Below are 72,089 nucleotides of genomic sequence, written 5' to 3'. Positions count from 1 at the left end.
CACGCGTAAAATTTGGTTATTAATAGCAACTTCCTTCACGTGTGGCAGTTAATCCCAGTAAAACTTTTAAAATATGTCTGACATGTATTGAGCACTTAATAGATTGTAGCTACTAATACAATTTGGTGAAAAATGCAGATCTAGTCTAAAACAAGACTCAACATCAAAGTGTGAGCTCCTTGGGGACAAGGAGTTTATCTAATCTATAGCTACAGCTTCAGTGACACCTAGAACAGTGCTTTCCCAAATGGAGGCAATCACTAATTATTGATGGAATGATGTTCTCTTTGGTCTGGTTCCCTTTCATGATAAGTACTGCTCCACTGTGCATTTGTAAATACTTGTACTCTGAGAGAATAGTAGAATTTAATTCAAGATATTTGCTAATTCATCAGAATATGTTTCAGCTCATCATTTTATTTTTATTGATTAAAATATTTATTTCAGATTCCAAAATATATTTTAAAAATACCTAATCCTACCTGTGAAAGAAGAGTGATTTCCCAGTGAGAACATGGGTGTAAAGAACCTGAAGACTTGTAATGTCATTGTCATATAGGGACCAAATCCCTATGGTTTAATTATTTCTAGCAGAAAGACTATGAACAACCACTCTCTTTTTATTCTATTGAAAATTCTAAACTCATTGAGAACATGATTTTTGCCCACTCCCCGGTATCATCAGGGAATCAAATCTCTGAAGAATGATGCAGCAATGGGATTCATTATTTATTTCAATTTACGCCTGAATGTCTTAACATTTTTTGACTTGGGGGAATCATTAAGCTCTCATGTTTACAACATATAAGATAGAATAATGCATGGTATAGGGAGTAAGTTTTGGAGTCCAGAGGACTATTGGAAGATAAATAAACTTTTGTTGAATTTGGAGTAGTTATTTACAGATTCCGAGTCTCGTGCTTTATTTTTCAATAAATATTTTCAATTCCTATTTTTCAGTAGGAATAATAATACATAACTACAGGAATATTGTACATATGTGGATAACATGGATGTGCTAATGATTCTTCCTTGGTCACCCTACCCCAGCCAGACCTATTGTCTTTTTTCTCTACCTTGCTCTGTCCACCTGGAGTTTTAACCCTATGGGTCACATCAATAGAGCTCCTTTGGTGTATAGTTTTCAGCTGAGTTTGACCAATGGGCGGAACCACCAGGACGTCACGAGTCAGAGGAAAAGAACAAAGTAGCTCAGTTTCCTTCTCCTTCTCTCTCATCTTCACAATGAAGGTGCTCGAGTGGCTGCCACCTTCCAGGGAGAACTCCTGCAGAGGTGTGTGTTGGGTGGCCAGGGACTTTCTTCCTGGTTCTAACTCTCATTGGGCTCTGGCGACATATGCCACTGCCCAGCCATTTCAGGACCAGGGGTGGAAATTGCTTTCTGCAATTAGCCTCCAGGTGCTTCAACTGCGTTTACTGATTTCTTTAACTTCGCTTGTATTCTCTGTCATTTCATCAAATTCTCTTCAGTTAAACTGTTTGCATAGAATTTTGTTTTATTCCAAGTTCCTGACTCAGGCCAGAGCAGCACATAGTAGTTTTTAAATAAATGTTGCAGTGGAAGTAATAGCTATAATCATAATTATTGTAATAATGATTATTTATTTTGATAAAATTTTGGGATATTTCTGGGTTCACCATTGTTGGAGCTTAAAGGGACTATTGAATCATCTGGATCCTGAATCAACTGAGGACGACACACAGGAGTCAGATATTTAAATTCCTAGCATTATCAAAGGTAAACTTGGATTTGAAAATCTGGCTTAGACATACTTTTCTGTTTCTTTCCTCTGAACTGAAGTCACCTACACAAGCAGAGCAGTGGGAAAACTTTTGTTCCCTCTTTCCCTTTCCAGAGCCATGACCAGTCAGCGTGTCTGATTGACACCTGTGTCTCAATCCCATAAAGAAGAAGCAGATGCTTTGTATTGAAAAACCAGGCAGCTGCAATGATCCTTTTCATAATCTCACCAATCTCCATTCACCCTACTGAGGTAGATAAGTGGGGAGCGTAGCGAGAAGAATGCAAAGTTTCCTCTAAGACCTTCCCCTCCAAGGTCATTTAGAAGCCTCCACCTCCATCCTTTGTATCACATTTGGTGCCCTCTTTTATCTGCTTATGCATTCCAGAAATCCCTGAGTCTTCCTAGATTTCCTGCTCTCATTCCCACTCCCTCCCATAGACTATCTCATCTCCATGACTTTTTAAATAACTCAAGTCAAATTTTCCCACATGAAGAAGGAGGAGGAGAAGGAGAAAGGAATTACAACAATAGAGAGGAACTTGAGAAAAGCTTGCAATGATGCTTTGCAAGTATTGATAGGGGCTGGCCCGGTGGCGTAGTGGTTAAGTTTCCGTGCTCTGCTTCGCTGGCCTTGAGTTTGCAGGTTTGGATCCTGGGCGCAGACGGGTGCATTGCTCATCAAGCCATGCTGTGGCGGCATCCCATGTAAAGTAGAGGGAGATGGGCATGGATGTTAGGCCAGGACCAATTTTCCTCAGCAAAAAGAGGAGGATTGTAGCCCAGGGACAATCTTCCTCACACACACACACACAAACACACACAAAAGTATTGATAGGTCATTTTTCTTAAAATCTTACAAAATTTTATTGATTACTTTCTTTAATAAACATTTCAACTTTGGGGAAATGCTATAAATGGGAAGTGCATGATGTGAGGAAAAAATTCATAGGCTCTTACCACTTTTTGTCTGCTCTATCACTATCACCCTGGTACCAGACGCAATCTTTTTTGCCTGGAAAATATGAAACTGTAATAGCTTTTAGTGGCCACCCCTGTCTTCTCCATAAGAAATCTATATATTCATACATTTTCACAACTATCTGAAACATGGCTACCCATAAATATAATTACTCGCTAAACATCTTAATGAACCCATATGGTTTGGCGTGTTTTCAGAGCCAGCCTAGAAATATCTAAGAGAATAATATTTGATTTGAAACCTCTGTCTGTGTCCTTGAAAAAAATTTTTAATGTCTCCAAGCTAGAGGATTTTTATCAGTAAGAAATAAATTATAATATCTCTATCACCAGGATATAATGAGTTACATAAACTTTGTTTTTCCTTGGTAGTGAATACAGATATGCATTTAAAATGCTTAGCACGGTGGTGGCTGGTATCTAGTAAATGCTCAAGAAGTGATAGCAGTTATACTAAGAGAGTTGCAAATGTGTTCGCTCTACAAGCAGTTGATGTGAAGAACATGTGGCAATGCGGCTTTTTACATTCTCTGTAAGTGCTCTGCTCTTCCACAGGAGCCCCATCCCGCTGAGCAGAGATGCGGTGAAACAAGATTTCAAAGAATGTTTTCTACAGTGAATCCTCCATAAAAACAACTAATTCTATTCGTCCAATCTGAATTTAGGAAAATCCAGAAATAATTTCAGCTACTAAAGGCATGTATACAGAGTTTATAATGTTGAAGTTGATTATAAAAATATTTGCAGGGTCATCAACAATGGACCGATTATCATAGATTTGTTGAGCAAATTCAAATTTTTATAATGAACATAATGTATCACTTTAGGTGAGAAAACACAATTTTTAATGTATTTCTTCTAACCAACATACTCAACGAAGGATTTGACTGTAGCATGACTTTAGGACTAAGTGTTATGAAATATGAGATAAATTATCATAGTAGAACATTCACCCATCTCAATTAACCAACTAGGCAGAAAGACATTTTTTCAGAATGAAAAATAAAGAGTGCATATAAGTTTGTTTTATTTTTTTTTTAACTAGCAAGATTTTTGCCCCTCTGACAAATGCTTTTATTTATTCTTTGCATGTTCATGGCAACTGGTAATAAATATTGTGCTTGTTTCTCTTTTGTCTTTTCAGAAAAAAAGTAATGACGAAATATCTTTAATTAGCATATTGCCTGGGTCCTTATGTCAAGATATAATTACATATCACACGGATTTGTGATGTGTGGCTTTCTTTTAAAGAGTGGCTTTGGACTTAGGACAGCCAATAATTTAAATAACTCTCTTGATTGATCTTTCTCTTTAGGCGAACGCCCAGTCCTTCACGTTGTAATCCTTTTTCTCCTTTTATAACTTAATGAGGCCTCCCATCACTGGGGAAGGGGGGCTTTGATCTGCATGCATAATCTTTGTGCTTCTCTCTGATCTGCATGGTGGTGTTTGCGCTGCTGTCGCCACCATGACAAGTGAAGCTTGGGGTCATTACTTGCTCTTGGCTGGACACAGCCTGCTCATCTTCCCTGCTGACCCAGCTGCACTTTGGTGCTTGTGGGAACTACAGACCCCCTGATGTCTGCCCCTCACATTCACTCACAATTGGCCTGGGAAGTCTGCTGTGCAGTACTCAGCTTCACTGGTGCAACATGTCCCAGTCATCAAATTTTAGCTATTTTCATAATTCCACGTTAGGGATATGCTGGAAATTTGGAAATTTGGGTATGATCCATGCCCCAAGGACACTAAAGAAACTGTGGGGGTATTAACTCAAGTCCAAGTGGGAATGCTTAAGTAAGATGAACTTTATTAAATGCTTAAATGCTTACGTTTACTTTACTGTGGCTACCCAACAAATTGATTCAGAGCTAAAGCCTACAGCAAGGAGATTGGAGCAACTTATCTCAGACAGATCTCCTAAGGCCTTAAATTTTCTTTTACTTTTTTCTAGCTACTCACTAGTAGGCCAAAAGTTGAGGCTTTGGGCTCTTTACTCTCTCTCTCTGTCATAATCTACATTTTTTTTGTGTGTCACACATTAATGGTGGATGGAGTTCAGAAGAGGAAGATTGGCTTAATCATAAGAAAGGTATAACAGTACTATATGATCTTTGTGGTTATTTATAATAATAGTGTTACTATGAACCTGGCCCAAAAGTACTAGGATTTTACTCTGATTTCAAATACTAATGTAGATAAGACACAAAGAGAAAATATTAAGGTAGATAATGTACATCAAGAACCATAAACTAAACATAGCTTTGTATAAGCTGTCCATGCTAATAAATCTATTTAAAATAATTTCATTTAAACTAACATTTCAATTAGATATGAGAGTCTAAAAACTGATTCCCTGCAACTTGGAATTTAATTCATGAGAAGTGATCTTAGATTACTAGTGAAAATGAGATAAATTACTGTTTACATGAAAGACCGCTAATTCACAACCCTCTGCCTAGCATCACTGTTTAGTTATTCATTCAATAACATTGAATTCTTTATTCACTAAATATTAACTGGGCATCCAAAATTTTATACCGATGTCTACAGGGGGTATCAAATGAAATGACACTTATTCTGCCCTAAGAGCACTTACCATCCTGTAAAAGAAATAGATTTATAAAAGGAGTCGAGTACCACAAGACAGGCAAAGAAAACCCCCACGGGCATTCAGAAGAGGGAAAGACTATTCCAGCTGAGGATATGATGAGCAGAGTCATGGCAAAGATCTTTTCACTATAAAGAATGGAATACTTTATATCTGCCCTAGACTTGATGATCCCTATATCAAAACCAGTACTATGTGTCTTTGTATTTACCAAGAGACACTGTGTGCATCTAATGATTCACCCATAAATTAGGATTCCATCCATTAAGATGTGACTATTTGCAATGATGTCCCAAAGGTGACTTCTTGATGAATGCTTCAGGGATGAGTCTCACAAAGTTAGCCATTCAGCTATAAATCCTTCTTCTTTGGGGAACTTTGAGGAGGCTAAGAAATCACTATCCCTCCACAGGTAAGTCTGATAGTTCTGAAAGTCAATAATTCTAAGAAATATTGTTTGATTTCTTATTATTTCCTCTTTTGAACAAAAAAATGGAATAAGTAGTGACCCTAAGAACTGCCACATTAAGACAAAATCATAGGCAGACAGATTGCAGACTCTTTCTGGCAAAGATAGCAGGTGACTTGTGATATATTAGGAGGTCAGGCAGGCCTTGCGCCACAGCATCCCTGGCCTTAGTTACAGATCCATTTCACAATACAGCAAAGATTTAGAGTAGGCTTCCACGGTGAGCTTTAGCCAATTGTTGGAATTCAGAAAGTCCATACATCATACTTCCCTTTTTACTTGTATTTCTCCTCCAATTCTAGAGCCTTAGAGATTGGCACAAGAAAATATACTCCCACTCCATATGCTTTTAATAATTTCCCACACTTATTATTAAAAGTTTAAAGAGATTTTGCTAAATGAGTGTAAGGTTAAGGTGAAAAGAAAAAAAAAAGTAAATGTGAATACTTTTCCTTCTTCAACCGAAGGGCTTCTCTTAGGTTTTTCTAGTTCACTTTTGTGCTGAAATGTGATGGCGTTGCTATATCCAGGATGACCAAAACAAGTTTACGATGCTTAGTTCAAAGGGAATACAGTTTTCTCTAATATGTTTGTGTCTTTTCCCAACATTTTTATGGATTTTATTGACCTTTCAACTTAACCATCCCATTTGGCCTAAGTTCTCAGGAAAGATTGCATAGGGCTTAAAGATTTTTAGGTTTCTTTCCCCTGCATTGAAGATAGATCTTTAGTTCTTTCCTACAGTAAGCATAATTGTAGCTCTTTTCAATAATTCTGTTATTTGACTTATACATTTAATGAACACCTTCTTTTGGAATATCCTTATTCCTTTCATTTTCTCACTCACTTTCCACTTGGAATGAGAGAGAAGCACTGAATGAAGAAGGTATCTTAACAATTTGGAAGGTATCCATCTAGTGGAAGTCCATGGCATTGTGGGCTATGCTATGTGAGATGGGACTGAAACATTCTCAGACACCATTCAACACAAATGATCTGCACCAGTGTTTTTAAAACTCTGAATATTTTAGTGAGAACGATGAGACACAAGTTGTTCTCCACTCCCTCACTTCAGCTTATAACTTGAAATATAACTATACTAAATCTACTTTCACAACTGGTGTTTCTCCATATGAATCCCAGAAATTAAACCCTGGACTATGTGTAATAAATAATAGAATGACATGATCCTTAATGAGAAAGTTTACTTCCTTTTCCTTCCATTTCTTGAGTGCAAGAAGACTTTGAGATAAGATCATGGAGATTCTCAGAAAGATTCTCTCTTTTCAAGCTTCCTAAAACAACAGAGTACTATAAGAGCTAAAGTTAGGGGCTAGGGTATTTCCTTCTTCAAACTAATGGAGAAAAATTTTGTGTACATTAATGACGGGAAGTTCTATACTGAAGGGTACTTTGTCGCAATACCTCAGAATCTACCGTAAGGGGAAGGTGTAAATGATCAGAGGGTAAAACCATGTGATAATAACTCTTTCCTTTGGTTTAAACACGTTGTTCCAATGATCTCATTCGGTGCTTCATCCTGGCTGTGCATTAAAATGATGTAGAAAGCTTGTTAAAATGTACCAACGTGTGTGCCCCACCTGGGACCCCAATGTCAGTGTTTTTAAAACTCCCACACCTGAACTTAATGTGAAGCCAGAGTTGAAAACCACGAATCTAAGTGTTAGATTTGTGAATGTGTGATTTAATAAAGCAACACAGTTATTTTTGAAAGGTGTGAACTTTCTATGTCCTCCTGGCCTTGCAAAATTTGCTGTAGTAATTAAAGTTAACTCATTTTTTTCAGTCTCCAGTAAATTTCCACCTGTTTCCAACAGTCTAACCTGCAAGTTATAAATGTCAGTTATCAAGGTTTTGGTCAGGCACCATTTTCACTAGCTTGTGTTATTAAATGAACCCCCAACGGTGCTCCCTCTTGTACATTGTTTACATGGCAGCTGGAGTGTCTTGTGCTAACTCAATCTCCACTAGTAACATTAGGGAGGTAAGAAATCTACATACCATGAAAAATCGACTGATGTGAGTTGGCAAATCTACCTCATTGATTTATTTATTCAACTAATGGATACTGCGTGTGGCCTGTGATTCAGGCACCTGCCCAAGTTCCAAAGGTCTGGGGATATGGCACAAATAAATTTCCTGCTCTCATGTGTATAAATTCTGATGGAGGCAACAGACAAAAAATATGAAAATATAAATTATTTGTGTAAATAATAATTTTAGAATTGATAAATGATACGAGAAAAACAGATCATGGTGCATGATTCACAAGCTATTTGGAATGAAGCTAACTTAGACAAATGGCTGGGCAATGCATTTCAGAGGAGGTGTCATTAGAAGAGAGATCTAAATGAAGTAATGAAATGAGTCACTCAAAGGTCTGAGGGAAGAACATTCTAAGCAGAGGGAACAGTATGTGCAAAGGCCCTCAGGTGGGAATGTGCTCAGCATGTTCAAGAAACAGTTATAAGGTTAACGTGGCAGGAGAAGAAGGACTGAAGAGAAAGTGGTCAAAGAGTTTGGAGAGGTAGATGGGACGGAATCACCAAGTCCTTTAGGCTCTGCCATGTTTCTTAGAAAGTTTAGATTTCGGCCCAAGTGTGATGGAAAATCTTGGACCATTTCACCAAGTCAGTAACACGATGTCATTTATGTTTATAAAGACCACTGGCTTGCATTGGGAGATAGAGGATTTCACGTGTGGAAGAAGGAAGATCACTGTAGTATCTTTGGCAAGAGACAATTTTGTCTTAGATCCGACTGGTAGCAGAGGAAATGCTGACAAGCTCTTTTAAGATGCAACGTGCAATATTTTGAAGGTGGAGAAAACAAGACCTCCTGGTAGTTTAGATTAAGGATGTGAAGTCAAAGGTATGAGATAAATTGAAATAGTAATATTAAACATGTATGAGATATAAAATAAATTGGGACACTGTACAATAAAAAGAGATTACCAAGAGGAAAGGGCATATTAAGTGAAGAAACAATCCAGATACCGGGTGTTGATTTAGAACAAAGGAGACGGTTCGGACAGAACTCCAAGGGACCAGGAGAGGTTCACTGCTGTCAGAAAGTAAGAAATGAGGTAGAAACTGAACCTGAATAAACACACAGTAGGCTCTCAAGAATTATATGCTGCTCCAATTACAGAAGGTTTGCCTCTGCTGACAGTGATGGAACCAGTCTACAGAGAGTCATCCATTCTCCCTATTCCCCGATCAACAGTTTATGCCGTGATGCACTGCATGGCAGCCGTGTTTGAGGATCAGGGGTTCTGACTGCATAGCCTATTTAGGGAGACCAGTGAGCTGAGACAGATTCTGTGTGTGCTAGCCAAGTTAAGGGGGGGGTGGGTTGCAAAGCAGCCAGCAAAGCATGGTGCGTGAATCGCAGACCATGTTTCCCGCTACAATGTCCACTTGCATCAGCACCACCAGCCGCCTGAAGGCATCTCTTGACAGTCTTCCATCTCTGAGGGAAATAGTAACCTATTTAAACCTCTCTTTTCAAAACCAGTATGTTTTAGGGTACATTTATTTTGTCTATTCTTGGATTGCATGCAATTTATTTCTCTCTTTATACCTGAACAATTATCTTGTTTTATTAGAGAATATGAAGATAGAAAAAGTTCCCCAATGCAATGGCACTGAGGCAACTGACTTCATTCTTCTGGGACTGACCAGCCGACGAGAGGTGCAGCCCATCCTTTTTGTGGTGTTTCTCCTGATTTATCTCGTCACCGTGACAGGGAACTTTGGATTGATTTTATTAATCAGAATTACTCCCGGGCTGCAAACCCCCATGTACTTTTTCCTCACCCATTTAGCATGAGTGGATACTTTTTATTCCACTAATGTCTCTCCTCAGATGCTTGCTCATTTCCTGAGAAGAAAACTATTTCCTACGTGGGGTGTCTGATCCAATGTTTTGTTTTTGTGACTCTGCTCCTTACTGAATATTACATGCTTGGTGCCATGGCCTATGACAGGTACATGGCGATCTGCGGTCCCCTGTATTACAGCAGCAGAAGGTCCAGGCCACTTTGCATCTGCCTGGTCACTTTCCCCTCCCTCTGGGGTTCTATGGTGGGCACAATGCCGGTGATATTGACCTCTCGCTTGTCCTTGTGTGGACCCAACACTATCCACCATTTCTACTGTGCTGACCCTTCCCTCTTAATGTTGACATGTTCTGACACTTACATAAAGCAAACGTCCCTATTTGTGTCTGCAGGGATTAACCTCACAGGTTCCCTACTCATCATCGTCGTCTCTTATGTTTTCATTTTCATCACCATTATGAGGATCCGTTCCAGTGAAGGGCAGCGCAAAGCCTTCTCCACCTGTGGCTCCCACCTGACGGCTGTCACTATGTTCTATGGGTCCCTATTCTACATGTATCTGAGACCAGCAAATCAGCAGTCTGTTGAACAAGGGAAAATTGTGGCCATGCTTTGCGTTTTTGTGAGTCCCATGCTGAATCCATTTATCTACACCCTGAGGAACAAGGATGTGAAACAGGCTTTGAGAAGAGTGTTTATGAGAAACCTTGGTATAATGGAGAAAAGTTCCATTTTGACACTCTCCCAATGAATACTAAAAAAAGAATCTCAAAAACAATCAAAAAGTATCCCTTGTTGGTTGTGCCTGAATGCAATTCTCTGGAATAAGAATGATGTTCTTTATGTACGCATAGCTTGGCATCAATTGAGAGTCTAATGGAAAAAATGAATGGAAAATAAATTGGAAATGATGATTGATAGGAAACACAAGAGTGGAAGTCAGTTGTTTGTAATAATGCAGGGTCATGTTTTCAGTCTCATTCAAGAACTCATTTCCACTTGGTTATTTAGCAGATAAATTCTTCCTTTCACTTCCTAGGTCATCAGTATTGAGCATCCCTGAGCCATCTTGTCAGCAAAGAAAGTGCTTTACAATATATTTCCTCGATATGAAAATGACTTACTTTTGTACAATATATTACATAGTTTCCTTTAATGAAAGCTGATTATCTTCTCAAAAAATCTCATCTCTCTAATTTTGGATGTTTGGTCTCAATACATTTTTGGCATATTTTTATGTCTACTTCTCTTGAATATAAAAACATGTGTTTAATTTTTTCAACAAAGAACCTGATATTTTACATTTTAATAACCCAAGGATTTGTTTCATTAGTTTCCTTTAATCGAAACAGATACCTTTATTAATGGGAGATAACCATTCCTGATTTAGAATTTTCATGTCTTACATAAGAGGTTTATATCATTTTGTCCCTACAATATTAACAATTATTTTTTCTATAATATTATACATTACCTTTCATTTTGTGTCTACTCACAAACTATTTTAAAATAACCACTATTCTACTATGAATGAATTTGTTTTCAGTGTTTTACAACTAAATAGTAGGATAAGCATATTCTAGATTGTTTGATACTCTTTGAAACTGGTCTTTATTTAAGAGCATGATATAACAACATTGATGTGAAACATTTTAGTACATCACTACCTTAATATTTAGGAGAGTTTTTATTTTTCCCTCTTTAGGAAAATCTTTATGCATATAAGCCATTACTTCTGATCAGTTATTGTATTAAGATAGATTTCCAGAGATTTGTTCTTACTTATTTTTATATTTCTTTATTTTTGCGTGTAGCAATGTGTGAAATCACCGCCAGCAAAAGAGTACCCTAGTTTCCCTATATCCTCAAAGGCATTGGAAGCGTTCAATTGATTGTGTGTATGTGTGAATATAGTAGATGTAAATTCAGTACAGAAAACATTTATGCAGCAGATATAATTTATTAGAACTTAACATTAATTTATTTTACTTTTTCTCAATTTCATAGTATGCTAGCTACTATGATGGTAATGTTTACGTTTGAGAAGAAAAAGAAAAAAGCTTTTATTTGAAGGAACTTTCTTTTGAGATGGAAACTTCCTGAGTAAAGGAATAATTAGGTTTCCAGATTTAAAAGCAGTAGATAGAGATATTCACCTACACCATGCCTCATTCCTAACAAACAATTAAGTACAGCTTTGTTTACCATTGAAGATCTCAACCTATTCAGAAGCACAATAATTTTCGGGAGAAAAATAATAGAAGTTGTAATTAGAAGAAAACTGGATGATCATCCTATTCAATACTGTTATAGAACAGATTTTTTTGTGTGTGGGGAAGATCAACCCTGAGCTAACATCTGTTGCCAATCCTCCTCTTTTTGCTGAGGAAGATTGGCCCTGGGCTAACATCCGTGCCCATCTTCCTCTACTTTAATTGGACGCTGCCACAGCATGGCTTGACAAGCAGTGTGTCGGTGGGCACCTGGGATCCGAGCCTGCCAACACCGCGCCACCAAAGCCGAGTGCGCGCACTTAACCTCTTACACAACCAGGCCGGCCCCTAGAACAGGTTTTGAATCCCTACTTTTTCCTACTTTCATATTCCAATTCTAACATTAATAAATAAAGATCTTTTAATTTTATATCCTGGGATCTGGATGATATTGGAAATATGCACTTTGTTGTTTGTTTCTTGATTATAAAAGCAATAATTGTTTGTCATGGGGAATTGGTACACAGATATAAAGTTTCACTTTTCCTTAATCCTACTATTTTACAAAGTTAGCATAGTGTATATATCGTTGTACCGTTTCTTTTTCATAAAAAGGAGTATAAAATAATTTGCCTGTGTCTTAACTGAGAACTTCTTCATTTTAATGTGTGTATAACATTCTAATGCAAAAATTTGTCACGCAATAGTCATACTCTCCTTAGAGTCACAACCAACACACCCTTCCAGGGGTTCTAGTTATTTACAGCCATCATACTGCCTATACTTAACCGGTTATTAAATGCAGGAGTCCTCACTTTGCATAGTGCTATGGAAACTGAGTTCCATGAAAGCAAAGACACATTTCCAGTCTGTAGATGGTCCAATTTACCAGCACCACGCAAAATGAGGGCTGCTTGTGTTAATATATCACTTGTTTCCCTTTCCTCAATTATAAAAAAAATCTTAGGAAAATCTCCCATGTTTCTTATTATACCTTCACCACATTTTTAAAATTGGAATGCCTGAGTAAAACTATACAAACACTTTTGACTCTTAAAAACAAGGTGAGATGAATTTCCAGAGAAACTGTATAATTTTATTTTTCTAACATCAATGTATAAAAGTGCAGTTTTTTGAAATCTCTTAAATGTAGATACTAGACAGAATAATATTTCAATTCATATTTTTGATTACTAACAATTTATTCATTAATTTTAGCATTTTTGTATTTTTATTAATTTTCAGTTCATAGCCTTTGAAATGCATTTATATGTTGGTGTTCAATGCTTCAAATGATTTCTATAAACTTACTGTATCTTAGTATTATTATCACTTTATCTTATGTGTGACAAAATCTTTGTCAAATTGTTAGAGCTGCTTATTTTAAATTATTTTATGGTCAAAATGAAGTAACTTTTCTATTGGGAATTTCTCAGTCTGCTATTAAGCTCAGAGACATTTTCTTCTGATTATTGAAATGTTTAATATTTATTTGAATTTTGATCAAATCGTGTTTGAGGATTGTTTTCAGTGATTGAATGACTCACAGTTGAGGAGTTATGTGTGGACATGACAGTTCTTTTGGGGGATAATTGTTGGCAAAAAGCAAATCCAGATACAGATAAGATTCTCTATTTAGATATCTTTGTGGAAACTGTATTGCATCATGGACACTGGGATGGTGCAAAAATAAATGTATGTGTACAACTGTTAATAAATAAATAGCATTAATGTGCCAAAGTTGTATGCTTTTCTCCTCATTTATAGGCCACCATCACCTCTCCACCTTTCTAGTAAAAATACTTAACTCACCTGTAACCTTTCAGCCCTAAGCAGTCCTCTCTGTGGCCTCCGTGCCGTACATCTCCCCATCGGATCTGGGGACCAAGCTATAACAATACAATTAATACTAAAATATTTTTCCACATTTTTCACATAATTTACTATGGGTGTGTGTTGTATGTGTCGCCACATATGATACTGTATATGTGTGCTTATTCTTCTAAATTGAACTATTGTATGCATAATTTCTGGGTTAAAAATATCAGGTAGCTAAAAGCATCTGATTTTCATTCTCCTAATGTAAATTTGAAAAGCAAAAATAACAAAGATGGAATTTCTCTACTAGAAATTGAAACATTTAGGGGGCCTGCCCGGTGGCATAACTTCGTCGGCCTGGAGATTGTAGGTTCTGATCCCGGGCACGCACCGACGCACCGCTTGTCAAGCCATGCTGTGGTGGCGTCCCATATAAAGTAGAGGAAGATGGGCATGGATGTTAGCCCAGGGTCAATCTTCCTCGGCAAAAATGAGGAGGATTGGCATCAGATGTTAGCTCAGGGCTGATCTTCCTCATACACAAAAAATGAAATTGAAACATTTTAAATCTACATTAATTATAAGAATTTGGTTTAAAATATGTATATAGATTGGTCAAAGAAAAAATAGAAATGGATTCATTCAGTATACAATGAAGATAACGTCACAAATTAATGAAAAGTAAAGCGTTGCTTAATATATAGAAGGAAATGGGTTAAAATGTGAGAGAAAAAGTTATATACAATAGTACAACATACAACAGAATTGTATCTAGAATAACTCAAGGTATTCCTATAATATATAGCCACAAAAAATCAGTAACATAATATAGATACTTGCTTATTTAATTTTAGGACGGAGAAAATCCACAAAGCAAAACAAAAAGAGACAAAAATTTTCCCAATAAAAATGTAAATATTCTTCATGTGAAGAATATTGGAAACAACATGAACTGTAATCATCAAGCTGATGTATATATTTCATTTGTTAAACATATGTTTCAATTCTTTTTCTGTTCAAATTAAAGTAGAAACCTTGCTTAAGAATTTCAGTTGAGACAATAAAGAAGCAAATTATCTTAAATAATATTTCTTAATATTAATATAAGTACAGTGAAATGGTTACTTTCAAACATTATTAATCATACATGTAAATGGTTGATGCTTTCTGGAGAAAAATTACCCATAGAAAAATTTAACAAGGGCTTTAAAAGTGTTCAAAGCATTTAAGTCAGCAATTCCACATTTAGAAATCTATCCTAGAGAAATAACAAGAGGGATATGGAAGTAGATATATGAGTCAATCATAATAACGATAGGATATATCAACATGATGGAATAATTGTTTGCAAGATAAAGTGGAAAAAAATTAACCAAATGCAGAGAACAACTCTCTTTTAATAGGGGATTGCAAGTAAATTTTACTTTCATTCCAAAATTGAAACTAAATTTTATTGCAAAATTTAAAAATCTTTTAGTATTTTTCAATTTGCTTCTCTACAACTATGTATTATTTTTGTAATTAACTTCAAGTATGATTTAATTTTGTGTATTATACCACATTGAAAATAATGTTCACTAGAAATATTTAGTCTATATGAAAATACAAACATTATACTCTCAAGTGAAAATCAATGTTAAACCTTGCATATGGCAAATGATTCCAATTTCGTTTTAGGAATTATAAGAATATATGCACACACCAATTTATTAAGAAAAATATAAGAAAATTCAAACAGAAGTTGTCCATTGGTTTAGGACACATCACTGACAAATGTTACTTCCTCACCACTGTCTGTATTTTCAGTTATTTATAGTGAACATGTTTGATAGAATCAGCCTTATGTCAATCAACTGAGACTTAAGAATAGAGCTCAGTTTTCTAAAACTGCATGTCATCTGAGTGATTTTCTGGAAAATTATTTGAACACAGAGTAAATATAGCAGTTGATTTCATGTGAACATTTAGTATCACGGTCTAAGTTAAAATCAAGGCACACAATATTAGAATACCAGACATTTAAGACAATTTAAAAAAATTTTAATATACGTCTCAATATGCAGCCATCTAGTTGAATAATAGTGCATAGATTAATGAGGATGATTTATGTATCTCTTTATATAACCTTCTTTACTGAAGATTTTCTCAATAGAAATTTTGAGAACTACTGGAACAGACTTATCTAGAGAATAATGTCACAGACAGTTTTATGAACCAAAGTAAGAATCGAGTGTTCTCCTCCAAAAAGATATGTAAACACCTACTTATCTATATACTGTTTCAGGGCCCTCTCAGGTTGCAGAAGCCACTTCATAGACTGTATTAACTCTTAATAAATTAGACCTAACTCAGTGCTACTACATAAAAAGTATATCTAGAATGCTTTATACTATACTGTGCTTGAATTCAATCCATATTCCTGGAAACTCACAAACAGGTGTTGACAGTTTATTTTCAAAACTGAGAATCATAACCAGTATTTATAAATAGACAAAAAGTTTTTAGGATGTGTATGATTCGGGTTGTGGGAGAATTTACAAAATGTTTTAACCTATGTGTGATCTATGTATTTAAAATTTCCCTGAGGTGATTCCAGTAATTAGTCAGGCACCAGAGACATTGTTCTACACCACACTTGAAGAAGAAATAATTTCATAAGTAAAAAAAAGTGCAAAACTAATCCCCCTGCTTTGAACGTCTCTATGGCTCTGTAGACCACATAACTCAGAGAAGATGGATTTCCAGTGTTTCCATCAGAGTGAGTTAATTACAAGAGTTATCCCCAAGTAAATAAAGGTATTAAAGTATTATATGGAATTATTGGATACTGCCCATTTTATTTTTAGAGGTTCTCTGCTAAAGAAAATATTGTTTAATTTCAATATTACAGTTTTTATTAAAACAAGTTGTCTTGAAAGTATTAATTTTGTGGAGAATTTAGCTAATGTCATTGACAGTTCGTGAAGATAAACAAATCATGACTATAGAATAGTAGGTTTGTTCTTTGAAGGGAGTCACCATGTCATCACAGACACTTAGTAATGACAAATGAACACATGCTTAAACTGCAATTTTATGAAAGAGATTTCCCTTAATCATTTGCTGCATGGCATGGATCACATCCTTGTTCCTTAGACTGTAGATCAATGGGTTCAGCATTGGGCTCAAAAAAGTATAGAAGACTGCAATTATTTTGGACTCCTCTACAGATGTCTCAGATGGGGGCCTTAAGTACATGCAGCAGAGGGTTCCATAAAATATGGTGACTGTTGTAAGGTGGGAAGCACAGGTAGAAAAGGCTGTGTGCCTGCCTTTAGCAGAACGGATCCTCCAGACAGCTGTAATAATGAAAAGGTAGGACAGGAGAACGATGAAGAGGGAGCTTGAGAGAGTAAAACCAGCGACTACAAACATTGCCGTCTTCTTGACATAGGTGTCAGAGCAGGCCAACATTAAAAGAGGAGGGTCAGCATGGTAGAAATGATGGATTTCAAGGGAGCCACAGAAGGGCAAGTGAAAAGTCAGCAGTGTCTGAGAGAGTCCACTGAGGAAGCCAAAAGTATAAGGGACCATGACTAGAGAGATACAAATGTTCCTGGACATTCTGGTGCTGTAATGTAAAGGGCTGCGAATGGCAACATAGCGATCCACTGCCATGGAAGCAAGGATATATAACTCAGTGATCACCAGCGCAATGAAGAGAAGACACTGCATGAAGCATCCAGCATAGGAGATGGTCTTCTGGTCTGAGAGGAAATTATGCAGCATATTTGGAGTAATGTTGGAGGAATAACAAATCTACTAAGGAGAGGTGGCTAAGGAAGAAATATATGGGCGTTTGGAGGTGGGAATTGGTCTTGATCAGCAGGATCATGCACAGATTCCCTGCCAGTGTGATTAGGTAGATCACCAGAAACACCCCAAACAGGATCTTTTCCAGCACTGGATCCTCTGTGAGTCCCAAGAGAATGAATTCCGTCACTAGAGTGTGGTTTTGAGAAGACATTTTCTTAGCCCTTGAAAACTGACAGTGACAAAGAAAGTGAGGAATTCATTCTGATCCAGATTCTGCTTTTATTATTTTATTCCATCCATTTTATCGCTTACTTATTGATCTATTCATCTATGAGGAAATTACTCTTCTCTTTTCAACACACACATCAAGATTTCTATGTAAATATTTTCACACTCTATCTCTGTTATCTCTCTCTCTATATATATATATACACATCTCAAACACGCAAACACATTCACTCTCTCTCTCATGTATATATAATGTATTTACATATAATTGTATTTTATATTAATTAATAGATAATATGTTATAATATTACATATTATATATACATATGTATACATTTATAACTGTCTTCTTGGGGAACTTCATATTTGATATTTTTTCCAAATGTTTTGGGAAAAAAAGCCAAAAAAATGAAAATTAGACAGGAAAAGCAGCACATCATCAACATCATTCAAATGGACAAAGGAAGTTGGATTTCTAGGGTCCCTTGCGCTGTGATGTCCTATTGTTTCAGATATAAAATAGAAGATAAATGTTCAGCACAGCATTTTCTCTTGAAACTTATAGTCTGACTTAATTTCTTAAAGAGGACACTGAATTTAGTGAAATTTAACTCTTGATATATGGCTCAGAAGGTACAGAATGAAGACTTGTTCTCTCTGCTTTATAAATTTACCCACTCATTTATTCACGTACACTGCAAAATTTGATATTTTTCTGTTCTAGGATCTGTAGTTGCAGCAGTGAACAAATTCCCCGTCCTCATGGAGCACATGTTGTAGGAGGAGGAACAGATATTAAACACATGATAAAACGTATAACATCATGTCAGTTAGAAGCAAGTATTATGAAGAAAATGACGGCAGGATGCTTTAGATGCAATTTTTTCCACATTTAGAGGATACTAATCTCCACACAAAACAACAAAACATATTTTTGCAAACAAATGTAGAAAATAACCTACCTGTAAAAGCTGATTTACCATATTTTGTAAAAGCACAGTAGGAAGATTTATAATGTATTTGCTAAGTATATTCCATAGAGTATTTTTTAAATAAATTTTAAAAACCAATTAAAATACTCTTTGTTCGTCAAGGGCATAACCTTAATTTAATGCTTTGGGAACTAGATTCTCCTTTGAGGCCAATAACCCTACCTAACTCTGGTAGACACTGCTTGGTACTGTGTGTGAGATCTTCAGCACACGTAAAGAATTTAACCGTCACTTTTAATACTATGGAAGGAGGAAAATACATGCAGATAAGTTTTGCAATTTTAATATAGTAAAGAACAGGGAATCCCAATCAGAAAGCTTAAATTTTTCTCTATAAACACTGAAATGAGGTTATCTAATGATAGTGAGGAGTAGGAAGGTACAGCAGGTGAGAGATTTGAGGAGCAGAAAGACGAGGAAAGCCACAGACTAGGAAAAATATTCACTTTCAGTTATTCTGACAAGGATTTGTATTCAGAATACATGAAGATTTTCCACAATAAACTGCTCAAGTTATAACCATCCTAACCAAAAAACAAAAAAGTCTATGAGGTCAACAGAGAGTTCATAAAAGAAAGTTTGCGAATAGCCAATAACCACGTGAAAAGAATGTCAGCAACCATAACTGTCAAGAAAATGCAAATCCTAACTACAACTGGATACCACTTCACAGTCACATCAATGGCAAGAATTAAAAAGATTAGCAAGAAAAAGATAGACAATGACAATGTGAAGTAATTGTAAATTTCATAATATGTCACTTGATGGCGTATAAAATAATTTAATGACTTTGGAAAACTGGTTGTTCCTTATAAAATGTCTCGTAAAGTTAAGTGCCATATAAAACTATAGCCCAGTAAGCGTTATGTATTTATACAAGAGAAAAGAAGACGTATACCCACAAAGAAACTCAGATATATGTTGACAAATGCATAGATTAAACAAATTGTGATATACCCATATAATGGAATACCACTCAGCAAAAAATGAACAAACTACTAATACAAGTTAAATGAATCTCAAAAGCATTGCATATATATAGAGAGAGTAACTTCCTGAAGGGCAGAGTGATGACCTCCCAAAACCTGTTTCTCTAAAACAGCAATGAGAACACTGGCAAAAGTTGTCAAAATCAACTCTTGAGAACTCTGGATATTTACCAAAGGCTTGCAACAGTTCTAGGAAAATTAATCCATTTATTCAAGTAAACATGTCACAATGTTGCTAAAAAGAGTGAGCTTTGTGTCTTTTTTTGTGTGTGTGTGAGGAGATCAGCCCTGTGCTAACATCTGCCAATCCTCCTGTTTTTTTTTGCTGAGGAAGACTGGCCCTGGGCTAACATCCATGCCCATCTTCCTCCACTTTATATGGGATGCCACCACAGCATAGTTTGCCAAGTGGTGCATCGCTGCGCTTCTGGATCCGAACTGGCGAACCCCTGGCTGCTGCAGCGGAGCACGCGCACTTAACCGCTTGTGCCACCGGGCCGGCCCCTGTGTCCTTTTTACATTTCCTATCCCCACCCCTCTCCCTACCTGCACAGCAGCCTTGACAACTTGAATTATGATTTCATGGCTGAGCACATTTGTCAAATTGCACTAAAATTATTATATTTTATTGTAAGTAAATTTACCTGCATAAATTTGATTTAAAGGTAAGTTTCGCTTTCCTCACAGTCAACCAGATCAAATTATTCACTGGATTATTAATACTGAGGTACGAATAAAAACGACAACAGAGGCACAACATTATCAGGGCTCTTCCCATACTTAAATTAAAACAGGACAAGAGCTAACCATTGAAGCTTAATTTGTCAAACCCTTTCTTCACCTGGAAAATTTTTCACTATTACATCAAGGATGGAATCCAGAAAGAAATCTGTTTATCTCTTATCTCTTCTCTTCTCTTTGTTTCTGGTATCAAGGAAGCTGGGATAAAAAAAAATAAGAAAATGAATGAGAGGGCCAGCCCCGTGGCTTAGCGGTTAAGTGCGCACACTCCACTGCTGGCGGCCCGGGTTCTGATCCCGGGCGTGCATAGACGCACCGCTTCTCCGGCCATGCTGAGGCCGCGTCCCACATACAGCAACTAGAAGTATGTGCAGCTATGACACACAACTATCTACTGGGGCTTTGGGGGGAAAAGAATAAATAAATATAATTATAAAAAGAAAATGAATGAGAGAAGCAGCAGAAGAAGGAGAATTAGTTGGATGAAGAGTTTTAAGTAGTAATAGGAGTGGTCAATGAAATATGTAAAAGCTTTCTCAAGTCTTCACGAGTCTGTTCCTTGCTGAGTATTACATGCTCAGTGGCTTGGCCTATGACAGGGACATGGCAATCTGCAATCCCCTGCATTGCAACAGCAGAATGTCAAGGCCACGTTGCATCTACCTGCTCACTTTCCCCTCCCTCTGGGGTTCCATGGTGGGCACAATGCAGGTAATATTGACCTCTCACTTGTCCTTTTGTGGATCTAATACCAACAATCATTTCTACTGTGCTGGCCCACCCCTCTTAATGTTGACATGTTCTGACACTTACATAAAGCAACCTGCCCTGTTTGTGTCCACAAAGATTCAACTCACAGTGTCCCCACTCATCATCCTCAACTGCTACATTTTCACTTTCATCACAGTTATGAAGACATATTCCAGTGAAGGGCAGCACAAAGACTTCTCCACCTGCAGCTCCCCTGACAGCTGTCATTGTGTTTTATGGTGGCATGTGCATGAGACCAGCAAATGAACAGACTGTTGAACAAGTGAAAAATTGTGGGCGTGTTTGTATTTTTGTGGGTTCCATCCTGAATCCATTTATCTACAGCCTGAGGAACAAGGATGTGGAACAGGCTTTGAGAACAGTGTTTATGAGAAACATTAGTACAATGGAGAAAAGTTCTATTTTGATAGTCTCCCCATGATAAAATAATGAGTCTCAAAAACAATAAAAAAGATATTCCTTGTTGGTGGTACCTGAATGCAATTCTCTTGGATAACAAAATATTTTTTATATATGCATAGTTTGGGATCAAATGAAAGTCTAATGGAAACAGTGATTGGAAAAGTAGTTTGGAAATGATGATTGATAAGAAACACAAAAGCAGAAGTCAGCTGTTTATAATAATACAGAGTCATATTTTTAGTCTCCCTCAAGAACTCATTTCCACTTGATTACTTAGCAGATAAGTTCTTCATTTCACTTCCTAGGGAATCAATATTGAACACCACTGAGCTACTCTTACCAACAAGGGAAGTGCTTTATGATATTTTTCTTGAATATGAAAATGATTTACTTTCATATATTACATAGTTTCCTTTAATGAAAGCTGATTATCTTCTCAAAGAAACTCAGATCTCTAATTACAATGATTTTTCTCGCCGCACTTTGGTATATATTTGAGTCTACTTCTCTTGAATATAAAACCATATGTGTTTTATTTTTTCAAGAAAGAACTTAATGTTTTACATATTTTAATTCCTCTATGATTTGTTTCATTAGTTTCCTCAATCAAAACAGAATCCTTTCTCAATAAAGAATACTCACCTCTGATTTAGTATATTCTTCTCTTACAGAAGTTTTATATAATTTTCTCTACTACATAACTAACAGCTATTGTTATATAATTTTACATATTACCTTTTGGTTCCTGTCTACCCATAAATAATTTTACATAATAGTTCCTCAAGTCTGCATGAATTTGGTTGTAGTATTTTAAAACTAAATAGTATTGCAAGAATATTCCGAATTGGTTGATGCTCTTTGAATTTGGCTTCTTTTTAATTATATAATATAACCGTGTTAATATGACATATTTAGTATGCCACATTCTTTTAATAATCAGGATGTTTTTATTTTTTTCCTTCTTTAGGAAGGAAGAAAAAGACAAATACTGTATGATCTCCCCTTTACATGGAATATAAAAAAACTGAACTCGTTGAACCAGAGACTAGAATGGTGGTTGGCAGGGGTGGGGAAAGTGGGGAGATGTCAGTCAAAGGGTACAAACTTCCAGTTATAAGATGAATAACTTCTGGGGATCTAATGTACAGCATGGTGACTATAGTTAAAAATACTGTTTTTTTGTACTAGCAAGTGCTAAGAGAATGGATCTGAAATGATTTGGCCACCTCTAAGACAACAACAAAAAATTGTAATCATGTGAGATGATAGAGCGCTAACTAACCTTATTGTCATAATCATTTCACAATATATAGTTTTATGAAATCATCATGTTGTCCAACTTAAGCCTACACAATTTTATATGTCAATTATATCTCAACAAACCAGGAAAAAAAATAGTCAATAAAATTTCAAGATTAAAATCATAAGGCTGTGTTCTCTGACAACAAACTAAGTTACAAATATGTAACAATGATATATCATTTAAAAGTCCAAATATAAGGTAATTAAGCACTCTCTTCTAAATAATCCATAAGTTAAAAAGTCACAGGGAATATTAAAAAGTATTGAAAACTGAACGATACAAAATACCAAATTTAGTGGGTTTCAGCTTAAGCAGTGTTTTGGTGAAATATGAGAAAAGAAGCAAGACTCAATCAATAATCCAAACTTTTATTTAAAAAAATGAGAAGATAAAAGATAATCCCAAGTAAATTCTCAATTTTTCAAAGCAGAGAGCATTCATTCTTTGCCTAGACTTGAGTTTGTGGACCAAGGCTTACAAGTCACAGGGAAGAAGCAGGCCCCAACAGCTCAGAGGCCACAAACTAGATCCACAAACTCAAGTCTAGGAAAAGAAAGATCACTCTATTCGTCTCTCTTCGCATTCCCAAAGGGGCCATTACACAAGCACGTTCACGAGAAACAGGAAACTACTATTGCGACCCACAGGCTCTGGCTTCACTTAGTACGTCAAAGAGGTATGCAGAAGGGTGTTTCTTAAAGACTCCTAGCCCCAAAAGACAGATGGTAATAAGAATGGAATAAATTCAAGGAACTGAGCTGAGAGAATGTTTGTCCTGTTTACCATTGTAAACAAGAGTACACCAGCATTTCAGGGAGTATTAACGAGGACTTTTCACTTAGAGCAGTTCTCCTCAAAATTTAAAGTGTTTACAGATCACCCAGGATTTTGTTAAAACAGAGATCTGTGTATGGTAGACCTGAGGCACAGAATGCAATGCTACGTTTCTAACAACTTCCAAGGTTAACACTTTCGCTCCTGGTCCATGGACCACACATTGAGGAATAAGGGCCTAGACTAATAAGTGCAGCTCATTTCTTCCCAGACATGAGCTTTTTAGCTGAGACACTTGTGTCATATCCAGAAAGAACACCAACACTCGTCATGAAAATGCAGAGACATTTGAGCCAAATATTTACAGTTATGGTTTATTGGAAATTGGAGGCATTGCCATCCTAGTGGCCATATGTCATCTGAGCACATTCTTCAAGGCCAGCTTTACATCTTTTTCTGCAGACTGTAGGTGAATGGATTAGGCACTGGGCTTAGAAAAGTATAGAAGACAGCTATTATTTTTGATTCTTCGATAGTCTTATCTGTTGGTGGTCTTACATACATGCAGAAGAGAGTTCCATAAGATAGAGTAACAGCCATCACTTGGGAACAACAGGTGGAGAATGCCTTGTGCCTTCCCTCTGCTGATTTGATCCGGAGAATGGCAGCAATAATGAAGGCATAGGACACCAGGATGATGGTGAGAGAGTTGGAGAGGTTGAAGCCAGCTGGTATGAGCATGGCTGATCTTTGACATAAGTATCAGAGCAAGAAAGCTTCACGAGTGGCGAATCTGCACAGCAGATGTGGTTGATGACACTAGATCTACAGAAGGTCAAGTGGAAGGTCAGGATGGCCTGGAATAGCCCATCTGAGAAGCCACAGACGTAAGGAAATGTGGCTAAGCAGATGGAGACACGCCTGGACATTTTCGCACCGTAGCGCAGAGGGTTGCATATGGCCAAGTAGCGGTCATAGGCCATTGCTGCCAGCATGTGAATCTCAGTCAGGAGAAGTGCAATGAATATGTCACACTGTGTAAAGCATCCAGCGAAGGTGACGCTCTTCTTTTCTGGTAAGAAATTAGTCAACATCTGCGGGGTTGCGTTCGAGGTCTAGCACAAATCTACAAAGGCTAAACTAGTGAGGAAGAAGTCCATGGGCACGTGAAGGCGAGAGTCGAGGCTGATTAACACCATCATGCCCAGGTTTCCTATGAGGGTGACAAAGTCCACAACCAGAAACAGCACAAAGAGGAGAGGCTGGAGTTCGGGGCGATCTGTGAGCCCCAGGAGAATGAATTCTGTTATTGCACTCTCATTTGTGATGGACATTTTCTGAGAGTCTGTGCCTGCATTGGAAACAAATGAAAAGAAAGCAGCATGAAGGTACAAATCACATTACCGACGACTGAAACAACTTTTCTCTAAACCTTCGTATGTCATTAAATGAATACTATCATAACCCAACTTTGTACTTCTACTAAGCCGTGATTTCAGTTGCCACTGTAAGTATTCTATTTCTATCTGTATACCTACAGTTATACCTATAGGAATACCTGTAGATAACTATACTTATACCTTTTCCTATTTCCATATACAACCGTGGTACGTATTCCCTATATCCCTGCACTATTTTTTGCCTCTCGAACTCTACACATCCTATAAAACCTAGTTCAAAGCCCAGTCCTTTGTGAAGCATGCCTCACTCCACTCACATCGTGCGTGAGCTGGAATTAATCCCTTTAGGTTTTCTGCTTCCAGCGCACTCTATATACTGCTAATTTGTTCACTGGGACATTACATCATCATAGTGAATCTACTTTCTACTCATATTTTAGTTCTTCAGGGTGAGGGACAAAGTCCAGTTCATTATTGTACTGTGACTTCTCAGCATATGTTTACACACTGATTTTACAAAGAAAAGGAAAAAACAGTGTAAGCATGAAAAATGAATTACTTGCAATGTTTTACTCGTGTCTGTGTCTCCATGGAGCTTTTCATGATGTAATATGCTTAGGAGAATTAGTACTTTTGAACTTTAGTGTACAAAGCAGTTGCTTTGGAAGCTTGTTATTCAATAAAAGTCGCAGAACATTCATTTCATAAAGTCTTATGTGGGATACTGGGATCATCATATGCAACAATTATCCAGAAAATTCTGATGCAGATGTTCCCAGAATCACACTTTAAAAAAGCACTGTCACAGTGGTCCCATAAACATATGCCAAATGATTGAACAAATAATCATCAAATCAAATCAAATCTTACTTAGCATTTTGAGGACCATCTACAGCAATGATGTAATGTATTGATAAAGAAAAGGAGTAAGTTTTCATAGTTCGTATTTAAGTTATGAATCACAGCTTGTGTCTATTAGAGGTATTCCAAACCCTATGGCTTTTTATCTCCTTCATGTCACAACTAGAGCTGAATCCCCTCTTCCTTTCTCTTGAGATGCTTTTATTTTTTGCCCTTTCTCTCATACTTTGTTTCTTTTGAAACTCCTCCCAATTCTTGTTTCTTTTCAATAATGAGTCACTACAACTTACTATAGTATTAGTTTTAGAAAGATAGTGACAAATTCTTTTTTGTGTGTGTGAGGAAGATCAGCCCTGAGCTAACATCTATGACAATCCTCCTCTTTTTGCTGAGGAAGACTGGCCCTGGGCTAACATCCATGCCCATCTTCCTCTACTTTATATGGGACGCCGCCCCAGCATGGCCTGACAAGCGGTGCATCAGTGCATCATTGTGCGCCCGGGATCTGAACACGGGCCGCCAGCGGCGGAGTGTGCTCACTTAACCGCTACGCCACAAGGCCAGCTCGATAGTGACAAATTCTTTTGATACCTATATCTCCGTTACCGAGAATTGTAAATACTTAATAAACAATTGTTGAATACACTAATAATTGTTATAGATGAAATATAATGACCCTTAACCATGAGTTACCACTTTTCCCCATTTGTAAGTGGGATTAACAGTATCGGTTCTGTCACCCTCTCAAGTCATGGTGGACATCAAGCTAGATATTCATAAACAAGTATTTATTGATGCTCAACTTATCATGTGATTAGGCACTGCAGATGCAGAAATGAACAAAACCTTCAAACCCCCTGCCCTTCTGGCATTCACATTCTAGTTGACAGAGATAGACAGTATTGTGAGTAAGTAAACGGTGTTTCAAATGGCACTGTTATAGAAAAAAATAAAGAAAATGGGGTTTAGAGGAAAGGGTGTTCAAATTTTAAATAGTAACACCAACAAAGAACTCATGAAAAGTGACTTTTTTAGAAACAAACTGAAGGAGGAAGAGAACAAGCAATAAGGCTGTTGTAAGAAGGATGTTCTAAGGATAAAGATCAGATGCAAAGACACCGTATGCAATCTTTCTGTGAAACTGCTAGTGATGTGTGTGTACAGAGTTCATGCAGAAAATCCAGCTGAGATGTTCCCTAAAATGCAAATGTTTCACTTCATTGCAAGTCTGGTTCATCTCTACCTCAGACTTTCCTTCCAAGAATGTCAATGGCCTTCCCTGGAGAAGAGGAGTCAGGGGTTAGTTGCAGTCCTTTCAAGAAATGTCTAGAAGGAAACACTCTGTAACCAGAATATTTATTTGTATGACAGCAGTGAGGTGACTTAGGAGATGTCTTCATGTTCTTCTACACCCAGAAAACCTCAGAGAGAGAACAAGTGGTGGTTACCAGAACAGAGAAAAATGGAAGGAAAAAGAACAGAATTTGGCAATTTCAGATGTATAAAGACACAGCAGGAAATTGGACTTGAGGGTTTCACTTGCAGAAGGACTCATTTGTTGCATGTCACTAATGACGGCCTGCGGGATCTGAAATAGTCTTGACTCACAAGCTCAGTGACCTGTGTGAGATCCAGAAATATCCAGATGAATAGAACGGAGCTACTGATAAGTGAAGAGGCAAAAATGACTGAATATTGTGTGTTTACAGAGAAGGAAGATCACAGCCAATCTGACTGCCTGAGTCAGGCCAGAGCAAAAGATGAACATCTTCTGAACAAGGCGCTTGTGGGTTTACTGGTTCACAACCAGGCAGAGCCTCTACCTGATGGAGAAAGAACCCAGAGGAGTAGCTCAAGGATAGTAGAAAGCTACAAACTGTGAAACCTGCAACTAGGACTAGCTACATAATATACACTGTCCAGGAGAAAATAAAATGTAAGGGATCCTTGTTCAAAAAATATTAAGAATTTCAAGACTGTGACAGCAGAGTATTAAACCAAACTTGAGGGACTTCTGAAAACACGGTCCTGTCAATGGCATAAGTTGCATGTCCATGAAGCCAGCCTTTCCTGGAACACATGGGCTATCAGAGCTGACAGTGGGGATGTGGAAGGACAAGGAGAGCATCCTCACCCCTGCTAAAATAACGACTAGAAGAAGGAGAAGAAGGAAGAGGAGGGGGAGCATGACGTGGGTGGAGGGGAAGAAGAAGAAGGACAAAGAGGATGAGGAGGAGGAGGAGAAGAAGAGGAAGGGGGGGGAGAAAGCAGAAAAGGACGAGGAAGAAGGAGAAGAGAAAGAAGCTCCTAAGCAAGGATTTAGCCCTGGAGAGATCCTCTAGATGGTCACCCAGCTCAGTAGGATAGCTTTTTCTGTTGGTCATTCAATTACAGGTGAATGAGAAAAGACTTTGTTTAAGAAAAAAAAGCAAGTAGAGCTATGGAAAAACTTTTAGCCACAACTCATTATAAGAATTGTCCTTAATTTTTTTTTTTTTTACATGGATCTCTTGAAAAATCTAATGAAACTGTGGATCCTCAACTAAGATAAAGCACACACTCAAAATTTTACCCCTCCCTCCAAAGATATAAGGGTCTCATAGATCACCTGGCTCTAACTATAGGAACTCCTGTTTTGGGGTGAGCGCCATCCTGTGCCTGAAAATGTCCTTACGTTCGTGTGTGGTGAGCAGAATGTTTTCCTTCTTCAGTTCTTTTGAACCAGTGACAGGTCTACAAAATATTGTCCAGGAAGATCAACTGAAATTTCAATAAACCTGTTGCCAGGAAAGTTAGTTGAGGTTCAAACTCTGCTACTGAAAACAGAAGGGATTGCCTCAAAGCATTTTGAGGAAACAGGGTACACCAATGTTGAAACTGTCCTAGAGTTTTGTGGAAAATATGGTTTGTCCATTTATGCACGTAAAGGTGGAGATAAGGAATATGTTTGAAATGAACACTAGAAACATAATAACCAGTCACTTTTTAAGAAACAACCTTCCAGGTGACTTAAAATCTTGGTAAATAGAACTGCTTCATTTACTGGAAATGGGGAGATGCAGGAAAAAAAAATACCAAAGGAGATTTTCATGTTGTCCTCGGGGACGTAAAGAGCTCTATGCCACTGCGAACTACAGATAAAGAAAAGCTGACTACTCTACTCTGTTTTCAGAATGACTTTCTGTTTGTAGTAAGGAAAGTAAATGGGCTACCTCCATCTCCTTCTCCTTGATCCCTCCTCCTGCTCCCTGCAATGGTAACTTAGAAATGTTCCACCAGATAATTAAGGAGAAGAAAGGCTTGAGATTCAAGTTGTAAGGCGCTTAGAGGCAAGTAGTCAGAAAATAATATCAATTCATGAGAGCATCTACAAGGAAAGAAAGTGTCCACAAATACAGTTCCAGAGTGAGAGGTGAGCCTAAAGGCCACCAGAATGTCTGGTGTGAACTGGACGTTTGCAGCTGAAGTAGATCAGCCCTCGTTACAGGCGTACACTGATGCCTGACTCATCAGCAGGACGGTCCTCATGATGAGACGCACATGAGGGGAGCACTGTGCTGCTCACTGAGCTTTCTCTCTGTGTTTAGAGAACTCCATCATTCCATCATGTAAACAAAGGATGTGGGTAGGTCTGGAACTATATCCAGCTCTGTCACCACCTTGCTCTCTGAGTGAAATTGGGTAACATTTAGCTCAGTTGCAACTTTTTCAAAATAAATAAATCAAATTAGATGATGCGGGGCCTGCCCTAACATAGTGAATATCAAGGAGGCAAGTTATTTAACCTGTCCCGCACGGGGGTGACGGCCTGGCCCAGCAGGAGCCTCTTGGTGTGGATCGGGGCCTCGCTGTGCGCCTTCCAGTCCTGCTGGGTCCTGCGGGAGGAGTACGAGGAGCAGGGCCCCCACATTGTGTACTGAAAGTGCTACTGACGCGGGGCAGGGGTGGGGAGTGTTGTGGGCAGTAAAGCTTCCGCTACCCAGCGGGCTCTGTCCTCCCCTCCCTCAGGGCCCAGCCTCGTCCACTCCTGGACCCACCCAGACTCGCCTTGCTCTGACCACACACCCACCCCACCAAGATCTGCCTCCAAAGACATCCTTGGTTCTGCCCTGTCCTAACTCACCTCCCATGGTCCATCCCGGAGAGACCCCAGTTCTGATTCCCTAAACCCACCTCCCCTAGGATCAAGCCCCAAAACACCACCATGTCCTCTGTCAAACCCGTCTCCATGATCTGTGTCCCCCAGGGCACTTTCAGGTTGGGGCCCCACCCAAGCCCACCCCCAAGACATCCCCAGATTCTAACCCCTAATCTCCCCTCCATCACCTATTTCTTTTGATATATAGTGCCCCAAGATTCCTCTGGGCTCTAAGCTCCCCAATTCACCCCCTTGCCATGTCCATCAAGGATCCTCAACCCACCCCCATACCCTGTTCCTCCCCAAGGAACTGCACTGGGCACTCCAAACCCCCTCTCAGAATCTTTCCATGAGTGTTGCAACCCCTAGGTACACCCTCATAGTCTGCCCCCAATTTCTAATCCCCCCAAACATACCCCCGAGATCCACTTCCCAAGACATCCCTTGTTCTAAGCACCTCAAATCCACCCCCTCATTGGTTTTCTCTTGGCTGTTTATCCAAAGTTCCCCTATACTCTGATAATATGAGCACCCCCAAAATTCTCCCCACAAGTGCTGAAACCCCACATTCACCACAAAATTCCAAGTTCTGACCATCAGGGGTCTTCCCTTTAATGGCCCACAAAGGATCCCTCGTCCAAATCCCATGCCCCAAGTTGCCCCTCCCCCAAACTCTGCCCTCCCCTCACAGTTTGCTCCCCTAGACTCCTTCCATCCAAGTGCTCCCACAACCCATCCCCCATTCGTACCCCCAAAGAACACCATGTTCTGAAACTCCAAACCCTCAGGATAACGCCACTGCTCTCAGCCCAGCCCCTTATTCTGCATCCCTCTGAAAATACCCCTGCATGGTCTGTCTCTCAGTGCACCTCCTGACCCCAGTCCTCAGCCCTGGAATCCTCCCAGGAAGGCTTTGGCCCCCAGGACCATCCCATGATGACCCCACTAATGCCCTAGGTCCCTCCCCTGTGTTCTGACCTCCCAACTCCCTCCCCAAATACACTCTCCCAGGGTCACCTCATGAGGAACCCCCAGGACACCCCACCCTGGGGTTTTCACACGCCCAGGAACCCACCCCCAGGTCCCATCCCATTGGTTGAGACACCAATGGGCAGTGATGTTCCCAAGGGCTACCCACGCCACCATGACCCAGCTGTCCACTCCCATCTCCCTCCATTCAGCTTGTAATTCATTCCAAGTTCGTTCCATCTCCCCAAACCTCTCTCAGCCTCTTCCTGGGACACACACCCCAGGAGCTTTCTTTGGGACCTGCGTTGAGGATGCCCTATAAGGCCTCTCCCATCCCGCCCTGTCCCTGCGGGGGCCTGGAGAGGGAGACTAGCCTCTTCAGGATAGGGAAGCTGGGCATCCTCCCAACTGTCTCCTCCCTCTGTCCTCATCCTCAGCCACCCTGGGCCCCTGCTGAAGGCAGGATCCTCTGCCTCACGCCATCATCCAGCCCCACAGACGTCAGGACCCCTGGCCAGCAGCCTGGACACGTCTCCCAGGACACGTCCTCCCAGTTTACCAACAAAACAAGCACGAGCTGCCAGAGCTTATCCACGTAGATGCTGAGTCCTCTCTTCTCTCAGTCCAAGGAACCATTCATTCTTCATTCCTTCAACCAGTCCCTGTTCACTGAGCATCTCCAACAGGCTCTCTCTGTCTCTGTCTCTCCCTGAGTCTCTGTCTCTGACTCACCTGCCAGCATCGTTCTTATGCAGGAATTTTCCAGAGTGGAAACTCGTTTATCTGTGGAGCGCTGAGCCCAACCCACCCATCTGCCACATCTGCCATCAGACAATGGGGGTGGGTGAATGCTCTGGCTATCCCCACCCACCCTGTCCCATGGTGTCCTGGGGAGTGGGCAGTGTCTCCAGCCCCATCCTAGGCCAGACGGTGGTCCTCAGCTAGGGGGACTGCCCCGCAGACAGGCCAAGATCCCCAGTTCACAAACATGCGAGTTGGACCCCCCGTGCTGTGTTACCCACTCCCGGCCCACACAGGCGGCCTCAACCTGTAGCATCAGCAAGAACCCCCAAAGTTAATCTCTAAAATATATAAAGAACTCATACAGCTCAACCACAAAAAACACTAACAATCCAATTAAAAAATGGGCAAAAGACCTGAACAGACATTTCTCCAAAGAAGGTATACAGATGGCCAACAGGCACATGAGAAGATGTTCAACTTCATTAACTATCAGAGAAATGCAAATCAAAACTACAATGAGATATCACCTCAATCCCATCAGAATGACTATAATTAACAAGACAGGAAACAACAAGTGTTGGAGAGGATGTCAGGAGAAAGGAACTCTCATACACTGCTGGTGGGAGTGCAAACTGGTGCAGCCACTATGGAAAACAGTATTGAGATTCCTCAAAAAATTAAGAATAGAACTACCATACAATCCAGCTATTCCACTGCTGGGTATTTATCCAAAGAACACGAAAACATCAATGTGTAAAGATACATACACCCTTGTGTTCATTGAAGCATTATTCACAATAGCAAGACTTGGAAGCAACCTAAGTGCCCTGCAAGGGATGAATGGATAAAGAAGAGGTGGTGTATATACACAATAGAATACTACTCAGCCATAAGAAACAATGAAATCTAGCCATTTGTGACAACATGGATGGAAGTAGAGGGTATTATGCTGAGCAGAATGAGTCAGAGGGAGAAGGTCAAATACTGTATGATCTCACTCATAACTAGAAGATAAAAACAACAATGAACAACCACAGAGAGACAGAGATTGGATTGGTGGTTACCAGAGCAGAAGGAGGAAGGGAGGGGGGTGAAAGGGATGATTAGGCACATGTGTGTGGTGATGGATTGTAATTAGTATTTGGGTTGTGAACATGATGTAATCTATGCAGAAACAGAAGTATAATGATGTATGCCTGAAATTTATACAATGTTATAAACCAATGTCACCGCAATAAAAAATAAATAAATACATATAAAAAAAGATGTCAAGTGAAATAAGTCAGAGGGAGAAGGTCAAATACCGTATGATTTCCTTCATTAAGTAGTAGATAATAACAACAACAAAGAAACACATAGGGACAGAGATTGGATTGGTGGTTACCAGAGGGGAAGGGAGGAGGGGGGAGGGTGAGAGGGATAATTCAGTACATGTGTGTGGTGATGGGTTGTAATTAGTATTTTGGTGGTGAACATGATATAATCTATGCAGAAATAGAAGTATAATGACGTACACCTGAAAATTTTACAATGGTATAAACCAATGTTACTGCAATAAACAAAAAATTTTTTAAAACATGGAAAAACAAAAACAAAACAAAAAAGATGTCAAGGGGCCGGCCAGGTGGTACAAGCAGTTAAGTGTGCACGGTCCACTTCGGTGGCCCGGGGTTCGCAGGTTCGGATCCCGGGCGCGCACCGACACATCGCTTGTCAAGCTATGCTGTGGTGGCGTCCCATATAAAGTAGAGGAAAATGGTCACAGATGTTAGCCCAGGGCAAATCTTCCTCAGCAAAAAGAAGAGGATTGGCAAAGGATGTTAGCTCAGGGCAGGTCTTCCTCACAAAAAAGAAAAAAAAAAAAAAAAGGATGTCAGAAGATATATGAAAAACCCAAAACAAGAACCCCCAAGAGGTTACAAAGTGATGAGGAGGAACTGCTTTTTCTTCTCACCGGGGGCAGCGCGTCCAAGCTCAAGGGGCTGAGGGCTGCACCAAATTTAGAACCATGACGACTGCATCCCAGAGCTCAAAGGAGACCCACCCTGCACCACGGGGTCAGGGCGTTGCCAGCCACACACATACAGAAGGGATGTGGGACAAGCTGAGTCCCATATGCAACTGGAAGTGAGGAGGATGCACAAACCCCCACCACTCTTGGGCTGCTGACAAACCCAAAGGGCTCTCATTTAGACCAGACTAAGGTTTCCCCAGCCCCAAACCTTCCCTGGGACAGAAATTTCCCCTAGAACTCTCCAGAAATGTGCCCCACCCATTTGTACACTCTCAGGGGTGGGGAGCTCACTACCTCAAGTCTGTTGTTAGAAATCCCACCTCCTTCCAGGAGTTGTAGGTAAACCTCTGTGCTCTCTGCTTGCCACTCCCCTACCCGGGGCACTGAGAGCACCAGAGAGGTCCCCCCACCCGTATTCACACACACCCCTGGAGTCTAGTCTCTCCCAAGCCCACCGTCCCCAATTTCTTCCACTTCTGGTTTTAAGTCATTCATGCATTCATTCCACAAACATGCATTGACCACCCACTATGTGCCCAGCTCTGGGCTGAAATCTAAGGAAACCACAGTGCATCACTTGGGATGTACCATGGAGGACAGGACATGCGAAAGATGTCTAATGTCATTGTCTTACTCTCAGACGACATTTGAGGGACAGCGATTGTGTCTCCTTTATTCACTGAGTTTACTAAGTGGGGAGCAGGTGTCTGGATAGGAATCGGGAAAATCCAGTCTCAGCCAACAGTTACAGTTAAATCAGTAAATCCAAAAAAGAAAAGTGAATGGGGTGGCTTTCCATCCATCAGCTGTATTACTCCCTATAAAGGGTCTCAAAAGCAATCTCTGTGCTTTTCTCCCCCCTCAGCCAAGAAAAGCATCCATGGAGCTCAAGTTTGAGGTGAAACCAGGCTCAGGGTGCACCTGTCCTCGCTGATCCTCGGATTTCTGTGTGAGCAGGTGAGTAACGTGTGGACCTGGTACCGACAGGTTCCATCAGCCTCCGCTGTGCAGAAGACCTGCCAGTGGGCTTTCCTGGGCTTGGGTTGTCACCACAAGGAGTCAGGAAGACTTTCGGGTTAAAAATGAAATTACTCGATTTTTTATAAAATACTCAAATGTTTAAAATCTAATTAGAATTCTTCTTTGCATTTGGTCCAAAACTAAGGTGATATAAAAAGATATACCTTACAAAGTCTTGCCCTCACCTTGTTTTCTTTCCATCCCATTCTCCTTCCTCTAGCCACCTATAGGTAATCACTTTTATTGGTTTATCATGCATTCTTACCGTTCTGGATTTTCTTTAAGTAAATGCAAGCAAATGTATTTTCATTTCCCCTTTTACTTATGCAAAACATTGTAGTACTCTATGCATTTTTCTCTGCCTTTTTTCCTTTAACATATACTGGAGATTTTTCTATTATTAGTGCATAGAGTACTTTGCTCTTTTTAGTGGTAAATAGTCTTAAAAACCAAGAGCTGGACACTAGGTATGCTCAGTGCCTCTGGAGCATCATTGCTTCTAAGACCTTTCAGTGGATATAGTAGTGTCAACTTAAAAAGCAAATTTGCCTGTTATTTCATCTGAAATTGAATTTATTTGGGAATAGCCAAAAGAATTGCAATTCAGGATACACATGCTATGGCAAACCACAGGCAAATCCAGAAAAGAAAGGAGGGGAGCTGCTTTTATAGAGAAGAGCAGGAGTAAGGAGGGGCTGTTCTCAAGGAAAATCCATTGGGAGAAAGTAAAGGTCAAGGCAGCAAAGGCTTCTCACTGGCTGAGCTGCGGCGTTTCTCGATGGCTGAGCTGCAGCGTTTCTCGATGGCTGAGCTGCAGCGTTTCTCGATGGTTGAGCTGCAACGTGTTTCGTTGGTTGAGCTGTGATGTTTCTCATTGGCTAGGATGTTGTCAGGTGGAAAAAAAAATCTTGCTTCAGTAATAAAGCAGTTTTACTTCGTGTCCAAGACACAAGTCTCTGTCACTTCCTGTTTGGTGTAATTGACAATACGTGAGAGGGTGTGAGAGCTCCCACTACACGCCTTCCTGACTCCAATTTAGTTAAGGTTTCTTTTATCAATTTCTGCAGTAGAGAATATGTAATTTTTAAATCATGAGTTTAACATGATATTTCTAATTCGATTTAACTTTACAGTGGTTTTTTGCTTAATTTCTTTGATTTTATATTAATCTCTTATATGTTATACTAAAAATATTGCCTCTGAATAGCATTAATTTATTTACTTAATGATATTCTCCTTCAGTGTATATAAAAAATTACACCCAGAAGAGTCGCTGTCTTTACGTAGCAATCCCGCTTCTGGAAATAGACTCTGAATGTAAACCTCCCAAAATACAAGACCACATCTACACACGATGGTTATTCACAGAAGCATTATTTCCAACAGCAAAAGAAGAGAAACAACTCAAACGTCCTTCAGTAGGAAACCAGCTGAATTAGCAATATACTTACTTTTAAAGTCACGTGAAAGCATTCTTTTTCAAACTCTGTTGTAGTCATGTTTCCAATTTATATGCAAATTCGGTTCATTTAGTTATTTGTTTTCCATTTTGAGGATTGTGGTTGTATTTTTAAAATATGGTTCCGAAGTCAAAACTGTATAATGAGCCTTATTTAGGGAATTCTAAATTCAATTCCTGTCTCCTCTTCTCAATTATTGTCCTACCCTTCTTGGTTACCGTTTGTATTCGTTTTATCCTTTCAGTGTTTCTTTTGCAAATATAAGAAAATAGGTGTGTGTATATGTAAAAATATACATATGCAAAATATATGTGTATATATGTACATATATTTATATATATATGTATTATATAAAATACATTTGTATTTTACATACAATTACATACAATACATATACACATAAAATGCAAATGTATATACGTTTATATGTATACATATACATATGTATATATCCTGGCCTTTCCCTTCTTTTAAAAAGGAATCATTCCATACACTTTTGTACCTTGATGTTTTTCTCCTTATATTTATTGGGGATAATTATCTCCATAACTACCTAGAGATCTTATCACTTTTTAATGGCTGCATGATTCTTCACTAGGTGAATATCCCACAGTTTATTCAACCAGTTCCCTATTGATGATCATTTGTGTTGTTTCTACTCCTTTGCTGTTATAAATAATGTCACAGTGAATAGTCTTAGAGGAATATTTTAGTATTTCTGTATCTTTGAGATGGATTCCTAGTAGTGGGAATGATGGAGAAAGGATACATATTTTTGCAGTTTTGCTTGATTATGCTAAATTTTCTTCTGTAGGAGTTGTACCACAGCAGTGTATGAAAGTGCCTTTCCAGACAGACTTTCCAACAAAGGATTTTTATTGATCTGAAAGATAAGAAATAGTATCAGTATTTACCATCTACATCTCTGTTCTGTGACTAAGATCATTGATGATTCTACCAAGAGTGTTGTCCTTGAAATGGAAGTGGTGGAAACCAGAGTGTCCTGTGTTGGGGACATGAGGAAATGAGACAGAGAATGCAAACACTTTGGCAGTGATGAGGGAGAGAGACTGGGAAGTAACTGGAAAGAAAACTATGCTCTTAGGATAGGTTTATTTTCCCGCTACAAATCTGCATAGGGTTGAAATGGTGGGAGAAAGAGTCCAGGAGAGTGGGAGAGCTGGAAGGGGAAGGGTAGATAAGAGATCATCGATAGGCTTCAGATCCTAAAAAGGCAGGCGGGATGGAGCAAAGCACAGAGCTGCAGAGCACGGCCTTACAGAGAAGGGGAGACGGCTCCTGGTTTGTAACAGGAGAGGGAGGAAACCGTGGTGCAGGTTGTGATTTTGGTGACAAGACAGGAAAATGGACTCCTTAGGATGATTGCTTTGAGAAGTAAGAGGCAAGACCATCTGCTGAAAGTCAGAGTGTATTCATCGATACCTATTGCTGCACAGCAAATTATCCCAAACCTTAGTGACTTAAAACAACAATAACCATGTGTCATCTCACAATTTTTGTGGTTCTGGAATTCAGGAGCAGCTTAGCTGGAAGGTTCTGTCTCAGGGACTTTCATGAGTTCACATCAAGATATCAGCTGGGGCTGCAGTCACCTGAAGGATTGACTTCCAAGGTGGTTCACTCACATGCTGGCAAGGTGGTGCTGGCTGTTGGAGGCCTCAGTTCCTCTCCACGTAGGTCTCCCCACCAGGATGCTTGAGTGTCTTTGCAACATGGCAGTTGGCTTCCCTTAGAGCCAGCAGTCCAAGAGAACAAGGCGGAAGCTACAGTGCTTTCTCAGACCTAGCCTCAGAAGTCACCTCCACAATATTCGGTTGGTCACACAGGTCAGCCCTAATTCAATGTGAGTGTGACAACCAGGAGGCTCGAATCATTGAGGGCTATTTAGGAAGCTGGTTACCATAGGGGAAAAGGTGAGGATGTGAGAGATTTAGAGACATTAGAGAAGATATGATGAGTAGGAAGCTTCAGAGACTTGTGGGATTGTCCTACAGGGTCGAGAGCTCTTTGCGTGGTGGAGACCACGTTTTTCTGGAGATGGCAACGTGACATCTCTTGTGCAGGCTGGCCTGCCCAGATGTTGCCATGGAGCAGGCAGATTATTGGAATCATGCTTGGTTGGAGTTCTGCTGTGCCAGAGTGAAGATAGGGGGTAGGGATAAGGAAATATGTTGAAATGAGACACAGTGGAATACAAGTTGGGTAAGTATGAAGTGAGGAGAGAAGGTAGTAGATGGACAACAATAAAGTAGAGAGTGGGTAGACTGGAGCCATGTGTGGTAGAACACATGTCCTGAAAGGAGGAAATGAGTGAGCAGGGTAGATGTTTGGGAGTTTGGGTTCAGAGAGAGAAGTTTCTGAACTATTGTTCTAGATGGTAGAGCAGTGTTAGGTGATGACAAAGCCTGGGGTGGTGCCCATGGAAATGTGTGGCCAAGATGGATGGGGACAAACTCCTAATGCTGTGAGAGTCATCCTCATGGACGCTGACGTCATCCAAGTGAGGTGGGACTGGAGGTTGAAATAACAATGGGACTCAGGTGCCAAAGTCTCCGTGAACAGGGGTTGTAGCTGAGACTGTGATTGGGACAACCACGCGGATGGGAAGAATGTGCCCTGAGACTCAGGGAAGCCAAGGACTTAAAATGGGGGGAGCAGTAATGTATTGGTCATACCATTGGGGGCAGAAGAAGACAAGTTTTGCCATCACATGGCCCTGAGTTCATCACCTGCTAAGCAAAATAAAGGCCCAGTATCAAATATATTATGTTTGAAGGAGGACATGACGGACGGGCTAAGACAGATTCGTCCTCAGTAACCTAGAGAGGGAGAGAGGCTGTGAATACTTTGTATTTCCCCATTTATTCCAGGGCCCTGTCCTGAGTGCTCTGTGGGGATAAGAGGAGGAGCATCCTGGTTCTCCACTGCCCTGTTGTTCACGAACATTTACTGAATCACAGGATGGCGGCCATGGTTCTGTCCCCAACTTGTGGTAAGTTCTTGGGTCCTTACAGGCCTCAGAGTCCAGGCGCTAAAGGCCCCTGCACCACAGCGGAGGAGGCTGAGCAGGGGAGGTGGGAGTGGAGCCCCAGGATCCCTGAGGTCACTGATATCTGATTATGTGGTTCTTGGGATTTGGGACTTCAGTGGTTTGAGTGTCTGTGGAGATGTCACCTGTGTGGTGAGTGTGTGGGATCTTATGAATTTTACCTCTAATTCCTTCTATAAACTTGATGAAGTAATGATGTCCCTCCGAACCTCAATTTCTTTATCTGTGAAATGGGAATAATCTGTGAACAGAGGGCATCCCTGGATTCTTGTGACTCCATCCTTCTTCTCCAGCTCAGTCTCCCCTGTACCCAGCCTCTCCTCGGAGAGGATGCACACAGGAGGAAGGTCTTGTTCATGGCTTCCTGGCAAGCTGGTTACTGGTAAGTCAGATATTCCTTTCTCCAGATAATTATTCTTTTGACCAGAAATTGGACTTATCTTTTGTGGCCTGGAGCCTCACAGGCAAACCAGGTCCTCAGGCATCCCAGGATCTCCGAGCATCTGATGGAGGGTGAGGGGCTGCCCAGAAAATGTCAGCCTATGTCAACATTTTTTACATTTTCAAAGCTTCCTCCGGGGTCACTGTCTATATTGTGTTCTGCTGAGACTTTTAAAGGAAAGACATGACCGTGTCCTGTACTCAAGTAATTTATGACGGCTACTAGTGAGTATTTCTCTGTTTTCTTCAGTGTCCCAGCCTGTCAACCTTGGAGATTGAGAGAAATAAGATTACAGAGCCCACAGTCTTACTGGAAAAAGACAACCGTGTATGTGGTGGACATGCATCTAACCTTGGGAGTGGCTGGAAGTAAGTAGACTGGAGACGAGCATTGAGGGCTGAGCCTGGGAGCAAAGGAGAGCAGAGCTCAGCACCTGCTCGGACATCGTGTGTTTTGGGTTCCTCTTCCCTAGTTCTGTCATCCTTGGCCCTTTTCCTGTCAACATTGGTGAGGGTGGTCCTTGGCTAAGCCATGATGTTTGTGATGGTTTAAGACTTGGTGACCTTCGAGGATGTGGCTGTGGAGTTCACCCTGGAAGAGTGGGCTTTGCTGGATGCTTCTCAGAGAACACTGTACAGGGATGTGATGCTGGAAAACTGCAGGAACCTCGCATCTCTTGGTAAGCCTGACATCATTCCTGCATTTATTTATTGACTCAGGTAACAAGGCTTTTTTTAATTCATGTAACATTCACAAAACAGAAAGACTGACCATTTTAACTATTTTAAATATACAGTTCAGTGGCTTTTAATAATGTCACAGTCTTGTGCAACCATCACCACTCTATAATTCCGGAACCCTTTTATCACACCCATGATCATTAAGTAGTTACTCCCCAGTCCTGCCTACCCCCAGCCACTGGCTACCACTAATTTACTTTCTGTCTCTGTGGATTTACCTATTCTGGACATTGTATATAAATGAATCATACAATATATGGCGTTTGGTGTCTGGCTTCCTTTGTTCAGCGTAATGTTTTTAAGATTCATCCATGTTGTAGTGTGTATCAGGCTTCGTTCCTTTTTATGGCTGAATGTATTCCATTGTGCATATATACCACTTGTTGTGTATCCACTCATCTGTTGATGGACATTTTAGCTATTGTGAATAGTGCTGCTACGAACATTCATGTACAAATTTTTCCTTGAACAGTTGTTTTCAGTTCTTTCAGGTATAAACTTAGGAATGGAATTACTGGGTCATGTAGTCATTCTATGTTTTAACTTTTTGAGGAACCTCTAAACTGTTTGGCAGAGTACCTGTTGTCTTGACATGAGTACAGCCATGTTTGGCTGCTCCGTTGACCTACAGCCACCAGCACAAACAGAAATATAAAGCTGCTTTCTGTGTGGTGGGAACTGGCCCTTCTCCCACAGAGAGAGTTGCAAGTTGTAACATTTCAAGGCTCTTGGAGCGTCATAGCACGGGATGGACTGGCCATCTGTGCCGGGCTGGGACGATAACCAAAGAGAACAATACACGTACACAACTACTGGGCTGGGACGTTAGCCAGGGGGCTCAGTGCACGTACGCCACTGATAACCATTTTGTGCATGGGAACACTAAATGCTTGCTCTGCAAACTCTGTAATTGCTTACTCTGAAAATTACTGATGGTATAAAAACTACTGGAGACTGAGACCCGGAGAGAGTTCCACCTGTGGAAGGGACACCTTGCCCAGGACGTGTGATCCTTGCCCAGCCTCGTCGATTGACAGGGCTCTCCCGGCAGTGGGGCGTGGATGTTGTGAGTAACTGATTTGATGTGAAGTAATTGATTTGATATGAAGTAATTGATTTGATGTGTTCTCTTTTCGGTCAACCTGGTGTTTCTCTTTCCGGTTGATTTGTGTCATTTCTCTTCAGCCGATGTGGGTGTTTTCCTTTCCAGTCGGGCTGATGTTTTTTTTCCCTCTTAATATTTGACCTATTTGATCTGTTTGCAGACTGTCGCCTTTACTATCCTCTATATAATAAAATATACCTTCAGTCCATTTGTTTGGAGTGGAAAGTGTCTTTTACGTCTCCGATCGAATCCCCGAACCTCTCATAACACCTGTGCACCATTTACACTCTCCCACAATATGAGAGGGTTCCAATTTCTCCTCATTCTTAACCACACTTGTTTATTTTCCTTTTTTTTTTTATTAAAGCCATCCTTATAGATGTGAAGTGGTATATATCTCAATGTGGCTTTTATTTGCATTTCCCTAAAGAATAATGAGATAAGAATCATCTTCTCTTATGCTTGTTGGCCATTTCTATATCTTCTTTAGTAAAATGTGTATTCAAGTCTTTTGCCCATTTTAGGGGGAACAGGATTGTTTATCTTTTTGTTGTTGAGTTGTAAGAGTTCTTTATATCTTCTGGATGCTAGACATTTATCAAATATATGATTTGCAAATATTTCCTCCCATTCTATGGATTTCCTTTTCACTTTCTTGAAGGAGACTTTTGCTGCATACAGAATTTGTGGGTGACAGTTTGTTTTCTTTCAGAACTCTGTTTATTTTTTTGTGTGTGAGGAAGACCAGCCCTGAGCTAACATCTGCTAATCCTCCTCTTTTTTGCTGAGGAAGACTGGCCCTGGGCTAACATGCATGCCCATCTTCCTCTACTTTATATGGGACGCTGCCACAGCACGGCTTGACAAGTCGTGTGTCGGTGCGCGCCCGGGATCCGAACTTGCGAACCCTGGGCAACCGAAATGGAGCACGCGCACCCTGGGCAACCGAAATGGAGCACGCGCACTTAACTGCTACACCACCGGGCAAGCCCCAATAATTTCTATCTTCGCACTTAACTGCTACACCACCGGGCAAGCCCCAATAATTTCTATCTTTTTGATGGTCTCTATTTGGTAAGAGTTCCATTTCCTTTAGTTCTTTGTACATAGTTTCCTTTATCTTTTTGAGCATACTTAAAATAGTTGATTTGAAGTCTTTGTCTGGAAAGTCCCTTCTTTGGGGACAATTTCTGTTAATTTCCTTTTCCTGTAATGGGCCAAGCACTTTTGTTTCTTTGCATGACTCATTTTTTTTGTTGTTGAAAACTGGACGTTTGGCATTATAGTCTGGCAATTCTGTAAATCAGATTCCCCCCATCCCTAAGTTTTGTTGTTCTTGCTTGGTGTAGTTGGTGTTGTTTGTTTGGTGACATTTCTGAACTAATTTTGCAATGTCTGTATTAGTCATGTGTGGCCACTGAAGTCTCTGTTTTGTTAGCTTAATGGCCAGCTAGTGATTTGTCAGAGATTTCCTTAAATACCTAGAAAATACCTTAAATACCTAGAACCCAAAAACGCATTTGCAAATGGTCTCTGTGTATATTTTGGAGCGGGCTTTCAAAACTCAATCAGGCGATTGACAACTCTGTCTTAGCCTTCACTTCCTGCTTGTGCAGAGCAGGAAGGTCAATCAAAGGTGAGGGCTTAGTGCCTTCTCAGGTCTTTTCGGAGCATGCACCCAGCCCTGGGTATGTGCGTGGTCTTACGTATACCTAGGAATATGTGGGAGCTTTTCGAAGCCTTTTTTGTCCGAAACATCTTATTCCCTGCTTTCCTCTTAGACTTTTTGGTTAGTCTTTTGTTTGGTTCAATGGTTTTCCCTTGCCCCAGGCAGCAGTGGCTAATACATTTAAATGTGTTTGGCACATGCCCCAGCCCTCCACCCTTCATAGCCACCTCAGCACTGAGAGTTTGGAGTTAGACAAAATGAAAGCAAGCCCTTTGACCAGACAGGTCAAAACAAGCAACCACAGCTCTTTGAGAGGAAAATCCGTTCTGCTCCCTCCAGTAGTAGGAACACAGGCTGCTGTCTTCAAGGTGACTGCCATGGTGGGGAACAGGTGATGGGCCAGGGTCAGTTAAAGTGTCACAGAGCTCTCTTACCAAATTCACTTCTTTGTTTTGATTAAGCATTATTCTGGTTGCTGTAAACTTTTTATAACTCTCCAATGTTCCAATCAAGTTGATTCTGACAGTTTTTACCAGTTTATTTGCTGGTGTTTTGTAGAGTGTTAGACTTTGAGAGTTACCTACTCCACCATTGTCACTGACATCACTTCTCACAAGTCTTTCTTAAGCACCTTTATGTTCCTGGGTCTGTGCTAGGAATTAGGAATATGGTGGTGAATGAGGTCTGTGCTAGGAATTAGGAATTAGGGAATTAGGTCCCTACCATCCTGGAGCTTGTGGTCTAATGCCTTCCCTATCAACTGAAGATCTACTCCTTGGCCTGATTTCATGTTCTCCATGGATAAAAGCTTTGGGGCTTTTAAGTCTGTATTTGAAACTGGGCATGAACTTCTGGGACCAGTTATCCCCCGTCACCCTGGATATTGACTGAGGATGCTTGCATTTTTTTTTTCTTGGTGAAAGATAGTTTTACTATATTTGTTAGAATTTAAGGATAATTGTACTGCTGCTCCTAAAGTCACACCTGCTCATCTATAGAAGTATGGGCCTCAGTTCCATGGTGAGGCTTCTTGTCCCATGCAGAGTCCCCTACATCATATGTCTTTTATCCATGTATAGGGAATCAAGTTGATAAACCTAGTCTGCTCTCCGAATTGGAGCAAGAAAATAAAGCGAGGACGGAGGAAAGAGGAATTCTCCCAGGCACCTCTCCAGGTGAGCACTAGGTATATATGAGTCTTTGTCAGGAACCTCTCTGGCCTGTGGCTTGACAGTTTGGAGTATTACATTAGGAAATGTCCATCAGAGACATTTGTAAAATGCCCTTTTTTTCCAACAAGGCCAAAAACGTTTAGTATGAGCCTCCTCGTGGACCTCCTTTTCTTTTTCTTTAACTTTCTGTTCATTATCTCATACTTTACTTTGGCCTCAGAGGGGGGAAAAGATCTCTCTCTTCCTTCTTAAATTTAAGTCTCATATGAGCTCTTTGTCTAGTTCCTTCTCACTTTACATTCCTGACAATTCCTTCTTTCCATCAGCATCAATCTCAATCTTTCTAGAGTCTTCTTCAATACAAACCTAAAATTTTCACACTCACGTCCCTTTCATTGCAAACGTCCTGAAAATCTCTAACCCCTTCTGGTCTACCTTCACTAACGTGTGCATTTTACCTTTTCTTTCCTTCATCAACTTAAGTTTCTTTTCAATTTGTTTCGGATTTGGAGACTCTTACTTAAAGTCCAAGGGTTAACTTCTAAGCAGCATGTTTTTAGAGAAGAACAATCTAAAGGTTTAAAAATGGTAAGATTTCTGATTTTCCACAGTAGGAAAATACCATAAATTAGAAAAGCCACAAAGTTACCAAGGGATTCATTTTCCCAAGAAAAAGTTGTCCCTCTGGAGAGATACCCTGAAACTCTTGTGAATTTGGAGAGAAGCATAAGTTATCTCCAAAATTTTTTCTTCCCTGAGTGTTCACACAAGTAAATGTTTCCATAAATGTGACTCAGATATTGAGTGTTTCAAACATAAATTTGTCTTAAACTTATCAGAAGATGCTCTGTGAATCTGATAAGGACTTACGGCAAAGCATCCATCTTTTTTAACTTCTGAGAACTCAAACCAGCAGAAATCATATACAGGCACTCAAAGTGGCAAAAACACCAATTATAATGATGTTATACATAGCAGAATTCCTGGAAGAAAAATTCCTATGATAGCATTGAATATTAAAAATATTATAAATTATAGTTAGCATTCATTTCTTAATCAACAGGAGAGAAGTCATCTTGGAGTGAAACTCAATGAGTGTAATCAGTGTTTTAAAGTCTTCAGCACAAAATCTAATCTTATTCAGCACAAGAGAATTCACACTGGAGAAAAACCCTATGATTGCAATCAATGTGGCAAATCCTTCAGCAGCAGTTCTTACCTCACTGTTCATAAGAGAATACATAATGGGGAGAAACCCTATGAATGCAGTGACTGTGGGAAAGCCTTCAGTAATCCCTCATCCCTTAGACTGCATGTGAGAATTCACACTGGAGAAAAGTCCTATGAATGTAACCAGTGTTTTCACGTCTTCCGCACTAGAGGTATCCTCAAAAGGCACAGGAGAGTTCATACTGGGGAGAATCGTTACGAATGGAATCACTGTGGAAAGGCTTCAGCACGAGCTCCTCCCTTACTGTCCACAATAGAATGCATACAGGGGAGAAACCTTATGAATGTCATGATTGTTGTAGAGCCTTTAGGAAGAGCTCACATCTGACACAGCATGTGAGAACTCATACTGGAGAAAAACTGTGAGTCTAATGAGTGTGGGAAATCCTTCAGCAGTAGTTTTTCTCTTACTGTGCACAAGAGAATACAATACAGAGAGAAAGCCTACAAGTGCAGTGACTGTGGGAAAGCTTTAAATAATCTCTCATCTGTTAAGAAACATGTGAGAACTCACACTGGAGAAAAACCCTATGAATGCAATCATTTTGGGAAATCTTGCACCACTAACTCTTACCTTTCTGTGCATAAGAGAATTCATAATAGGTAGATATGAATATAGTAACTGTGGGAAAGCATTCATTGATCTGCCATCTCTGGGGCATCTTCGGGACTCACATTGGATGTATAAATTATTTGTTGTGTAATATATTATCCCTAAAATTTAGTGGTTCAAAACAACAAGCATTTATTATCTCACAATTTCTGTAGGTCAAGAGTTCAGGAATGGATTAGCTATGTAGTTCTAGCTCAGGATCTCTCATGAGAAGCAAGATGTCAACCAGAAATGCAGTCATCTAAAGTCTTTGGGACTGACGGGTCCACTTCCAAGGTAGCTTACTCACATCCCTGGCAAATTAGTGCCAGTTGTTGGCAGGGGTCCTTCAGTTTCTCTTTATGTAGGTCTCTCCATGGTGCTGAGTATCGTCACAATATGGCAGCAGGTTCCCTCCAAAGGAAGTGATCCAAAAGAGCCCATGCAGAAGCCATAAGTCTTTTATGACCTAGCCTCAGAAGGCCATATTCTCTCTTCATCTGGATTGTGTTGGTCACCCTGACTGATCCTGCCACACAGTGGGAGGCAACTACACAGGATATGAATACCAGGAGACAGAGATCACTGGGAATCCTCTTGGAGTCCGGCCTTCAGTGAAGAAAAGCCTTCAGCACACCCTCATCCTTCTAATCTGATCAATATGGAGTAGCATTCAATAACCCACACATTAACTCACTCTAGAGAGAAGCCTTCTAAGTGCACTCTATGTGGTAAAACCTTCAACACAAACTCTGACCCTACTGTGTGCCAGAAGATGACCTACTGGGGAGAAAGCTAAAGAATGCAACGGCTATAGGAGAGCCTTCGGTGATAGCCCTAGGGAGTCACGTCACAATTTACACTAAGGGAAAACTCTATGAATATCATCAAAATGGAAAACCCTTCAGAGGACCCTCATCCCTTAAGACACACATGAGAAACACACTGCAGAGGAACACCCTGTATTTAAGGAATGTGGAATGGCAAACACTGGCACTCTCCCCTCTAGTCTACGCTGCTCTGTGCTTGGGGAGGTTGATGGACTATATCAAAGAGCTCATTTGCCTTAGGCTTCTGTTTGGGTTGGTCAGTGGGGAGCCCAGTTAGGAGATCAGAGGGTTGGAGGAGAGTGACTCCAGGCCATGACTATATCCCTGCAGGAGAACTGGGGTCTGGGTGTTACCCTTGAGCTCTTCTCAGCCCCTGTGGTGCAGCTGTCTCCCCTTTGCCCACTATGACCCCAGACTCACTCCCTCCCCTCACCTTTTCTTCCTTGCTCTTCCAGTGACTGAATGTGCAGTATCCCTCTTTGGTTTCCCTACACCCTAGTCCTGTTAACATGAATCATTCTGGCCTAGTGACACATCAGTGCACGGAGAGCATAATGAAAAGTCTGTACCATTTCCTACAGGGGCCCCAAATAATCAGGATTCATCACATCACTGACCTCACCTTCCACCACTCTCCTATTTGCTCCATCCACTGTAGCCATACTGGTCTTGCTGTAGCTCCCTCACCTCAGCACAGTTCAATGTCAGGGTCTCTGTACTGCCTAGACTGATATCCCCCAATGTAGCCACATGGCTCACTCTCAGTTCACTTAGGTCTCTGCTCAAGTGTGCCCTGAACGGAGAGGCTTTCATTCTCACTCCAGATAAATGAGCAAGTCTCCAATTCCCACATTTCTTATCATTATTGGGAGATATTTGTCTCAATAGCACGTATCACTATCCAATCTACTCTATATATACTTATTTATTTGACTAATATTTGTTCCATCCCAACCCCCACTAGGTTGTAAGCACCATGATGGCAACGACTGTGTGTCTGATCCATTACTGTAGATCTTGTGCCACAAACCATACCTGGTACTGAGGCAGTGCTCTGTAGCATAGAGTTTAAGAGTATGGACTCTGGAGAGAGACCATTTGGGTTCAAGTCTAGACTCTACCACTTAATAACCTGCTCACCTCAGGCAAGTTACATGCTTTGTGCCCCAGTTTCTTCATCTGTAAAATGGGAACATGAGAGTGCCTACTTCGTAGACTTGTATTAAGGATTCAATTGGTTGGTATATGTAAAGCACTTATGAAACTTCCTGGTATATAGGAAACACTGTATATATATTTCATCTTCTATTGTGAATTAATTAAAATTTTTTGTAGGAATATGCCAAGGAAAAGAAGCCAGACAGAAAGGAGTAAATACTGTATGATGATATTTATATAGGTTTCTAGAACAGGCAGAAAATAATCTCTGTTGGGGGAAAAAATCAGAACAGTGGTTGCATCAAAGTGTGAGGTGAGGGATGTGAGGCAGTAGCTGGGATTGACTGGGAAGGGACAAGAAGGAACTTTATGGGGTGAGAAAAAGGTTCTATATCTTGATAGAGGAATAGGTTACACAGGTGTATGCATTTATCAAAATGCATTAAACTGTACACTTAAGATCTGTACGTTAAACTGCATGTAAATTATACCTTAATTTGCATCAAACTCATTTTGCTAAACGAAAGAGACAGAAAGCCATATGTTGCATGATTCCATTGTATGACATTCTGGAAAAGGCAAAACTGTAGGGAAGGACAACAAATCAGTGGTAGCCAGGGGTAAAAGGTGAGGTAGGCAAAGGGGCAGCACAAAGGAATTTGGAAGTGATGGAACTGTTCTATGTCGTGGCTGTGATGGTGGACACACATCTCTATGCATCTTTCAAATCCTGTAGAATGGAACACGCCAAAGAATGAATATTACTACAGCTTAAAAAAAAGACTTAATCCACCAGGTGGCAGAGGGATTACAGACTATAACAAATGAACCTGACTGTATTACAAATGAATGACATAACCACACTGATGTGCATGGAGAAAAGCCAATTTACTTTGGAAAACTGTACTTTGACCAGATACTATAAGGCTGAAAACAAAAAGAACTGCCTAGAAATCTTGTGCTCTGGTTCATAAATTTGTTTCTCAGAAAGGTATGGGTTAGCAATTCTGAAACCAGTTTATGTATATACTAGGGTTGAACAACTAAAAAAATATACTGTAGATCATGAGAGCCAGTTTCTTGTTGTCAAAGAAAGACGTTACCAACAAGGAAAGAGAGAAGGCTGGAATGAACACTGGGTGTTAGATTGGAATTGGAAGTATCAGTTTGGACATGTGGTTTTTCGATGGTTAGATGATGATGATGATGATTGATTGACTGATAGATAGATAGATAGATAGACAGGCATAGATGTACGTGTATGCATGAGATGAGGTAATACATATATTTCCAAGCTCTGTCAGCAGAAAAGACCTAGAGGCAGGGACACTCCAGTAGCCATGAGTACACGTGGCTCCCAGGTATTGCTTTCTAAATGCCATTCTTAAAAAAAAAAAAAAAAATGTGTCGAGGGTACCAGGGTTCCTTGGTGAAGTGATTGATTCCAGGGTTAGGATAGAGAAAATACCAGATTGTCCGGGAATATCCGGTGGTGCCGTAAAGTCAGGAAATGCTCAAAAAGTGGCGGGTCCTGGTTGAAAGAACACAGGTGCCAACCCAAAGGATCTTCTAATGGACAAGAAAGAGCCAGAGAGAAGAAGCACCAAAAATCTGCCTAAAAATTCCCGTCAGGTCTTTGAATAATGGATCTAAGCTGTGCACGTGCAGACGCTGGGAGGTTTAGCCAAGAATAGCTACTGAAAGCTGAAGATTGTGCAGAAATTTCAGAGGACACACACGCTGGGAATTGGAGGTTGGTTTGTGGACTCATCGCAGTGGAGTGACCTTGGGAAAAAACCCTGGGTATCAACTAAGACCCTAGAAATGCCACACCCCGATCAGTACCATACCCTAAGAATAAGGGATACACCTAAGGAGTAAGTATAAACCTGAAATAGACCTGGCCTTATAAAATTTAAAACCTAGTCTTCCTGGGCTTAAGATGGTCCATTAGTCCCATAACTGCCTACCATGACAAGCTGGAGCATCCTCATGGCATGGGGGATGGCTTCCCCTAGAGAGGGAGCAATCTAAGAGATGAAGAAGGAAGCTTCAGTGTGTTTTATGACGTAGCCTCAGATGTGACACACTGTCATTTCTGCAGCATTGTTATTCGTCACATGAGTCACTGCTGATTAGTCTTCCAGGGACCTGGTGGGACAGAGAGAGCCCAGGGGACCCGGGAGTTTGGCGGGTAGAGGCGGAAAGAGGCGAACTGTGGCTGCAAAAGCGGAGACAGCCGAAGCCAGGCGGAGAGAGCCGAAGGGAACCGCCTGAGCCGAGGAGCGGCGGGGAGAGGCGGAGGGAGCCGAGACTGGGTGGAGGGAGCCGAAGATGGGAGGGCGGGGAACGGGGAGCCGAGACTGGGCGGAGGGAGGCGACGTTGGATGGAAAGAGCCGAGGCCTGCAGGGAGAGCCGAGTGAGCCGAAAAGCGGCGAGAATCCATGAGAGAGCAGAGCCAAGCCCCTGCTGGGGAGGACTGGGGACCCTGGTGGCCGAGAGAGAGTCCTGCTGAGGCGGAAGTGAGGATGGCGGAGAACGAGGGCGACCTTCCAGGCTTCCGAGCTGCCCCGAGAGCCCTGCACGAAGGGCCGTGGACGCCGGGACAGCGGCGTGTCCTCCACCCACGACGAGGACGCGCGTGTCCCCGCGGCTGGATCCTCCAGATGTGATGGCTGCGTGGAGTCTGGCGCCGGTGTCCGCGGCGGGGACTGACCCCGGGGGTGCAGCCTCTGATCCGCGCTGAGCCCGCGGACCCAGCCTGTGGGGAAGCCGCTGGGGGCAGTGACCACGCCGGCTGACCAGGGGTCTGGTAAGAGGCCCCCATCCTAGACGGAGGCTGGAATGTGAACTGTGGGCCCCTCCTGACCATCTCCCCACTTCCAACACCAATGCCAGGCTCTCATTCAGGGCTCTTGATTGTGTGCAACAGAGGATTGTTAGACTGATCGCTCACGGAGCCTCTGGGAGGATGGGGACAACGGGCTGGAGCCCCGCTGAGGCCGCTTCTATTAGCTGTTGTCCAAATCCATCGTCATCAGAGCGTAGGTCCCCCCTCCTAGGTCAGAGTCTGCGTGGGTGCGTCTGATCCACGGAACTGTGCCCTGGCTGCAGTGGGGAGGCTGCAAATGGCCATATCTGGCATTTTCTGCTTTTAAATCGGGAAGCTGGTGTTATCTCCCCCAGGATCATAAAGTGAGGGAAGCCCTCAAACACAGGATAGGGGTTCAGTGGCTGAGAAACCAAGAAGGATGACAGATGTCTAGTAGGAGGCCCTATACTTGAAGTTTTATAAGAGGAAACACTGGAGACCACATGTGTCAGCAACCTTTGGAATTTCGGCTCTAATTGTTTATGTTATTGTTGATGCACCTGGAAAGCATGTGTTGGACTTGGCAGTCTTCAGCGAGGTGGACACGACCCATCACCACCTCTGCCTTTTAGGGCCCTTGCTAAGGGCTCCACCACTGTTTACATTGAGAAGACCTGGTGCCTAAGCAGAGCGGAGCTGACTGGATGGCAGTGAATAGGAAGGGTGATGGGAGACATTGATGTTGGGCCACTGAAGCTGAGAGTTGGACCAGCAAATGGTGGTCCAGAGCAACCCAAATATCCATCATCTGATGAATGTATAAACACAGTGTGATCCGTATTTCTGTACGTTGTATGTACTTCAGCCAAAAACATATGAAGGACACGTGCTACACCATGGATGCACCTTTAAGACCTTCTGCTAAGTGAAAGCGTCTAGTCAAAGAAGACCACTTATTATATGATTCCTTTTACATGAAATGTCAAATATGGGCAAATCCGTACAGACAAGAAGTCAATTTGTGGTTATTTAAGGTTGGAGGCGGGAGTAGGAAGTGCAACGGTAATACTAAATTATTTCTATTTGGTTCTTTTTACAATTTTTTTCTCCTTATTGATATTCTCTCTGAATTGAGACATCATTCTCTTTATTTTCCTTGGTTCTTTGTCCCTACTTTCCATTAGCCCTTTGAGCATATATTAGAGAGTTATTTTGAAGTCCTTGTCTTATGATTCCAGTGCTTGGGCTTCCTCAGGAAAAATTTCTGTCAATTTCCACTCTATTTCATCTGAACCAGCTATACTTTCCTGTAGCTTCATATCGTTTGTAATTTTGTAGTGGTAACTGGACATTTTGCGTATTACAATGTGGTTGTTGTGAGAGTCAGATTCTCCTCGCTCTCCAGATTTTGCTGTTGTGGCTTTTTATGAGCTGCAGTCATCCTTTTGTTTCGTGACTTTTCAAACGATTTTTGCAAAGACTATGTTTTTTGATGTATGTGGTCACTGAAATCTGTTTTCAGTTATCTTAACAATCAGCAAGTGACCTGACAGAGACAGAGATTTCTTTAAATGCAAGGATCCAAAAGAACACATTTTGGGCCAGCCTCGTGGCTTAGGGGTTAAGTGCGCGTGCTCCGCTGCTGGCGGCGTGGGTTCGGATTCCGGGCACGCACCAATGCACAGCTTCTCTGGCCATGCTGAGGCCGTGTCCCACATACAACAACTAGAAGGATGTGCAACTATGACATACAACTATCTACTGGGGCTTTGGGGGAGAAATAAATAAATAAATAAATAAAAGAACACATTTTAAAAAAAGATAAAATTAAAATCTCCAGCCTTTACAGTAGGTACCCCTGCATTTCTTCCTTAGACTTCACCCCCTACCTGCATGGAGCCCACAAATCTGCCAGAAGTGCAATCCCAGGTCTTCTCAGTTCTCTGAGCACCCATCCAATCCTGGGCGTGTACATTACACTCCAGCTTCTCTGGTAGATGCAGTGGCCTTTCTAAGCTTTCATTCCCCAAAAAACTTTCTCCTCAGATGCCTCCTTTCCAGCTATTTATGTCTCTCTCCTGTCCTGGACATCATCCCTTGCACAGGCATCTACCAGTAGCATAGACCTTTAAATGTTTCATCAGACAATGACACCACCAGGAAAGTCCCTCCAGCCTGAGGGGGAGAAATACGTGTCACCTTCTGCGCTGTTCCCTCAGGGGCCCGAAAGACAGATCACTACCACCCCGTCACATAATCACCCTATTTTAAGAAGCAGGTTAGTATTTGTCTCCTGGCATGAGGGAGCCATGCAAGGAATCTTTCCTCCCATCCTCACGACCTCTGCTGTACCAGAGATGGCAGCGGGTAGGCATTAACCAAAAACACCACAGTGCTTTCTTACCCAAATTCAGCCATGTTTCCTTCATTAATCACTCTTCTGGATGCTGTAAGTTTTTTATTATATTTCCGAGTTCTGAAACACATGATTCTGTCAGTATTGTCCAACTGAACGGTTGCTTCAGTGGAGAGACTTGGTCTATGTGTACGTTAATTTGCCGTTTTTGTTAACAGAACTGGGGAAATGCTTTGATATGTCACCTTTGTCCTTTTTCTCCTTCATGTTTCTTTTGTTTGGTGGTTGCTTCTCAAAAATTATTTCATTTTGTAAATTTTCTCTTCCATATGAATTTAAGAATCACCATCATGATTTCAAAAAACATTATGATTTTTAAGTTTATTACATTGAATCAAGTACTTTTGAGGAAAACAACTCCTCCTTTATTGTTGGTGAAAACAACTCCTCTGATACTGTTACCATTCATATCTGCCTGAGCCAGCTCCCAACCTCAACTTGAGGGTAGAGGATGTAGTCGGTTGAATAACATCTCCCAAAGATTCAAGTTCACCCGGAACCTCAGAATATGACCTTATTTGGAAACAGGTCTTTGCAGATGTGATTAAAGATCCGCAGATGAACTCATCCTGGATTTAGGGTGGGCCCTCAATTCAATGACTGGTGTCCTTATAAGAGGAGAGGACCCAGAGACAAGGAGGGAAGAAGATCACATGAAAGACGTAGGCAGAGATTGGAGATCTGCTGCCACAAGACAGGGAAGCAGGTACCACCAGGAGCTGGAAGAGGTGAGGGAGGATTCTCTGCTGCTGATAAACTCTGAAGCAATTATAGGGCTCCCCTTTGTTCTCATTCAAACCATCAAAACCTAATAGTACCTTGTCCTAAAAATTCTGATTATCACCTGGCTTACATCATTTAAATTTGGGGTTAGTCACATTGAATCTGAGGTCAAATAGTAAACTCAAAAGCTTCTCTAGTAAGCAGAGAATCAGATGAGAAATAAGGACTATAGATAGATACAATTCAAAGTCACTAATAGTTTCATAAAACACATGCAATTTGTTATAATATTAACGACATGATAAAAATCTCTAATTCTATCATTTATAATTACAACAAGTAGGCACATGGCTATTTAAATGTTCATTTTAATTAACTGAAATTATATAAAATTAAAATTTCAGTTCCTCAGTCACCTTTGCTTTATTTCAAGTACTCAGTAGCCACATGTGACAGTGCAGATATAAAACTCTTCTATCACTGCAGAAAGTTTGATTGGACAGAGATAAGCTACTGCACACTAGGTCAATCCTTTGGTATAAAATACATGCTAACACTGGAATAAAGAGAAGATTTTGTACATTTTTAGTACTCATGTACAGCTAATTGTAATTCTTATTTTCTTAATTTCCTTTCAGATCAAACTTCTTCCTTTTATTAATGTAATTCAGGATTTAGTCATTTACAACTGGGAATACTGTAGTAGTTGCATCAAATGGCAGTAATCATATTATAATCTACCTCAAGCACTAAAACAAGAATAGTCTTCTCTGAGGGAATTTAGACTGTAACTTCACTCTTCTCCAATGGCCCCATTCCTTTACATAAACTTGTCAGCATAGTATTTATTGCCTTCTAACATCATTTTTCCTGGGTATAAAAATTACTCTTGACTTATTGTCTAACCCTGTCAAAATATCTCGCCATCATAAAAGTCACATTACCAGGACTTTAACATACATAAAATTTAAGATTATCAGCATTTTGAATGATCTCAAAAAAGAAAAATTCATTCTGGGGGCCAGCCCCGTGGCGTAGCAGTTAAGTGCTCACGCTCCGCTGCTGGCGGCCCGGGTTCGGATCCCGGGCGCACACCGACACACTGCTTATCAGGCCATGCTGTGGTGGCGTCCCACATAAAGTGGAGGAAGATCGGCATGGATGTTGCCTCAGGGCCAGCCTTCCTCAGCAAAAAGAGGAAGACTGGCATGGATGTTAGCTCAGGGCTGATCTTTCTCACCAAAAAAAAAAAAAAAATTGATTCTGATATTGAGCTTGATGTAGAAATCAACCATTTGTCTTATGATCAAACTTCTCTGTCTCCTACCTTTGAAGTGGTGCAGACTGTATCTCTCTGTATTTACCATATCCACCTGATGCTACAAATATTTAAGGCTAAGGTCTCTTTCTTGATTATAAGCTTCAGAGAAGAATCTCAAATTTTAGTATTTCATGCTATCTACCACACAGTACTTGCTCAATCATCTAAATTAAATAACTATCTGAGGACACAGAACTGTAGTTCTGAAAGCAGCAACAAGAGAGATGTGAAATAGCTAACAGAAGGTTTTCATTAAGAAAAGAGCCCCCTACTATTTTTGTGCCATATGCCTCAGCTCTGAGAGATAGTGTAGACATTAGATCCCAAAAGCCAGTAGCGCGTAATTACCCAGAACTTTTCACGTCTGTGTATTTTAATCTCAAAAATAACTTAGATCTCACTTAATCTATCCACACCAAGGAAACTTTGGAACGCAGTTTAACATTTACTTAAAGCTGACTTTTGACTAAGCAGTCACCTCATATCACAGGGACAGATAATGTACTCTTAATTATGAAAAGCAATTTTCTCAGTCATTCATACATAAGAACTTGATTCTGGTACAAGAGATTCCTAGAGTGCCTCCTTAAAATCTGTGGTTCTGACCAGTCCATTCACATGGACTGTATTACACTCCCAGGGGTATCCCTCAATACAGGCAGCATTTATTCAGCTATGCTTCCTTTTTTCTCCTTCCTCCACCTGGGACTAAACCACACAAAAACTTCAGCAGAACACTGAATAAACCTCAGGGTAAAGAACTGCAAAGCTAGGATGTCCAACACATTCTCTTTATTAGGGAACTTGCACATCTTTGTTGGGGACTATGACCTCTGTAAAAAAACCTTCCTCTCCATCATGCCTCTGGATACCATTTGTTCTTCCTTCTTTCCAAACTACGTCATTTCTCATCATTATCAAGAGGACAAAACTTAAAGAGCCCTGTGAAAACCTGCCATACAGCCCACTACTTTAGTCCAATAATTTGCCCAATTCTATTTTCTTTCACCTCACTTGCATACCTATATGCCCCATGAATTTAAATATACTCACTTCCTTGACTGTGCATTTAAACCTGGCTATTCCATTATCACCTCTAGATCATAATATCTTTCTCCAAGTTAATTTATAATTTTAAAACATGGCAAGATATTGAATGACTCCAGGTAAATAGCTTCATATATATGCATATGAATTTAATATGCATACAAATCTCCTGGGAATATTGTTAAAATGAAAATTTTGATTCCATAAATCTGGGACACACAGGGGAACTTTTAGATGAAGGAATCATTCTGACAGTACTGTGGCGGAGAATAAATGATTCTATGCATTTGTCAAAGCCCACAAAACTGTGTAGCACAAAGTGTATGTAATACGTGCAAGTTTAAAAAAAATCAACCCATGTGACTGAGTATCCCAGGATGGAATGCAAACTGTGACAAATGAATCTAACATTATTATAAATTTACGATATCACCATACTGAAGGGGGCTGGGGGGCAGAAGCTAACTTGAATAACTTTGGAAAACGGGTGTTTTGACTAGAAACTGTAAGGCTAAATATAATAGGAACTGTACACTGTACATAAACACTGTATTCTAGTTGGTAAATTTGTTTCTTCTGTGAGAATAGCCTAGAAATTCTGCAACTGCTTTACCCATATGCTGAGGGTGAAGAGTATGGATGGTAGGTAGAGGATGGTGGGAACCAGGTTTCTCTGTTGGAGATAGAAATTATAAAGGAGCAAGAAAGGAAGGTTAGGATGAATCCTGTAGTTCAGGATTATAGCTGGAGACATCAGTACAAACTCAAGTTTACCTTAATATGTATACAGATGGACAGATACAGAAAGAACTACAGATATGCCGACATACGTGCTTTACTATATATACATATGTTACTAGCTCTGTCTGCTTTGTCTGCTGAGAGGGCCTAGAAGTAGTGACACCTGAGTAGCAATGAGCATACCCCGCACCCAAATCTGCTTTCTAATACCCTTTTCTCCAATAAAAGGAACCAGAGCTCTTTGGAGAAATGAGTGACTCGAGGGCAAAAGAATGGGAATGTGTCAAAAGGACACAGAAGCCAACTCGAAAGAAAGCTCACAACGGGCAAAGCTAGAACAATTTGAGCAACAAAATAAATTTATTGGATTATAGCCCAAAATATAAAATACATGTACATAAGTCCATGCTTATATAAATGAATGAGTGACTAAACGGGGGAGCAATGACTTCTCTACAGAAGAATTCCATTATAACATATGTAGATACTCCCTCCCAGCAGGAGACGGAACTTAATTCCCACTCCCTCCACCCCCTTGAGAGTGAGCCAGACACAGTCACTTGCTTCCAAAGAATACAGCATGGAAAGGGAAAAACAAACAGTAACTTTACAGTGGAGAAACCCGGCAAATACTACCTTGGCCAAGTGATGGACGTTATCATCAACAGTAATGTCACGTGGATATTATGCTACCCATACGATGTGACTGGAAGAACACTTCATCTCTGTGATATTCGTGCTAAAAACTGATAACCCTAGTTTATCCTAACAAAAATATCAGACTAATCCAAACTGGGGGACATTCTACAGGACACCTAGCCAGTACTTCTGACGACTGTTAAGGAAATCAAACAAAGGCTAAGAAACTCTCACAGAACAGAGGACACTGGAGAGAGCTGACAATTAGACATAACATGGTACCCTGGGTTGAATCCTGGAATAGAAAGAGGGCATTAACGGAAAAGTCAATGAAATCCAAGTGAAGTTTGAAATTTATTTTTTTTTTTGGTGAGAAAGATTAGCCCTGAGCTAACATCTGCTGCCAATCCTCCTCTTTTTGCTGAGGAAGACTGGCCCTGGGCTAACATCTGTGCCCATCTTCCTCCATTTTCTGTGGGACACTTGCCACAGCACGGCTTGATAAGTGGTGCATACGTCTGCGCCCAGGATCCGAACCTGCGAACCCTGGGCCGTGGAAGGAGAGCACGTGAACTTAACCACTGCACCACCAGGCTGGCCCCAATAGCTTTTTTTTTTTTTTTTAATGGTTATAAATCTGGTTTCTCCTTCTAGAGAATGGGACTCATAATACTGTGAACATCACAGGAGTTTTGTGAGGATGAACTGTGATAAATTCACATAATGCACCATGTACTGTGCACCATGCCTGGCTCAGTCAGAGTTAAGAGCTCAATGATTATTGGTTGCATTATTGTTTCTAGAGCAATGAAATGTACCCAGCCTCTTGATGGCAGGGCCTATGACACCATTCTTTGGGAGTTTCCAGAAAATAAAAACGATGTATAACAACATCAGTAACAAAAAAAGCGGCAAGGTGCTGAATAAACCACTTCATATATATGCGTATGAATTTAATATGAATACGAATTACTGGAGAATCTTGTTAAAATGAAGATTCTGATTCAGAAGGTCTGGGGTAGGGGCCAAGGTTTTACATTTTGAACAAGCTCCCAAGTGACGCCAATGCTGCTGGTCCAAGGACCAAAATTGGGGCTGCAACTTTTCTATTTCTGCATGTTTTTAAATTTTCCTTAAAAAATATAAAAAAGTTTTCTCCATCTATTCTTTATCTCTTCACCACAAAAAATACTCTTATTTTTAAACCCAACTATATCATATGTAACCCACCAGTCCTCAAGATCTTAAATAAGCAACTATTTCAACAGTACAGTCTTCCCCACTTATACGCAGTTTTGCCTTCCACGGTTTCAGTTACCTGCAGTCAACTGTGGTCTGAAAATATTAAATAGAAAATTCCCAACTTCATAAGTTTTAAATTTCGTGCTGTTCTGAGTAGCATGATGAAATCTCGCTCCATCCCACCTGGGACGTGAATCATCCCTTTGTCCAGCGTATCCACGCTGCATAAGCTACCTGCCCATTAGTCACTTAGTAGCTATCTCAGTTATCAGATTGACTATTGCAGTATCACAGTGCTTGTGTTCTAACAACCATGGACATCATCTGCTTATGACATCCAACCATCAACATCATCATGGCTCAATGATCCTCCTCATGTATTGTCAGAAGGTCAATATTAACCTAGCGCTACATCACAATGCGTAGATCATTCACCTCACTTCATCTCAACATGTAGGCACTGTAACATTTCACATCCTCACAAGAGGAAGGGTGAGTACAGAACAATAAGGTATCTTGAGAGAGAGAGACCACATTCACAGAACTATTTTTACAGTATATGGTTATAACTGTTCTATTTTATTATTGTTGTTAATCTCTTACTGTGCCTAATTTATAAATTAGACTGTATCACAGGTATGAATGCATAGGAAAGAATATAGTATACACAGGGTTCTGTATTATCCGCAGTTTCAGGCATCCACTTGGGGTCTTGTAACACATCCCCCGTGGATAAGGGGAGGCTACTGTACAAAAAAGGGGTAACTACACATTAATGTTTGCCCCCACATGATCTCATACCTATGTAGATAAAAGTAATGTCTTGCAAAGTCAAGTCATATACAATTCTCTTAGCCTTATCAGTTAAAAAAGCCTAAATACTTTACAGTAACCTAGATTAACCACAATCCTAGGAAATTGTGTGACAATTTTAATTTGGTAAATTCTATTTGGAAACAGAGTATCCTATTACTAAGGCTCCTGCTTAACGATTTATTGAGTTTTCAAAGGATAAGAAGCGATCTTAGATGATCTTAGATTTAGTAGCATATACAGGATATTTGAGAGAAAAAACAGGAAAAGATGAAGAAAGCACATACTGAACTGAGAAATAGGGAATAACAAAAAATGAGATGTAAAAGAGTCATCCTTTCCTGCAATTAATGACATCACAGAAAATTTTAAAAACCAGTTTCCTTAACTCAATGATTTCTAGCCATTCTGGCTTTGTGATTTCACACTTTCCCATCCTCCTTAAAATGTTTCTTAACACAAACTTTGGAAATTTAAAAAATGACATTTTTTTTAAAACTCTGAGATAACTGCAAAATAAGCTCAGCAAACACCATTTTAACTGGTATTGACTTTAAAAAGTGTTCAAATTTATTTAGTGAAAGAAACTAACTGATTTTGATGGCAAGAAATCTTTCTGGTATGTGTATACATAAAGACAATGTTTCCAAAAACAGTATACCATAGTAGAATTCAACAGGACACTAACAGACCCATGGTGCAAACCGTGCCCTGTGTTCAAATTAACTCTGAATCGGTTTTCCTTAAATGTCACAGGTCATTGAGGCTCCAGGGCTTCTCAAAGCCTCTAAAAAGCCTTTTAAACTCTGAATTTCTAAAAAGGAGGTTTTCATTTAGAACATTTCCAGTGATCATAGTCCCTATTCACTGCCTACCCAGAACACTTTACAAGCTGAGATCCAAAGATTCTTGAACCATAAAATGATAATTAAAATATTTTCTATAAGCCAAGGAAATTGAAGGGTTACAGTCAACAAAGCTCCATTGCCAGCTAGAGACTAATTCTAAATGGCTGAGACCATTACAGCACATCACTAACCACCTTCCTCACCCTGTAAGAATTTTTCAAGAGCATAATAGACAGAGACTAATTAAAGTGATTCAAATAAATTCTCAAATTTACATGGACAAACATATTATTAAAAATTTAATCTACAGGCAAGCAGAGAAATTCTTCTGAGTATTAAGCATGTATCAATCATCCAAAAATGAGCAAAATATGATAATATATTTCTGGTCTTTACCCATAAATCTAGTCCTGAAGTAAATCATCATTCAAGATAATTTTAAAATAAAAAATATCTACCCAGGATTTGAAAAATTTGGTTGCAAATAACAACACATCCACACAGTGAGGAATTGATGCTCTGAAATCTTCCAATAGTATCTTCAGAAAGCTTAACTTCAGTTACATAATAAACTTTGTGCTGAGCTGAAACTGATGTACAGGTGCACCCTGACCCAGATTTCTTAGTAAATAAGTTTCAAAACTGTCCATTATAGCACAGCCCAAGAGACATTTTCCTATGTATTCTTCTTCCCTTCAGTCAATGGTTATAGAGAGCTTTCTACACGGAAAGAATCAAAAAACCATTTTTTTAGTAGAAAGCTAATTATACCAACCAAAAATGCTAAATGACTTCTTAAGTCTATTTCATTTCATAAACTTCATTTTCATAAAGGAAAAAAGAAACGCTAAAGCAAAAATACATTTAAAAATTCTAGCCAATAAAAATCAAATTTTACTTTAAAAACTATTTACAGTGTATATTAATTTTAAAAGGAGAACATATTTCTCCTCTCATCACTCTATATTAACATTCATAGTTACTGAAACTTTTGTTGTTTGCAAGAAAATCCCTATGTCTATAAAGTTCACCTCCTCACTCTTTAACTAGGCACAATCTCCCTTCTCTGTACTGCCTTGTTATAAAAGCTTTGGGGAGGAGGTCTCAGGGTTAGTAACAATGACAGTAGAGCAAAGGAAAAGGATAGCATAACAGCAGTAAGGAAGAAAACAAAAGCAAAATAGAAGCAGGTCTTCCTCCTCCTGATAAACAAACACCAAGGCAGTTGAAAGAATTAGATAACTCGACAATCATACTTCTCAGAAGCACATACCTTGTATGGTAGAAATGGTGACTCAGAATAATTACAGAATATGCTTTGCAATTATTTTAAATGAGTATGCATTATAAAAGACTCCTGTAAGTAAATCTGCTTTCACAGGGTTTAACTTTTTTCAACTATACCATCTAATTTGACTTACTACTCACCTTTGCTTTAGATATGGCAGTAAAATATATAAAAGATTACTCGAACAGGTAAGCGGTCAGAATATAACAGCACGCGATCTCTCCGCATACTCAACAAGAGGATTTACTCTCAAGAGGCTTACTTCCTATTTTCCAGGTAGTTTTGTTCCTGTGTCTCCTCTAGGTATTTCTACCTATCAACCATTTCATTGCTCACTAATGAATAAGACAATGCGGGACAACTCTCCTATTCACTTACTATAGTCAATATACCTGTAGAGATCTGAATCAAAACTGAGATTCAAAAGTCTTCTAATTTACCTCTCAACTCTGGTGACTCATAAAGTTTTAGATAACAGAGTTTGACTAGAATCACCAGAAACTGTTACCTAAAATTTTATTACACATTGTAAAAGTGATAGGATGAAACTTCAAAATCATTTAGTTCAACTCTTAATTACTTTACAGTTGAGAAATCATTCAGAGAACTAGTTAGATGGTGTCAACTCAGGTTTTGTAACTCCAGACCAACACTTGTTCTGCTAAATCATGCTGCTTTCCGTAACTACTCCTTCTTCTCTATGATGTTCTTGTTATCCAAACAGTGCACCTGTGAAAGCTGATAAACTCATGTATTCCTAGAATGACTAGAAAATCCCAAGTCTCAGGTCAAATACATATACCACTGCTTCATTTTCTACCCCAACATTTTTTCTGAAACCCTCCTAACTGCCAAAACTTTCCTGTTTCTTGTCTATCATATTTCTCTATCACTATAATTAATGTTTTAGTTATCTAGTACCCTATGTTACATAAAACATAATGCTAATCATAATAAGCAAATATTGAGTGCTCATTATATCAGGAACTATATTAAGACCTTTAGATGTAGTATGTCACTTAATCCTCAACTTCAAATAAGATAAATAATACCATAATCCCCATTTCAAAACTGCAAAAATCAAAGCCTCAGAAGTTAATTTTTTCTTTTTCTCTCTCTCTCTTTTTTTTTTTTGCTGAGGAAGATTGGCCCTGAGCTAAGATGTGTTGCCAATCTTCCTCTTTTGGCTTGAGGAAGATTCACCCTGAGCTAACATCTATGCCAGTCTTCCTCTATTTTGTATGTGGGTCGCCGCCACAGCATGGCCATCAATGAGTGATGTAGGTTGGTGCCCAGGAACTGAACCCGGGCCACTGAAGCAGACCACACCAAACTTAACCACTAGGCCATGGGGCTGGCCCCAGAGGTTAAATAATTTGTCCTAATTCACAGAGCTAACCAGAAGTAGAACTGGGATAAGTAAGCAGGCAGTCTCACTCCAATGTCCATATTCCTGATCTCTACATATGATAAGTATATATAACTACATGGACTTTATTATTAATATGCAGATAACTCAAAATTTGGGGGCTACAGAAGAATTTAAAGAGTCTTTGTATTTGAAGAGGCTTCTTTCACATTAAAATAGCTTAATATGGCTTATTCCCATAAACTATATCTTCCTTAAAAAGACATGGCCCAAGTAAGAACTCTTAACTCACTCATATATAATTAAAACTCAAATTAAAGAAAATAGGAGGAAAAAAGAGTTGCAACAATACTTTAACAAATATCCAGATCAGCATTGTCCAAAAGAACTTTTTGTAGTGATAGTAATGTTTTCTATCTGCACCGTCCATCATGGTAGCCACTAGCCACATGGGACTATTCAGCATGTGAAATGTGTCTAGTGTGATTGAGTAACTGATTTTTGAATATTGTGTAATTTTAATTAATTTACATTTAAACAGCCACATGTGGCTAGTGGCTACTATATTGGACAGCACAGGTAGAAGATAAAATGCCAGAAAAAGATGAGGTAAGAAATTCTTATTGCCTTTATTTAGAGAGTGCACTAACAGTCAAATCAATTTAAATCTCTTTTCCTACTTGTTCTAGCTTCAGTTATTAACCCAAACAATATATACCTCCAAGGAGATTTAAGTAATCCAAACTTCTATACTTAAATTCTTCTTTGTGTATCTCAAAGGAAAAAAATAATTAAAACCTGTATTATCAACAAAGCTCCTTATATTAGAAACTTTTTACTGTTTGGATACCTAAGAGGAAGAATTTGAACCTGAAAACTGCCATCTACTAAGAAAACTAAAAAGAGTCACACAAGTTTTCCATTCTCTTCATAATAAATACTTGATAATAAAGTGCTTACCTTGATTCTCCACTACTGTTTCTAACACTTTCTTCATCACTGTGTCCATTCATTGTAAAGATCAAGAAGTTTTAAAATAAAATATAAATCTTCCCAGTTTAAAAGATGAATATAAATACTGACTCCTCCTTGAATACCAAAAATTCACAGACGAATTTTCTTCAACATTCACAGGTTTCCTGGGACCCTTTTTGATTCACCTAAAGAAAACATATTAAGAAAATAAGAAAACTTCCTGTAGAGAAAAAGATAAGTCTAGTTAGAACTTATACAAATCTACCTAGGCCAATCAGAAATACCTAGGCTTCCATTAACTACATTCCTGACTACTTACTAGAATTTATAGCACACCAGTGCTTATTTTTGACAGAAGAAATCAGAATATCTGCTGAGTGATAAAACTTGTAGACTAACTGCAGCTGTGTAGCGATACATATATACACATTATGGATAACTAGCTAACTAAAGAAAAATGGTAACATATAACATATACATACACTCCAAGAATAGAAAACGGAGTCTTAGATACTTTGTCAAACCAAGTAAGGGGGGAACAGGTTACCTTTAATCAAACACTAATTCATATCACCAAGAACTTCATACACTTGAATGAGGCAAAGTTTTGAAAATGCTCACATAAGAACAGAAGAATAAAAGAGTATCATACAATCTTCGCGAAAACTGTACAGGTCAAAATAAATGTGTACTTTCACAGGAAAGCCGACAGTGGAATGATAAAATTTAAATAATATTTATCCAGGTTGGACTTGCCGAGATTCCATTAAAAAAAAAAAAAAAGGTAATGGAATATACACTATGATTTTTTAAGTAACAGGTTTGGGGCAGAAATCACTGACCAAGACACAGCATTCCCACCTTTCAAGATTTCAGCACAACACTGGAGAGTCACCTACAAGCCATCCACGAATAAACAAAGGAGATCTCTGGCAGGGGAGGGAGAGGAAGAAGCGGGGGAAGGAGACGTCAGATCCTTCCCCAGCCAGAAAGGACCGAGATAGCCGACTGAGAGCAGAGCTGTCCTCCGACCTCAGCAAAGAGAATTCAGTCCTACGATGATCTCCATTCCACAAAAAAAGAGGAGGAAAACAGGCTGTTGCCAACTTCATCCCAGCAAACTCTACATCTAGATCGAGATTTTAATTCTCCAGAGACTAAGATCCAGTAGACTCTTTGCAAGAACTGGTTATCCAAAAAGTAACTCTTCCACGCAACATTTATGCCTCATGTTAAAGATTAATTCCAACCCGTCAAAGAGCTTTACTGTTCAACAAGTCTTAAAAATCTGGGGACTCTAACAAACCGCCTTTCCCGAAAGTCTCTCTGCGTTGAGAAAGTTCACTCCTCTTTTCGTTCTTTCCTTTCCACCTTCCTTTCGCTCCTCAAAACGGCTTTCTCTGGACATTCTAACTTCCTTTTTCCCCCTCATCTGCCTTCCCCGAGTCAGTCCTCTTTCTGAGGCCCTGCTCACAGCCCTGAGTTCTGCAGCTCCAGGCGCACGCAGCTCTCTCCAGCCTTTCCCGCGTCTCAACAATGAAGTCAAACCTCCCCAACCCTCCTCCTCTGTGCCCGGTCCTTCAACAGCTGCTCTGCTCCTGCTGAGTTTCCCAAGCGGGGCTCGAAAGGAGGCTGGAAGCCTTCCTCCTCCCTCCTCCGTCCACCGCAGCTTCGCTCCAGTCAGTCTCCCGGCCGGACGCACACTCCCACCCCCGTCCCTCCCAGGGCCCCCCTCCCGGTCCCCGAGTCTCTCTTCCCGCCTCACACTTCCCGCCGCCCCGCTCCGCGCCCTCCCGGGCTCGCCTGGGCCGCCGCCCCTCCCCCTCGCCGCCGCCCCCCACGTGCCGGGAGGCCGGGTCGCGGCGGGGGCGACGCGCCGGCCAAGCGCTCGCCGCTCGCGCTCCGCGGCTCTGCCCTCGCGGCCCCCGCCGCGCCCACGCCGAGGAGGCCCGGGCTCCGCCGCCCGCCGGCGCTAGGACGCGCTCCGCGGAGCCGCCTGCGCTCGCCACTCACGCGCCCCCCGCGCGCCGAGCCCGGCCGCCGCCGCCGCCGCCGCCGGCCCTCGCAGAGCCGCCCCGGCCTTCGCCCGGCGCCCCCGCCCTCCACCCGGCAGGCTCCCGGCCTCCCCGCCACGTCCTGACCCGCCCGCCGCCCCCTTTCTTACCGGCCGTGCAGGCTTTGCGGGGGCGGAGGGAGCCCACTCAGGTCTCCCCCGCCGGGTGAGTCCTCGGGCTCCGGGCGTCTCGGGGGAAGCAGGAGTCCGTGAGGGGGAGGGGGAGGGGAAGCCCCGGCCCGCGGCTCCCACGCGCGACCCCCTGCGGAGCGGATCCAACAATCCATTGCACCAACGGCGAGGGCAGCCAGAGTGAGAAGGAAGGAGCCCTCGAGCCGTCGTCGCCGCAGCCACGCGCGCGCTCCCGCTCCCGCCGCTTATTGGCTCCCGGCAGCCGCCATAACGCCGACAGAGCAAGCACAGCCGTCTCCGCCGCCGCCGCCGCAGCCGCCCGCGCGAGGAAAGCTCCCTGCTGGCTCCCCTTCCCCACTGGGCGCGAGGAGGGATTTGTTGATGCAATTGGATTCAAGGTCAGGAGGAGGAGGGAAGCTGTGCATACAATGGAATGGGATGGAGCTGATTGATGACATCCATTTGAAAGGTAATATGTTTGGAGATGAGTAGGTGTGGAGATCATTGGTGTAGGACTTACTGAGTTTCTGATGCCTTTGAGTCATCCAAGAGGCTTTTGGATTGAAGTCTAGAGCTGAGAAGTAAGATCTAGACTGAAAACTAACTGTTAAGTATGTAGGGAGAAATTAAAGTCTTGAGGATACATGAAATAGACTTAGCAGTCTATTTAATTTAAATTGAAGAATTTAAATTAATTTTTGTCTAGGTAGAGGAAGATGAGCTGGCTAAGGAGTTGCAGATATCGGATGGGTGTTGTGCAATGGAAGCCAAAGGCATAAATGATTCAAGGAAGGAGTGGTGAGTAGTGTCCAATGCTGTTGAGAAGTCACGTGAAATAAGGCCTGAATAATATCCATTAGATTTAGTAACATAAGGGTCATTTACCTTAGCAAGAACTATTTTGTTGGAATAATAGGACCAGAAGCCAGATTGGAGTGGGAGGTGATAAATGAAGAAATGGAATCAGTGAGTCTCAATTTCTCTCTCAGACAGTTTGACTTTGACTTGAGAGTGAATATGAATTGTTCTTTGTTTTTTTGGGGGGCTTGTGGATTTTTGTTTGTTTAGGTGACAGATTTAAGGTGTTTCAAAGACTGGGAAATATCCCTTTGAAAGAGAGGTTGAATATATTAGAGTTAGCTGTAAGAATTAACACATATACCTTTTTTTTTTCCAATCGGGAACTGAACACTAGATATCACTGTTTATAATTATGGGCTATAGACACTTAATTGGTGTAGCTTGAGAATTTCTGTGAGTCTTTTACTCCCCAGATACATGCCTCATGCTCTACTAATGTTTGAAAAGTCTTGGTAGAAATCTATTTGAAAGCATATATTCCTGGGAAGAGTAATATGTTAAGAAGGTAGTTCTCAGCTGTGCCGAAGTTTAGAATTACCTAAGGAGCTTTAAAATAAAAATGCTCAAGGGGCCGGCCTGGTGGTGTAATGGTTAAGTTCGCGCAGTCTGCCTTGGCGGCCTGGGGTTCGCAGGTTCAGGTCCTGGCTGCGGACCTATGCACTGCTCATCAAGTCATGCTGTGGTGGCAAACCATGTACAAAAATAGGGGAAGATGGGCGCAGCTGTTAGCTCAGGGCTAATCGTCCTTAGCAAAAAGAGGAAGATTGGCAGCAGATGTTAGCTCAGAGCTAATCTTCTTCACCAAAAAAAAGAAAAAGAAAAATGCTCAAGACTTACTTAAGAGATTTCATTCCATTGTTCTAAGGTGGGGCCTTAGCATATGTGTTCTTTCAAAGCTCGCCTTTTAAAAAGATGATTCTAATGTGCCATTAGTATTGAAAAACTATGGACATCATTGTGTTAACACTGCATTGACTCATGACATTTGGTTTAGATGAAGTGTGGAGAGGCCAGAATATTTATTTAGAAAATAGTGGTTATTAACAGGGCAGTGGTGGGTGGAGATTTTGCACCTCAGGGGATATTTGGCAAGAATCTGGAAACATTTGTGGTTGTCACAATGAATTGGGTGGGGGCTGCTACTGACATGTATTGGGCAGAGGCCAGGGATACTGCTAAACATCCTACAATGCACTGGACAGCCCCCCACAACAGAGAATTATCTGGCCCAAAATGATAATAATGCCATTGTTGAGAAACCCGGCTATAAAGGATGGCAGACTAGGTAGTATCTTTTAGTGAGATCTCAGTGGGTGGGGGTTGTGGTTTGGTAAGGGTGCTAATGAATGAGGAGGATCTATTCTACGTAACAACTTAGCCTAAAACTAAGCCTTGCTTGTAACCAGCAACAAAAGAGTCTCAAATAAAATACTGTTTGCAGAACTAAGAAATGTGACTGGCACAATAGACTGATTATATTATTTTCCTTGTTTAAAAAAAGACTGTAGTGCAACTGAAAGTATTATTGCTGGAGGGGGTGTAAATTGGTTACAGCCACTTTGGAAAATTCACAGGCAGTCTACATTGTAGCTAAACTTATGCCTATCCTATAATTCAGCAGTTTCACTCCTGAGTGTATATCCAAGAGAAATGAATGTAGGTGTCTCCTAAAAGCATTGTATAAGAATCTTCCTAGCCGTTTGATTCATTTTGGCCTCAAACTGGAATAAAGTGAAGTATATTCATACAATGGAATATTACCCAGCAATAAAAAAGAATAAATTGCTACAAACAATAATTTATGTTGAGTGAAATAGACACAAAAGCATTCATATTATATAATTCCATTTATATGAAATCAAGAACAAACAAAACTAGTTTATAATGATAGAAGTCAGGATAGCAGTTACCTTTCTGGGCATGGGTATTGACTTGGAAGGGGCATAAGGAAGCCTTATAAAATGATGGGAATGTTCCATATCTTGATCTGGGTGGATATGAGTGTATATGTATGAGAAAGCTCATCAAGTCGAACATTTTAATTTTGTGAACTTTACTGTGCATATGCTATACCCCAATTTTTAAAAATTAAAAATTAGGAAAAAAACCCAGCAAACCTAATTTTGAAGTACTCGAAGTCTTGCATCTCAAATGTTTGGTTAAATACAGGGTCAGCTACGTAGTATGGTCTCAATAAATATAAACAACTCTAATGCATTGTTTAGTGAAAATAAATTTTGGATTTGGAGTCAGACCTAGTTTTGAACCACAGCTTCATTATTAGCTATATGATATTGAGCAGGTTACTCATATCAGGACTTTTTGTGACTATGGAAGAACAGAATAGCAGTGAGTTGAGAGAAGTACTGAAAAATCCTTTTCTTTTGTTTTTGGAGGGGGGGATTTTAGCTTTGATTTGTGATCCCCCAGCACTGAGAAATATCCACAGATGCTTAGGGGTGGGCCTCAGCAGGTGTATAAGTGTTAGGTGACTTAACGCCTCTGGCTTTAGCAAGGATGAAACCCTGAACCCTATCTGGACCAGTCAGATTGTCCTGAGAATTTAAATTTGATTGAGAAAGTTTATCAGACAGCTGATCTGTTCTAAGAAACCTATCAATTTAGGCTAGGGCTGCCATGTTTGGTAGCAGCATGTGGAGATTTAGAGGTGTGTTGTAGAACAAGAATACTCTCAGATCACTTACCTCGTCACTCCGTGTTCTAAGTGTTGTAACTCTGCGAGGTTGGTACTGTTATCCCTACTTTATAGGTAAGGAAACTGAGAAGCTTGACTAAAGTAAGTAAGGGCTAAAGCTAAAATAAAACTCAGGCAGTGTGACTCCAGAGTCTGTGCTTTCATGGAGCAGTGCTGACGTATCAGACACGGATCTGATAGCTGCCTTTGTTCCTGATAGTTTTACCGTTCCTGATCTCAGTCCTTTGAGAAGGTCGAGTCTGCTCCCTATCTTTGAATTATTTATCATAATTTATCCTTATAATACAATGTCATGTCTTTGCTTAAACTGGTTTAAGTGAATTTCAGCCAATTACAACTGGAAGAGTCCTGCTCCAGTTTGACTGTGAATGGGGTTGGAAATAACAAACCTCAGAGAAAGTGAAACTGGCTGAATCAAGGTGGGGTAGCAGGCAATAAAGACTTTCCTGCCCTAAAATGGGAACTTGTTTGTGTGTGTTATGCAATAGTAAATCATTTACACAGGCTTTCTCCAATAGTGTCTTAGAACTCCAACTATATAGTCACTGAGGTAGGGCTTTAGAGAACTTGGTAGGGAAATATAAAAAATGTCAAGTGTGGCAGTTACTGTACATGGAGTTTTGGAAACTACATTAGAAAAGAGAGGAATTCTAAACAAAGTTCTCAGATGAAAGTAGATTGGAGCAAATTTGACAATTAATGGAAGCCAATTTGCCTTTGGTCTGAGAATATAGAACCAGATCAGGAAGTTACTGAGGAAGCCCATTGCATTGCGACATAATTTTTTTTTGCCACCTTGTGTCTAATACCAGAGTTTTTACATTGAATGCCAGAAAGTGAAATTTTAGTCATAAGAATGGGACTCACAAGGAGGAGCAAATGATATTAAGGAACACTAATTCCTCAGCTCCCTCCAAAAAATTTTCCACTGCCCATCCCCTTCCATGCCTCACAAAAGTGTGACGATCCTTCACATTGTCTGTCAATATCCACTAGGATTGGAATGCACTATGTGTCTGGGAATATTACTAAATGGCAAACTGCAGGCTGCCATGCCCACTTTTTCTCTTGTTTGCTTTGAGGCTAAAGCAGAGAACAATGAGGATGGAGAGAGTCCCAGCTGTTGCTAAGAAACAGAAGTCCAGAAGAATTGACAACTTAAGAAGAAACCTGACCCACTAAGGTCTTCAGCATTAGCTAAATACAAAAGGAATCTCCCTAAAAGAAAATTGGCAGGCAATCCTCCACAGTGGAGCAGTTGCATGCCATAAAACCCTAAAGTCTGCAGTAGACTCAGACCACAGACTATCTCAATTCCTCGAGCACCTCCTGTTCTCCAGTCCAGAAGAATCTGAACCAGCCAGAAAGGGATACCCTTGCCCCAAATGAAGAACCTTAGTATCCCCTGTCAAGAGTGGCCCTGGAGGTCTCTAGAAATGAATCCAAATTGGGTGCAGCCAAGTTTTCTAGTGACTTACTGGGAAGCGGATCAGTTAACTCATGCCTTATAAGATTTCAAGAGCCTGTTATTTACTATCCCACTCCTGCTGGATACAACATATACTTGTAGTTGAGCTGGTTAAATCTATATTTAGTCCACAGGTTGCAGAATTAATTCAATTATTTCTTGGATGCTCTTTATATGCTTACTGTCAGGCTAGGTACATGGAAAACTGTAAAGATGGACAAAGATTTTTCTCACTTGGAGTTGACATTGTAGTTTAGGGGAGGGGGAGAAGAGAGACAGATGAATAAAGAAATAAGGT

General features: G+C 40.5%; 3 pseudogenes; 1 reads left to right on the top strand and 2 right to left on the bottom strand.

The window, feature by feature from the left end:
• Positions 1-9,457: 9,457 nt before the first annotated feature.
• LOC131402298 (olfactory receptor 5M11-like) lies at positions 9,458-10,529 on the top strand (annotated as a pseudogene).
• Positions 10,530-16,642: 6,113 nt separating this feature from the next.
• LOC131402297 (olfactory receptor 5M1-like) lies at positions 16,643-17,763 on the bottom strand (annotated as a pseudogene).
• A 6,078-nt stretch (positions 17,764-23,841) lies between these two features.
• LOC131402294 (olfactory receptor 5M11-like) lies at positions 23,842-64,702 on the bottom strand (annotated as a pseudogene).
• Positions 64,703-72,089: the final 7,387 nt, after the last annotated feature.

The sequence above is a fragment of the Diceros bicornis genome, assembly GCF_020826845.1.
Source record: "Diceros bicornis minor isolate mBicDic1 chromosome 6 unlocalized genomic scaffold, mDicBic1.mat.cur SUPER_6_unloc_1, whole genome shotgun sequence".
Taxonomy (NCBI): domain Eukaryota; kingdom Metazoa; phylum Chordata; class Mammalia; order Perissodactyla; family Rhinocerotidae; genus Diceros; species Diceros bicornis.
Note: the sequence above shows the minus strand (reverse complement) of the source record. Positions and strands in the feature narration are given on the sequence as shown.